This window comes from Ranitomeya variabilis, chromosome 1, assembly GCF_051348905.1.
Source record: "Ranitomeya variabilis isolate aRanVar5 chromosome 1, aRanVar5.hap1, whole genome shotgun sequence".
NCBI classification, from domain to species: domain Eukaryota; kingdom Metazoa; phylum Chordata; class Amphibia; order Anura; family Dendrobatidae; genus Ranitomeya; species Ranitomeya variabilis.
The window spans coordinates 721,120,848-721,192,936 of NC_135232.1; the positions used below are offsets into that span (position 1 = coordinate 721,120,848).

The 72,089-nt window shown below is 47.3% G+C and overlaps 1 long non-coding RNA gene across 2 annotated transcripts; it reads right to left on the reverse strand.

Annotated features, from left to right (window-relative positions):
- Positions 1 to 21,234: 21,234 nt before the first annotated feature.
- On the reverse strand, positions 21,235 to 39,749 carry LOC143761890 (uncharacterized). Of its 2 annotated transcripts, XR_013212269.1 has the most exons (4): positions 39,630 to 39,749; positions 23,376 to 23,453; positions 22,438 to 22,535; positions 21,235 to 21,310 (listed from the first exon to the last, which is right to left on the reverse strand). It is a non-coding gene; the product is annotated as an uncharacterized LOC143761890 (long non-coding RNA). The 2 variants fall into 2 exon arrangements; XR_013212270.1 differs by lacking the exon at positions 21,235 to 21,310 and having other exon boundaries at positions 22,420 to 22,535.
- Between the last annotated feature and the right edge of the window lie 32,340 nt (positions 39,750 to 72,089).

Sequence of the window (72,089 nt, forward strand, 5' to 3'; positions counted from 1 at the left end):
ACTGGAGACATGGGGCAGAATAGAGACACAGGGGCCGAATGAAGACACGGGGCAGAATGGAGACAAGGGGGCAGAATGGAGACAAGGGGCAGAATGGAAACAAGAGGTAGAATGGAGACACGGGGGCAGAATGGAGACACGGGGACGAATAGAGACACAGGGGCAGAATGGAGACACGGGGGCAGAATGGAGACATGGGGCAGGATTGGAGACACGGGGCAGAATGGACACAAAGGGCAGAATAGAGACAAGGGGCAGAATGGAGACACGGGTGCAGACTGGAGACACAGGGCAGAATAGAGACACGGGCAGAATGGAGACATGGGGCAGAATGGAGACACGGGGCAGAATGGAAACATGGGGGCAGAATGGAGACAAGGGGCAGAATGGAGACAAGGGGCAGAATGGAGACATGGGGCAGAATGGAGACACGGGGCAGAATGGAGACAAGGGGGCAGAATGGAGATGGGGCCGAATGGAGACAAAGGGCAGAAAGGAGACACGGGGCAGGATTGGGGACACGGGGCTGAATGGACACAAAGGGCAGAATGGAGACTAGGGGCAGAATGGAGACACGTGTGCAGACTGGAGACACGGGGCAGAATAGAGACATGGGGCAGAATGGAATCACGGGGCAGGATTGGAGACATGGGGCAGAATAGAGACAAAGACAAGGGGCAGAATGGAGACAAGGGGCAGGATTGGAGACATGGGGGCAGAATTGAGACAAGGGGCAGAATGGAGACAAGGGGCAGAATGGGAGACACGGTGGGCAGGATGTGAGACACATATGGAGCAGGAATGGAGACAGATGGTGCAGGATCATGGGGCAGGATGGAGGATATTATTACCATAGGCTCTAATTAAGGGATATTATTACTGCAGTGATGTATTTATTTTATTTTTTGAGGATACTGTTTTAAATGGGGGGCAGTCCTGTTACTGTGCAGAGCGACACTGTCACCTTTTTTTCTTCATCTGGTGTAGTTTAGAATTTGGAAAAAAATAAGTAATGTGTTCTGCAAGCGGTGCTCTAGATAACTTTGTTATTTCCTGCAGAGACAAGCCCTCGCTGGAAGAAGTGATGGCGGTCTGTGCTGGATGAAGATTAAAAGCGAAGATGAAGGACTTCACATAGAGACGTCACTGGTGAGTCAGTGTGTTACCTGTACACTGATACTATACACTGTATACTACATACAGCGGTCCTGTGTACAATGCCACCAGTGATCACTGTATTACCTTTACATTATACACTATATATAGAGATCCTGTATTGTCATGATCTCTGCAGGCAGAGATCATAGCAAGCCTATAGAGGGACAAGCTCTCGGAAGATGGAACTATACTGACCATGAACTAAGCCTGCCGCGCAACTAGAAATAGCCAGGTAGCATTTCCTATTTATCGCTAGATGCCCAGCTCTGGCCTAAGACCTAAATAGCTAGCAGAGGGAAATATAAGACCTGGCTCACCTCTAGAGAAATATTCCAAAGAAGACAGTAGCCCCCCACATATAATGACGGTGAGTTCAGATGAAACAACAAACGCAGCAGGAAAATAGTCTTAGCAAATTTGAGGTCCGCTTACTAGATAGCAGAAGACAGATAGTATACTTTCATGGTCAGCAGAAAAACACTAACAAAACACCATCCAGAGATTACCTTAAACTCTGGCATTAACTCATAACGCCAGAGTAGCAATCCCTGATCAACGAGAGCTTTCCAGACACAGTAACAAAACTTCAGCTGTGAACTGGAACAAATAGGCAAAACAAAACATGGACAAAAGTCCAACTTATCTAGTAGTAGTCTAGAAGCAGGAACAAGCACTGAGAGGCATCAGATAACATTGTTGACCGGCAAGAAACCACCAGAGAAATGAGCTTAAATAGCGACACCCACTACTGATGGAACCAGGTGAAACAGGAAAGAGGATGACAAGTCCAATTCCACAAGCGGCCACCGGGGGAGCCCAGAATCCAAATTCACAACAGTACCCCCCCCTCAAGGAGGGGGCACCGAACCCTCACCAGATCCACCAGGGCGACCAGGATGAGCCCTATGGAAGGCACGAACAAGATCAGAAGCATGAACATCAGATGCATTGACCCAAGAATTATCCTCCTGGCCGTAACCCTTCCAGTTGACCAGATACTGGAGTCTCCGTCTGGAAACACGAGAGTCCAAAATTTTCTCCACAACGTACTCCAACTCACCCTCAACCAACACCGGAGCAGGAGGCTCAACTGAAGGTACCACAGGTACCTCATACCTGCGCAATAACGACCGATGAAAAACGTTATGAATGGAAAAGGACGCAGGGAGGTCCAAACGGAAAGAAACAGGATTAAGAATCTCCAATATTCTATAAGGGCCGATGAACCGAGGTTTAAACTTAGGAGAAGAGACCCTCATAGGGACAAAACGAGAAGACAACCACACCAAATCTCCAACACAAAGCCGAGAACCAACACGACGATGACGGTTGGCAAAACGCTGAGTCTTCTCCTGGGACAACTTCAAATTGTCCATAACCTGCCCCCAGATGTGATGCAATCTCTCCACCACCGCATCCACTCCAGGACAATCCGAGGATTCCACCTGACCGGAGGAAAATCGAGGGTGAAACCCCGAATTACAGAAAAACGGGGACACCAAGGTGGAAGAGCTGGCCCGATTATTGAGGGCGAACTCTGCCAATGGCAAAAAAGCAACCCAATCATCCTGGTCAGCAGAGACAAAACACCTCAGATATGTCTCCAGGGTCTGATTAGTCCGCTCGGTCTGGCCATTAGTCTGAGGGTGAAAAGCAGATGAAAAAGACAAATCTATGCCCATCCTAGCACAGAATGCCCGCCAAAATCTAGACACAAATTGGGTACCTCTGTCAGAAACAATATTCTCAGGAATACCGTGCAATCGGACAACATTCTGAAAAAACAGAGGAACCAACTCAGAAGAAGAAGGCAACTTGGGCAGAGGAACCAAATGGACCATTTTAGAGAAACGGTCACAGACCACCCAGATGACAGACATCTTCTGGGAAACAGGCAGATCTGAAATAAAATCCATCGAGATGTGTGTCCAAGGCCTCTTAGGAATAGGCAAGGGCAACAGCAGTCCGCTAGCCCGAGAACTACAAGACTTGGCCCGAGCACAAACGTCACATGACTGCACAAAGACTCGCACATCTCGTGACAGGGAAGGCCACCAGAAGGATCTTGCCACCAAATCCCTGGTACCAAAAATTCCGGGATGACCTGCCAATGCAGAAGAATGTACCTCAGAGATGACTCTGCTGGTCCAATCATCCGGAACAAACAGTCTATCAGGCGGACAACGATCCGGTCTATCCGCCTGAAACTCTTGCAAGGACCGCCGCAGATCAGGAGAAACGGCCGACAAAATTACTCCCTCCCTAAGGATACCTGTGGGTTCAGAATTACCAGGAGAGTCCGGGTCAAAACTCCTAGAAAGGGCATCTGCCTTAACATTCTTAGAACCCGGTAGGTATGACACCACAAAATTAAAGCGAGAAAAAAATAAAGACCAGCGCGCCTGTCTAGGATTCAGGCGTCTGGCAGTCTCAAGATAAATCAAATTTTTGTGGTCAGTCAATACCACCACCTGATGCCTAGCCCCCTCGAGCCAATGGCGCCACTCCTCAAACGCCCACTTCATGGCCAAAAGCTCCCGATTCCCAACATCATAATTCCGCTCTGCGGGCGAAAATTTGCGAGAAAAGAAGGCACAAGGCCTAATGACGGAGCAGTCGGAACCTTTCTGCGACAACACTGCCCCAGCTCCGATCTCCGAAGCGTCAACCTCAACCTGAAAAGGCAGATTCACATCAGGCTGACGCAACACAGGGGCAGAGGCAAAACGGCGCTTAAGCTCCTGAAAGGCCTCTACAGCATGAGGGGACCAATTAGCAACATCAGCGCCTTGTCTGGTCAAATCAGTCAGTGGTTTAACGACATCCGAAAAACCAGCAATAAATCGGCGGTAAAAGTTGGCAAAGCCCAAAAATCTCTGAAGACCCTTAAGAGAGGAGGGCTGAGTCCAGTCACAAATAGCTTGCACCTTGACGGGATCCATCTCAATGGAAGAGGGAGAAAAAATATACCCCAAAAAGGAAATTTTCTGGACCCCAAAAACGCACTTAGACCCCTTCACACATAAAGAATTAGACCGCAGAACCTGAAAAACTCTCCTGACCTGCTGGACATGAGAGTCCCAGTCATCAGAAAAAATCAGAATATCATCCAGATATATTATCATAAATTTATCCAGAAAATCGCGGAAAATATCATGCATAAAAGACTGGAAAACTGAAGGGGCATTAGAAAGACCGAAAGGCATGACCAAATACTCAAAGTGGCCCTCGGGCGTATTAAATGCGGTCTTCCACTCATCCCCCTGCCTGATCCGCACCAAATTATACGCCCCACGAAGATCAATTTTAGAGAACCACTTAGCACCCTCTATACGAGCAAACAAATCAGTAAGCAATGGCAATGGGTATTGATACTTAACAGTGATCTTATTCAGAAGCCGATAATCAATACATGGTCTCAAAGAGCCGTCTTTTTTTGAGACAAAGAAAAACCCAGCTCCCAAGGGAGAAGAAGATGGACGAATATGTCCCTTTTCCAAAGACTCCTTTATATATTCCCGCATAGCAGCATGTTCCGGCACAGACAGATTAAACAAACGACCCTTGGGATATTTACAACCCGGTATCAAATCTATGGCACAATCGCACTCACGGTGCGGAGGTAACGACCCAAGCTTGGGTTCGTCAAAGACATCTTGATAATCAGAGAGGAACTCAGGGACTTCAGAGGGAATGGACGACGAAATAGAAACCAAAGGTAAGTCCCCATGAATACCCTTACATCCCCAGCTCAACACAGACATTGCTCTCCAGTCCAAGACTGGGTTGTGAGACTGCAACCATGGCAATCCCAGTACCAAATCGTCATGTAAATTATACAGCACCAGGAAACGAATAATCTCCTGGTGATCCGGATTGATACGCATGGTTACTTGTGTCCAGTATTGTGGTTTATTATTAGCCAATGGGGTGGAGTCAATCCCCTTCAGAGGAATAAGAGTCTCCAAAGGCTCTAAATCAAAACCACAACGATTGGCAAAGGACCAATCCATAAGACTCAGAGCGGCGCCAGAGTCAACATAGGCGTCCGTGGCAATGGATGACAAAGAGCAAATCAGGGTTACAGACAAAATAAACTTAGACTGAATGGTGCCAATGGAAACAGACTTATCAAGCTTCTTTGTACGCCTAGAGCATGCTGATATAACATGAGTAGAATCCCCACAATAGAAACACAATCCATTCTTCCGTCTAAAATTCTGTCGCTCGCTCCTGGACAGAATTCTATCACACTGCATACTTTCTGGCGTCTTTTCCATAGACACCGCCAGATGGTGCACCGGTTTGCGCTCCCGCAGACGCCTATCAATCTGAATAGCCATTGTCATGGACTCATTCAGACCTGCAGGCACAGGGAACCCCACCATAACATCCTTAACGGCATCAGAGAGACCTTCTCTGAAAGTTGCCGCCAAGGCGCACTCATTCCACTGAGTAAGCACAGACCATTTACGGAATTTTTGGCAGAAAACTTCAGCTTCGTCTTGCCCCTGAGATAGTGCCATCAAAGTTTTTTCTGCCTGAAGTTCCAAATGAGGTTCCTCATAAAGCAAGCCCAAGGCCAGAAAAAACGCATCCACATCGCGTAACGCAGGATCCCCTGCTGGCAATGAGAAGGCCCAATCTTGAGGGTCACCCCTGAGCAAGGAAATCACAATCCTAACCTGCTGAGCAGGGTCTCCAGCTGAACGAGACTTCAGGGACAAATAAAGCTTACAATTATTTCGGAAATTCTGGAAGCTAGCTCTATTCCCTGTGAAGAACTCCGGCAAAGGAATTCTCGGCTCAGATACCGGAGCATGTACCACAAAATCTTGTAAATTTTGTACTTTCGTGATGAGATTATTCAAACCCGCAGTTACACTCTGGAGATCCATTATTGTCAGGTGCACACAGAGCCATACAGAGATTAGGAGGAGAAAGAGAAAAAAGACTGCAGCAAGGCAGACTGGAGGAAAAAAAAAAAAAAAAAAAAAAATTCCAGCAGACTTCTTATAACTCTCCTTTCTCAACCTGGGTCTTTAACACTTTATGGGCCGGTCAAACTGTCATGATCTCTGCAGGCAGAGATCATAGCAAGCCTATAGAGGGACAAGCTCTCGGAAGATGGAACTATACTGACCATGAACTAAGCCTGCCGCGCAACTAGAAATAGCCAGGTAGCATTTCCTATTTATCGCTAGATGCCCAGCTCTGGCCTAAGACCTAAATAGCTAGCAGAGGGAAATATAAGACCTGGCTCACCTCTAGAGAAATATTCCAAAGAAGACAGTAGCCCCCCACATATAATGACGGTGAGTTCAGATGAAACAACAAACGCAGCAGGAAAATAGTCTTAGCAAATTTGAGGTCCGCTTACTAGATAGCAGAAGACAGATAGTATACTTTCATGGTCAGCAGAAAAACACTAACAAAACACCATCCAGAGATTACCTTAAACTCTGGCATTAACTCATAACGCCAGAGTAGCAATCCCTGATCAACGAGAGCTTTCCAGACACAGTAACAAAACTTCAGCTGTGAACTGGAACAAATAGGCAAAACAAAACATGGACAAAAGTCCAACTTATCTAGTAGTAGTCTAGAAGCAGGAACAAGCACTGAGAGGCATCAGATAACATTGTTGACCGGCAAGAAACCACCAGAGAAATGAGCTTAAATAGCGACACCCACTACTGATGGAACCAGGTGAAACAGGAAAGAGGATGACAAGTCCAATTCCACAAGCGGCCACCGGGGGAGCCCAGAATCCAAATTCACAACACTGTATATAATGTCACCGGTGACCACTGTATTACCTGTACACAGACACTGCATACTAAGTACAGATCTCCTGTGTATAATGGCACTTATGGTGATATTAGTATTGTGTTTTTTTTTATTACTGATCAGTATTGTAGTATTCAGTCACTATGTGGTGGTAATATGTTGTTCTGCCATGGTGGCGGTATTTGTCCCCTGTATGTGATATTATTGGTCACTTTAAAAATTGAAAAATAAATAAAAATATACCTAAATTGTACTGGATATTTTAACAAATGTTTAATAGGTTAGAGCAGAGTAGGGCCCGACTTTGTCGTGGAGGCGGCTTAAAAAATCGTTTGACTGGACAGTTCGAAGGGTGGAGGCGGGGCTGGGGTGTAGCCTGTGCGGAGTCTGAAGGGGGCCCCGAAAATTTTGCCAGAATGGGGCCCCGAAATTCCTAGCGGCAGCCCTAATGGAGTAACTGTGTACATACATTACATTACTTATACTGTAACTGATACTGAGTTACATCCTGTATTATACTCCAGAGCTGCACTCACTATTCTGCTGCTACAGTGGCTGTGTACATACATTACATTACTGATCCTGAGTTACATCCTGTATTATACTCTAGAGCTGCACTCACTATTCTGCTGATGAAGTCACTGCGTACATACTTTACATTACTGATCCTGTACTGATCCCGAGTTACATCCTGTATTATGCCCCAGAGCTGCACTCACTATTCTGCTGGTGCAGTCACTATTCACTTGCATTACATTACTGATCCTGAGTTACATCCTGTATTATACTCCAGAGCTGCACTCACTATTCTGCTGCTACAGTGGCTGTGTACATACATTACATTACTGATCCTGAGTTACATCCTGTATTATACTCTAGAGCTGCACTCACTATTCTGCTGATGAAGTCACTGCGTACATACTTTACATTACTGATCCTGTACTGATCCCGAGTTACATCCTGTATTATGCCCCAGAGCTGCACTCACTATTCTGCTGGTGCAGTCACTATTCACTTGCATTACATTACTGATCCTGAGTTACATCCTGTATTAGGTTGCTGTCACACTAGCAGTATTTGGTCAGTATTTTACATCAGTATTTGTAAGCCAAAACCAGAAGTGGGTGATAAATGCAGAAGGGGAGCATATGTTTCTATTATACTTTTCCTCTATTTGTTCCACTCCTGGTTTTGGCTTACAAATACTGATGTAAAATACTGACCAAATATTGCTAGTGTGACGGCAGCCTCATACTTCAGAACTGCACTCACTATTCTGCTGGTGCAGTCACTATGTACATACATTACATTACTAATCCTGTACTGATCCTGAGTAGGGTTGAGCGACCTTTACTTTTATAGGATCGGGTCGGGTTTCACGAAACCCGACTTTTTCAAAAGTCGGGTCGAGTGAAATCGGCCGATCCTATAAAAAAGTCGGGGTCGGGGTCGGCCGAAACTCGAAACCCAATGCAGTGCATTGGGTTTCCAATGGTTCCCAGGGTCTGAAGGAGCGGAAACTCTCCTTCAGGCCCTGGGATCCATATTTAAGTGTAAAAAAAGAATTAAAATAAAAAATATCGCTATACTTACCCTCTGACGGGCCCTGGTACTAACCGGGAACCTTCCTTCCTTAAAATCAGCCTTCCAGGACCTTGCGGTGACGTCGCGGCTTGTGATTGGTCGCGCGGCCGCCCATGTGACCGCTCGCGCGACCAATCACAAGCCGCGACGTCACCGTGACGTCACCGAAGGTCCTGGAAGGGCTGATTCTTAGGAAGGAAGGCTGCCGGAAAGAAGCAGGGCGTGTCCGAGGGTGAGTATATACCTAATAGGAATATACTCACCCTCGGCTTCGTTCCGGCAGCCTTCCTTCCTAAGAATCAGCCCTTCCAGGACCTTCGGTGACGTCACGGTGACGTCGCGGCTTGTGATTGGTCGCGCGAGCGGTCACATGGGCGGCCGCGCGACCAATCACAAGCCGCGACGTCACCGCGACGTCACCGCAAGGTCCTGGAAGGCTGATTCTAAGGAAGGAAGGTTCCCGGTTAGTACCAGGGCCCGTCAGAGGGTAAGTATAGCGATATTTTTTATTTTAATTCTTTATTTTACACTTAAATCTGAATTCCGATACCAATTCCCGATATCTTAAACATATCGGGAATCGGTATCGGAATTCCGATTCCAGATTCAGAAGATCGCCGACTTCATGGCCGACCCCACACAGGGGTCGGGTCGGGTTTCATGAAACCCGACTTTGCCAAAAGTCAGCGACTTCTGAAAATTGCCGACCCGTTTCGCTCAACCCTAATCTTGAGTTACATCCTGTATTATACTCCAGAGCTGCACTCACTATTCTGCTGCTACAGTGGCTGTGTACATACATTATGTTACTGATCCTAAATTACATCCTGTATTATACTCCAGAGCTGTACTCACTATTCTGCTGGTGCAGTCACTGTGTACAAACATTATATTACTGATCCTGTACTGATCCTGAGTTGCATCCTGTATTATACTACAGAGCTGCACTCACAATTCTGCTGGTGGAAGTTAGTGGCACTTTTATTAACATTATGTGCATTTCCGTGTTTCCTGGAGCACTGCTCTGAGGCATAGTGGTGACAGTGCTGATAAAGGCGCCTTTTTCCTGGTTCTTGTTCTGTTAGGCATTTTTCTGGAGCAGTTTTGTTTCTTGCTAGCCTCATATCGCGTCTTGTATACGATTTTTCTATTCCACTGATACTTTGCTCCGTACTTCTCCCTTTTGGCACAGTCTCTGGAACAATATGGACGCCTCTACGGTAGATGTTATTCATTGCTCATGTCCTCATATTGGGGAGCTACGCTTCCACTGCTTGTTACCTGCCGCCGCTCTACGCCCTGAGGAGCTGTGATTCATGGAGAACAGAGCCATTTCCTGAGTGTTTGTGATGAGATCAGATGAGTCTGGAGAGAGCGCCGCACAATCACAGACAGCTGGCCGGATCCTGGAACGAGCAGAATAACGGTTATCGCTTCTGCAGACGATCACGTCGCGCGCATGAAGGAAATGTACAATATGTTTGCCGCTCGTTATGGTGCTAACCCCCATTCTCATTAAATATGCAGCATTCTCTGCTGTAAGGAGGCAGAGACAGGAGGGAGCGGCGGAGGACCAGGAGCCATGCTTTCTACTGATAGTGTCAAGGCACAAGATAAAAAACGTCAAATGTCACTCCGTACAAACCAGATGTAGACCAGATGTAGACGAAACCCTCCAGATCAGTTGGTTTGTGGTTGACCACCACTGTTGCCGTGCGCGCTGGGTTATGTACGCCATTCTTTCTGGGGGGGTTTTCGTGATTGACCTAGGCTGCTGTACACATATACAGCAGCCCTGCCCTAGGCTTTGTTTAATTGTGCACCTGTGTCTCAGCCTGTCTCACCCTTCATCTGTGGTGCTGGTTAGGCAGTGTGGAGGTTGGACCTGAAATGTCTATGTCCAGACCTGGTCCAGATAAAATCTGTGCTGTCCTCTCTGGTGCCATGGGAGTGATTCAGAAATGCTTCAGGTACAGCTTGCATTTAATGTGGTCTTGCTTTTTAGAGGCCGTAATGGCACAGCGAATATAAAAAACGTAGAGTAGGACTGCCCCATTATGAGAATTCCATGATGTGGCGGGGTGGCTCAAAGAATTGATCAATTGTTTGATAAATGTCTCATTTTTGAAACTCAGTTAGAAATCAATATGTGCATGTGCACTTTATGTTTTGCATTCTGACCACAAGCAGCGCTGGCTTCTCCCCCCCTTTTTTACAGAAGAGGTGGCCCCTGGCCAAGAGCAATATAGAAGTCCTCTACAGCACGGTGGCTCAGTGGATAGCACTGCAGCCTTGCAGCGCTGGAGTCCTGAGTTCAAACCCCACCAAGGACTACATCTGCAAAGAGTTTGTATGTTCTCTCCGTGTGGGTTTCCTCCAGGCACTCCGGTTTCCTCCCACATTCCAAAGACATACTGATAGGGAATTTAGATTGTGAGCCCGATTGGGGACAGCGATGATAATGTGTGCAAAACTGTAAAGCGCTGCGGAATATGTTAGCGCTATATAAAAATAAAGATTATTATTATCTCCCCTTCTCCAGATATTGATTTCTGTGATTTTAACTCCATGCAAATCAAGAGCTGCATTAGCAATTCATCTGTCACATGATGCCTTGTCCTCCAGTCACCTCCAGAGCTGCATTTAGAATGCCCGCCAGGGCCGTGGGGTACTTGGTAGCGGGTCTGGTACTTAAAGGGGGATGTCACGGTGGCGGCAACCCAGTCCATGTAAAAGGGAATCTCCTTAAAGGGGTTTTGTGAATAAAGTTTATGTTCGTGACACCACCTGTGGTGTTCGGTCAGTGGGGACCGACGCTGCTTAAAGGGGTCCTCTGGGGTGATGTTATGGCAGCTAAGATGGTATAACTTCCCACAAGTGAAGTTAGGTCCCCAGGACTCCCGGTGTGTAGCTGGAGATGGTGGGTAGTGTATAAAGAAACGGAGGACACAAACGGTTTGTAGTTTCTTTACCTGATTTACTGAAGACTTCAGGCAGCTACAGTCCGGGGCACCAGATCACAGGTACAAGCAGTATTCAGCCGGCTTGGAAGCGAGTTCAGAGTCCCCTTTACCAGGTGGAGTTATAAGCCTTTCTACTAGAACCGTGGTGTAGTCACTTGCTGCCTGTGGCTTTTGTCAAGGTCCTCACTGTTCTCTCTGTCCTCCTTAAAGGTGGGACACAAACCCGTATGACATGTGGCTCGCGCCTTTTTACAGGGTTTCTATCACAACCCGGGCTCTATGCGCCACCGTGTCTCCTGGGTATTAGGGCGGACAGGTTATGTGTAGTCCAGCTGTCCTGCCGGTTTCTGCTGTGCCTCCTAGAGTCCGACACAACCTCAGTCTTCCGGCTACCGGAATCTGCGCTCTATAGGGAGGTAGCCCACTCACAGCTGTCCTCCCCAGTTCTTACTCTCCTGTGCTTAGATTCCCTTTTCATGGCCCCCATAAAGTATGATGCCAACAAAAGTGCCCCCAAACAGAGTAGGATACCCCCACCATGAAATCCTGCACAGTACAATCCACATGAACAGTATGATGATCCTACTGTACCCCCCAAAGTCTGCTGACCCCAACCCAGTATGATGCCCCAACTGTGACCCCCACACATTATGATGCCCCCACACAACTCTATATCCAGTATAATGGCCCTCACACAGCCCTATATCCATTATAATGGCCCCCCACACAGCCCTATATCCAGTATAATGGACCCCACACACAGCCCTATATCCACTATAATGGCCCCACACACAGCCCTATATCCAGTATAATGGCCCACACACAGCGCTATATCCAATGTAATGGTGCCCACACAGCCCTTTATTCAGTATAATGGCCCCCACACACAGCCCTATATCCAGTATAATGGCCCCACACACACAGCCCTATGTCCAATATAATGGCCCTCCACACAGCCCTATATCCAGTATAATGGCCCCATACACAGCATAATATCCAGTATAATGGCCACACACACAGCCCTATATCCAGTATAATGGCCCCACACACAGCCCTATATCCAGTATAATGGCCACCACACAGCGCTATATCCAGTATAATGGTGCCCACACACAGCCATTTATTCAGTATAATGGCCCCCACACACAGCCCTATATCCAGTATAATGGCCCCCACACACAGCCCTATGTCCAGTATAATGGCCACACACACAGCCCTATATCCAGTATAATGGCCCCACACTCAGCCCTATATCCAGTATAATGGTGCCCACACAGCCCTATATCCAGTATAATGGCCCCACACTCAGCCCTATATCCAGTATAATGGCCCCACACTCAGCCCTATATCCAGTATAATGGTGCCCACACAGCCCTATATCCAGTATAACGCCCCCCACAGCCCAATATCCAGTATAATGGCCCTCCACACAGCCATTTATTCAGTATAATGGCCCCATACACAGCCCTATATCCAGTATAATGGTTCCCACACACAGCCCTATGTCCAGTATAATGGCCACACACACAGCCCTATGTCTAGTATAATGGCCCTCCACACAGCCCTATATCCAGTATAATGGCCCATACACAGGCCTATATTCAGTATAATGGCCCCACACACAGCCCTATATTCAGTATAATGGACCCACACACAGCCCTATATCCAGTATAATTGCCCAACACACAGCCTTATATATCCAGTATAATGGCCCCACACACAGCCCTATATCCAGTATAATGGCCCCCACACAGCCCTATATCCAGTATAATGGTGCTTACACAGCCCTATATTCAGTATAATGGCCCCCACACACAGCCCTATATCCAGTATAATGGCCCCCACACACAGCCCTATATCCAGTATAATGGCCCCCCACACACAGCCCTACATCCAGTATAATGGCCCTCCACACAGCCCTATATCCAGTATAATCGCCCTCCACACAGCCCTATTTCCAGTATAATGGCCCCACACACAGCCCTATATCCAGTATAATGGTGCCCACACAGCCCTAAAATTCAGTATAATGACCCCCACACACAGCCCTATATCCAGTATAATGGCCCCACACACAGCCCTATATCCAGTATAATGGTGTCCACATAACCCTATATCCAGTATAACGCCACCCCACACAGTCTACATAAAGTATAATGGAACCTCACATAGATAGATAATAGATGGATGGATGATATATATGAGATGGATTGATCCTTTATAGTCTGATCAATGTAAATCTTTACATGAAGTGTATCTACTCTTTTCCACCATGGTTTCGGAGTGCCGCGCTCTTTTTTGCCCGGCAGCGCTGAAAATTCACATCAAATTAAAATCACAGCATTTATTGTTAAATGAGAGAAATCTGTACAATCTCCTCAGGACGGATAAACATTCCATTACCAGTTATTACTGCGGCAATTACCGCGACATCTGCTTTATTTACATCACCGCTCCCTGCGCCAATATTACACTATAGTAAATCGCCTTTTATGGCGACGTCTCCTCACTGCCGTGTCATCCGCACCGAGCAGCCCGTCATGTGCCCGCACATTCATACATTCTCTAGAAGAACGACCCGCTACAAAATCCAAACCCCCCTGCTGATGGATGCTGTTACCATGGCAACTGAGTGTTACAACATTACTGCACACTTTATATATTGTATATGGTAAAATGGAGACAGAACTAAATGCAAATAAGAGACTGCCACATGTATGACGTTTGCCTGCACACTTGCCCAGGTTATACCAGCTGTACATATATAATTATATACAGATAATACCCAGGTTATAGCAGCTGTACATATATCATTATATACAGGAGATGCCCAGGTTATACCAGGTGTACATATCTATAATATAACGCTGGGAGCGTCACTCTGTTCGAAGCCTTTATAGACTGCGCAAGCGCCGGCGCAGTCTGGACCCCACAGAGCGACGCTCCCAGGAGATCGCGGTATGCGTAAGCGCTGAACGCACACCGCGATCTCCAACAGAGAAACAGGGATGAGCCAGGAGGCGGAGGGTGAGTATACTTACCTGTCCCGTTCCACCGACGCCATTCCGGGCCATGACTATCCCCCTGCTCCCGGAATCGGCGCCTGCGCAGTCCGCGCTTTCCGGCGCCATTTTCTTGAAGACACATTGCAGTGTGTCTTCAAGAAAATGGCGCCGGAAAGCGCGGACTGCGCAGGCGCCTTTTCCGGCACCAGGAGGACACAGAAAATCTGTCCTCCTGGTGCCGGAAAAGGCGCCTGCGCGGTCCGCGCTTTCCGGCGCCATTTTCTTGAAGACACACTGCAATGTCTTCAAGAAAATGGCGCCGGAAAGCGCGGACTGCTCAGGCGCCGATTCCGGGAGCAGGGGGATAGTCATGGCCCGGAATGGCGTTGGTGGAACGGGACAGGTAAGTATACTCACCCTCCGCAAGTAACAAATTGCTGTGCCATGAGGCTGTGGCACTTCATGCCACAGCTATTTGTTACTTACGCCACTTACGTCCACAGCCACCGCACCCACCACAGTCGCCGCACCCAGCACAGCCGCCGCACCGAGCACAGCCACGCACAGCCGCCCACAGCCACACACAGCCACCCACAGTGGCCGCACCCAGTACAGCCGCCGCACCCAGCACAGCCACGCACAGCCACCCACAGCCGCCGCACCCACCACAGCCACCGCACCCAGCACAGCCACGCACAGCTGCCGCACCCAGCACAGCCGCTGCACCCAGCACAGCCACGCACAGCCGCCCACAGCCACGCACAGGCGCCTACAGCCACGCACAGCCACCGCACCCAGCACAGCCGCCACACCCAGCACAGCCACGCACAGCCGCCGTACCCAGCACAGCTGCCGCACCCAGCACAGCCGCCGCACCCAGCACAGCCACGCACAGCCGCCCACAGCCACGCACAGCCGCCGCACCCAGCACAGCCGCCGCACCCAGCACAGCCGCCGCACCCAGCACAGCCGCCACACCCAGCACAGCCACGCACAGCCGCCCACAGCCGCCGCACCCAGCACAGCCGCCGCACTCAGCACAGCCGTCCACAGCCGCTGCACCCAGCACAGCCACGCACAGCTGCCCACAGCCACGCACAGCCGCCCACAGCCACGCACAGCTGCCCACAGCCGCCGCACCCAGTACAGCCGCCGCACCCAGTACAGCCGCCGCACCCAGCACAGCCACCCACAGCCGCCGCACCCACCACAGCCACCGCACCCAGCACAGCCACGCACAGCTGCCGCACCCAGCACAGCCGCCGCACCCAGCACAGCCACGCACAGCCGCCGCACCCAGCACAGCCGCCGCACCCAGCACAGCCGCCGCACCCAACACAGCCACGCACAGCCGCCCACAGCCGCGCACAGCCGCCGCACCCAGCACAGCCGTCGCTCCCAGCACAGCCGCTGCACCCAGCACAGCTGCCACACCCAGCACAGCCACGCACAGCCGCCCACAGCCGCCGCACCCAGCACAGCCGCCGCACTCAGCACAGCCGTCCACAGCCGCCGCACCCAGCACAGCCACGCACAGCCGCCCACAGCCTCGCACAGCCGCCCACAGCCACACACAGCCGCCCACAGCCGCCGCACCCAGTACAGCCGCCGCACCCAGCACAGCCACCCACAGCTGCCGCACCCACCACAGCCACCGCACCCAGCACAGCCACGCACAGCCGCCGCACCGAGCACAGCCGCCGCACCGAGCACAGCCGCCGCACCCAGCACAGCCACGCACAGCCGCCCACAGCCACACACAGCCGCCGCACCCAGCACAGCCACCGCACCCAGCACAGCCGTCCACAGCCGCCGCACCCAGCACAGCCACGCACAGCCGCCTACAGCCGCCTACAGCCACGCACAGCTGTCGCACCCAGCACAGCCGCCGCACCCAGCACAGCCGCCGCACCCAGCACAGCCGCCGCACCCAGCACAGCCGTCCACAGCCGCCGCACCCAGCACAGCCACCCACAGCCGCCCGCACCCAGCACAGCCGCGCCACATACAGCCGCCCGCACTCAGCACAGCCGCCGCACTCAGCACAGCCGCCCACAGCCACGCACAGCCGCCTACAGCCACGCACAGCCGCCTACAGCCACGCACAGCCGCCGCACCCAGCACAGCCGCCGCACCCAGCACAGCCGCCGCACCCAGCACAGCCGCCACACCCAGCACAGCCACGCACAGCCGCCGCACCCAGCACAGCCATCGCACCCAGCACAGCCGTCCACAGCCGCCGCACCCAGCACAGCCACGCACAGCCGCCCACAGCCACGCACAGCCGCCTAGAGCCACGCACAGCCGCTGCACCCAGCACAGCCACGCACAGCCGCCGCACCCAGCACAGCCGCCGCACCCAGCAGCCACGCACAGCCGCCGCACCCAACACAGCCGCCCACAGCCACACACAGCCGCTGCACCCAGCACAGCCACCGCACCCAGCAGCGCCACGCACAGCCGCCCGCACTCAGCACAGCCGCCCGCACTCAGCACAGCTGCCCGCACTCAGCACAGCCGCCCGCACTCCGCACAGCCGCCCGCAATGATGGGGGCGCAGGATGGAGCAGCACGTGATAGGATGGGGGCGCAGGATGGGAGCACATGACAGGATGGGGATGCAGGATGGAGCAGCACATGACACGATGGAGCAGCACATGACAGGATGGGGCGCAGGATGGAGCAGCACATGACACGGTGGAGCAGCACATGACAGGATGGGGGCGCAGGATGGAGCAGCACATGACAGGTTGGGAGAGCAAGATGGGAGCAGCACATACCAGGATGGAGACTATATACCAATATAAATGCTCGCCACCCGGGCGTAGAACGGGTTCAATAGCTAGTCTATAATATAACGCTGGGAGCGTCACTCTGTCCGAAGCCTTTATAGACTGCGCAAGCGCCGGCGCAGTCTGGACCCCACAGAGTGACGCTTCCAGATCGCGGTATGCGTAAGCGCTGAACGCACACCGCGATCTCCAACGGAGAAGCAGGGACGAGCCAGGAGGGTGAGTATGCAATACTTACCTGTCCCGTTCCACCGACGCGATTCCGGGCCATTAATGTCCCCCTGCTCCCGGAATCGGCGCCTGCGCAGTCCGCGCTTTCCGGCACCATTTTCTTGAAGACACACTGCGTGTCTTCAAGAAAATGGCGCCGGAAAGCGCAGACGCCTGTGACGTTCAGTTCAGAGGGCGCGATGATGCGCTTAATGCGCGCCGCCCTCTGACTGAACAGTCACATCCAAAGGACCCGGAAGACGGAGCGGTGGAACGGGGGACAGGTAAATATAGCAAGTGCCGGGGGCCTAAGCTAGCGGCGACTCCGGCACCTGACCCCCACAGCGCGCCGGTGTCCCCGCCTGCTCAGGCTCCCAGCACAGCCGCCCGCACTCTCAGCACCACCAATCACAGCTGCCCGCACTCACCACCGCCATGCACAGCCGCCCGCACTCACCACCGCCACGCACAGCCGCCCGCACTCACCGCCGCCCGCACTCAGCTCAGCCACGCATAGCCGCCCGCACTCACCACCACCACGCACAGCCGCCTGCCCTCACCACCGCCACGCACAGCCGCCCGCACTCACCACCGCCACGCACAGCCGCCCGCACTCACCACAGCCACGCACAGCCGCCCGCACTCACCACAGCCGCCCGCACTCAGCACAGCCGCCCGCACTCAGCACAGCCGCCCGCACTCAGCACATCTACGCACAGCTGCCCGCACTCACCACCGCCACGCACAGCCGCCCGCACTCAGCACAGCCACGCACAGCCGCCAACACTCAGCACAGCCACGCACAGCAGCCCGCACTCACCACAGCCACGCACAGCAGCCTGCACTCACCACAGCCACGCACAGCCACCCGCACTCACCACCGCCACGCACAGCCGCCCGCACTCAGCACAGCCGCCCGCACTCACCACCACCACACACAGCCGCCCGCACTCACCACCGCCACGCACAGCCGCCCGCACTCACCACCGCCACGCACAGCCGCCCGCACTCAGCACAGCCGCCCGCACTCAGCACAGCCGCCCGCACTCAGCACAGCCGCCCGCACTCAGCACAGCCGCACTCGGGCAGTAGAGCCGGAGAGAGAAAGATGGGAGCAACATATGGCAGAATGGAAACAGGAACAGGCAGAATGGGTGCAGCACATTACAACAGAATGGGGGCACAGGATGGGAGCAGCACATGACAGAATGATTGCGCACGATGGGAGCAGCACATGACACGATGGGGGTGCAGGATGGGAGCAGCACATGACAGAATGGGGGCACAGGATGGGAGCATCACATGACAGAATGGGGGTACAGGATGGGAGCAGCACATGACAGAATGGGGGCACACACATGACAGGATGGGGCACAGGATGGAGCAGCATATGACAGGATGGGGGCGCAGGATGGGAGCACATGACAGGATGGGGATGCAGGATGGAGCAGCACATGACAGGATGGGGACGCAGGATGGGAGCACATGACAGGATGGGGATGCAGGATGGAGCAGCACATGACAGGATGGGGATGCAGGATGGAGCAGCACATGACAGGATGGGGATGCAGGATGGAGCAGCACATGACAGGATGGGAGAGCAAGATGAGAGCAGCACATACCAGGATGGAGGCCATATACCAATATAAATGCTCGCCACCCGGGCGTAGAACGGGTTCAATAGCTAGTTTAATTATATACAGGATATGCACAGGTTATGCCGGCTGTACATAAACAATTATATACAGGAGATGCCCAGGTAATATCGGCTGCACATATATAATTATATACTGGAGATGCCCAGGTTATACCAGCTGTACATATATAATTATATACAGGAGATGCCCAGGTAATACCGGCTGTACATATATAATTATACACAGGATATGCACAGGTTATACCAGCTGTACATATATAATTATATACAGGAGATGTCCAGGTTATACCAGCTGTACATATATAATTATACACAGGAGATGCCCAGGTTATACCAGCTGTACATATATAATTATACACAGGAGATGCCCAGGTTATACCAACTGCACATATATAATTATATACAGGAGATGCCCAGGTTATACCAGCTGTACATATATAATTATATACAGGAGATGCCCAGGTTATACCAGCTGTACATATATATTATTATATACAGGAGATGCCCAGGTTATACCGGCTGAACATATATTGAAATATACAGGAGATGCCCGGGTTATACCAGCTGTGTATATATATATAAACTTATCCTCAGAAGCAGAGGTGACTCTTGGTCTTCCTTTCCTGGGGCGGTCCTCATGTGAGCCAGTTCCTTTGTAGCGCTTGATGGTTTTTGCAACTGCACTTGGGGACACTTTCAAAGTTTTCCCAATTTTTCGGACTGACTGACCTTCATTTCTTAAAGTAATAATGGCCACTCGTTTTTCTTTACTTAGCTGCTTTCTTCTTGCCATAATACAAATTCTAACAGTCTATTCAGGAGGACTATCAGCTGTGTATCCACCAGACTTCTGCTCAACACAACTGATAGTCCCAACCCCATTTATAAGGCAAGAAATCCCACTTATTAAACCTAACAGGGAACACCTGTGAAGTGAAAACCATTCCTGGTGACTACCTCTTGAAGCTCATCAAGAGAATGCCAAGAGTGTGCAAAGCAGTCATTAAAGCAAAAGGTGGCTACTTTGAAGAACCTAGAATATAAGACATATTTTCAGTTGTTTCACACTTTTTTGTTAAGTATATAATTCCACATGTGTTAATTCATTGTTTTGATGCCTCCAGTGTGAATTTACAATCTTCATAGTCATGAAAATACAGAAAAATAGAAAAATCTTTAAATTAGAAGGTGTCCAAACTTTTTGGTCTGTACTGTAGATATAGATAGATCTGTATATATATATATATATATATATATATATATATATATATATATATATATATATATATATATATATATATATACATATATATATATATACACACAGGAGATTCCCAGGTTATACCAACTGTACATATATAATTATATACAGAAGATGCCCGGGTTATACCAGCATGCTCCATATCGCTATGTTCATTGATGGATTTTTGTTTACAGACTGAACTCTCACAATATTGACAAAAAATGGCTGTTCGGATTGACATCTTTATATCTTTAGACATAGCACAGATTCGTCTTTGATAGAAGCTCCCAGTTGTTTCTGGGGGGACAGAGCGGAGGTTCATGTGCCCCTTGCTGAGTCTCAGCGGAGGACCGGTCAATCAAGCACCTAACAGGGCAGATCAGTGGAGAATGCGGCTCACGAAGTACAATGACAACGACAATGTGTGCGCCGTGCACTCCGGAGCTGGTGTCAGTCATGTGGAAAGGTTCCCGGCTGATGGAGAACACTGACAGGAGCTTTGCTGAGAATAAGATGTCATCTTTCCGAGGAGGCGCTGTCATGGCTGATGGATGTTTGCTCCCGCATGCAAAGAGAAGTTTTATGAAGTCTTCATGTTTTTTTTTTCTTGCGTAATTTGTATATTCTTTGTTCTGTCTTGGATGAGGCGATATCCAAATGAACCAGAAATAGACATAATAATAACAACAATCGTAATACGCCCCGTCCAATAGTTCAGACACAGCGGAGAATCCAATCCCAGTGTCAATGATATTTCTCCAAGAATTATCTTAGGTGTCAGTTAAATCCTCATTTTGCCTGCAGCACGGCGGTGTTCCTCAACCTACTCCTTCCCATCTCCTGAAGTGCAGGATAATGAGCTTCTAGCCAATATTTAGGATTCATGCCAGAGACAGGGTAACTAAACCCTAAGGACATTTATTAGATGATCAGCACAACAAGGAAGTGTTTTACATGTTACAAATGTCATGTTATATGCGTGTGTTTATAGATGCGAACAGCAGATAAAAACATTTTATAAGAAAGAAATTCACATTCAGTGAACCGACACTGTATAAGTCTGCTTGTCACAGACAAATCAGCACACAATCAACTGTAAGAAAAATATAACACTGCCCAGTGTATACAAAAATATAACTACTATAATACTGCCCCCTGTGTACAATAATTTAACTACAGTAATACTGCCCCTATGTACAAGAATATAGCTACTATAATACTGCTTCTGTGTACAAGAATATAACTACTATAATACTACCCATATGGACAAGAATATAACTACTATAATACTGCCCCCTATGTGCAAGAATATAACTACTATAATACTGCCCCTATTTACAATAATATAACTACTATAATACTGCTTCTGTGTACAAGAATGAAACTTCTATAATTCTGCCCGTATGTACAAGACTATAACTAATATAATACTGTTCCTATTTACAATAATATAACTACTATAATACTGCTCCTATGTACAAGGATATAACTACTATAACATTGCCCCTATGTACAAGAATATAACAACTATAATACTGCCCCTGTGTACAGGAATATAACTACTATAATACTGCCCCTATGTACAAGAATATAACAACTATAATACTGCCCCTGTGTACAGGAATATAACTACTATAATACTGCTCCTATGTACAAGAATATAACGTCTATAATACTGCTCCTATGTACAAGAATATAACTACTATAATACTGCTCCTATGTACAAGAATATAACTACTATAATACTGCTCCTATGTACAAGAATATAACAACTGTAATACTGCCCTCTAGGTACAGGAATATAATTAGTATAATATTGCCACTATGTACAATTATTACAATGATTAAGGCAGCACGACCGTTGAAACACGTATGATTTTAAATGCACTTTAAGCCTGTGACTGTCATTGGTAAGAATTACCTGTTTTTTTGTGTCTCTGGATATAAAGATGGATTTTGGACTTATCTGCTTTTGATAAAAATGGAATAAAAGTTATTTTTTATGGATATCACCCACGCTGGACTTCTGCTTCACCTTCATACTACTTGCAGCACTGCATGATCCTCAAGGTGGGACTGGAGAAGAGGTGAGCTGATCTTTGTTGCTTCTTTTTTTTCACTGTAAAACTGCTCCTATGTACAAGAACATAACTATTATAATACTGCCCTCTATGTACAGTAATATAACTGCTATAATAGTGCCCCTAGGCAGGGCTGCCACTAGAAATTTCGGGGCCCCATACTGGCAAAATTTTCGGGGCCCCCTTGAGACTCCGCCCAGGCTCCACCCCAGCCCCGCCTCCACCCCTCGAACTGTCCACAGTCCCACCGCTCTCTCTTGAAAAAACTCCACTTCTCACCTATCACACATTAACAGTTCCCATCACCAGATCAACATATAGCCAGCAGCTTTTGTTTTGGCCAAAAGATTTTGTAAGCCTCCACCATTACACAGTAGACACTTTTGGCCGGGCCCTCCTCTGCTGTAACCTATTAAATATTTGTTAAAATATGCAATACAATTTAGGTATATTTTTATTTATTTTTCAATTTTTAAAATGACCAATAATACCACATACAAAGAACAAATACCGCTACACCATGACCAGATGACATATTACCACCACAGTGATCGAATAATATCACATACAAAGAACAAATACCGCTACACCATGACCAGACTGCATATTACCACCACAGTGATCGAATAATATCACATACAAGGAACAAATACCGCAACACCGTGTCCAGACCACATATTACCACCACATAGTGACTGAATACTACAATTCTGATCAGTAATAAAAAAAAGCACCATACTATCACCATAAGTGCCATTATACACAGGAGATCTGTACTTAGTATGCAGTGTCTGTGTACAGATAATACAGTGATCACTAGTGAAATTATACACAGGAGCTCTGTATACAGTATACAGTGTATAGTGTCAGTGTATAGGTAACACTGACTCACCAGTGACATCTCTAGGTGAAGTCCTTCATCTTTCATCCAGCACAGACCGCCATCATTAAATCCAGCCAGGACTCGTCTCTGCAGGAAATAACACAGTTATCTCGAGCTCCGCTTGTAGAACACATTACTTAATTTTTCTGAACTTCTACATTACACCACATGAAGAAAAAGAGGCGACATAGTGTCACTCTACACAGTAACAGGACCGCCCCCCCCCCCCCATTTAAAACAGTATACTCGAAAAATAAAATAAATACATCACTGCAGTAATAATATCCCTTAATTAGCCCCTATGGTAATAATATTCGCCATCCTAGCCCCCGTGTGTCTCATTACTGGGGTCAGCCATATGTTCTCCCATCCTGCCCTCATGAGTATCCATTCTGCACCATATGATCTCCCCATCCTGCCCCATCTGTCTCCATCATATCCATCCTGCCCCATGATCCTGCACGATCTGTCTCCAATTCTGCCCCGTGTCTCCATTCTGCCCCCTATGTCTTCAATCATGCCCCCATGTCTGCCATCCTGCCACTTGTCTCCAATCATGCCCCCTGTGTCTCCAATCCTCCCCCATCTGTCTCCAGTCATGCCCCCATGTCTTTCATCCTGCCCCGTGTCTCCAATCATGCCCCGTATCTCCATTCTGCCCCGTGTCTCGCATTCTGCCCCAATGTCCAGCATTCTGCCCCTGGGTCTCACAGTCTGCCCCTGTGTCCAGCATACTGCCCCAGTGTGTCCAGCATACTGCCCCAGTGTGTCCAGCATTCTGCCCCAGTGTGTCCAGCATTCTGCCCCAGTGTGTCCAGCATTCTGCCCCAGTGTGTCCAGCATTCTGCCCCAGTGTGTCCAGCATTCTGCCCCAGTGTGTCCAGCATTCTGCCCCAGTGTGTCCAGCATTCTGCCCCAGTGTGTCCAGCATTCTGCCCCAGTGTGTCCAGCATTCTGCCCCAGTGTGTCCAGCATTCTGCCCCTGTGTGTCCAGCATTCTGCCCCTGTGTGTCCAGCATACTGCCCCGTGTCCAGCATTCTGTCCCCGTGTCCAGCATTCTGCCCCCTTGTCCAGCATTCTGCCCCCGTGTCCAGCATTCTTCCCCAGCGTGTCCTGCATTCTGCCCCGGGCCCCCCTGGATCGCCACTCTCAAAGAAAAGAAAAAAACACGAGTACATTACCTGGCCGCGCTCCTGCACCGGGCGAAGCTCCCTCCAGGCTCCATGCAGATGAAGACGCACCACTCGCCGGGCCCGGCGGCTGACAATGACGTCAGACGCCGGCGACTGCGCACTGCGGCCCTACTCAGCTGCCAGCCTCCGACTGGCTGGTGGCTGTTACCTATTGACGTGCGGGCACGGGCCCGCACGTCAATAGCGTGCCGCAGCGCCTGCAGGGGGGGCCCGGTGACCAGATGAGACGGGGCCCGATGCGGGCCCCCTCTGCCCACCGGGCCCCATACGCCAGTAATGGCTGTAATGCCCTGATGGCGGCCCTGCCCCTAGGTACAAGAATATAACTACTATAATAGTGCCCCTATGTACAGTCATGGCCAATTTGTCTTAAATGAAAAAAACACAAAAAGTATTGTCCTAAAGCCAAATTGGATATAATTCCACACCAAACATAAAAAAGGGGGTGGACAAAAGTATTGGCACCGTTCGAAAAATCATGTGATGCTTCTCTAATTTGAGTAATTAACAGCACCTGTAACTTACCTGTGGCACCTAACAGGTGTTGGCAATAACTAAATCACACTTGCAGCCAGTTGACATGGATTAAAGTTGACTCAACCTCTGTCCTGTGTCCTTGTGTGTATCACATTGAGCATGGAGAAAAGAAAGAAGACCAAAGAACTGTCTGAGGACTTGAGAAACCAAATTGTGAGGAAGCATGAGCAATCTCAAGGCTACAAGTCCATTTCCAAAGACCTGAATGTTCCTGTGTCTACCGTGCGCAGTGTCATCAAGAAGTTGAAAGCCCATGGCACTGTGGCTAACCTCCCTAGATGTGGACGGAAAAGAAAAATTGACAAGAGATTTCAACGCAAGATTGTGCGGATGTTGGATAAAGAACCTCGACTAACATCCAAACAAGTTCAAGCTGCCCTGCAGTCCGAGGGTACAACAGTGTCAACCCGTACTATGCGTCGGCGTCTGAATGAAAAGGGACTGTATGGTAGGAGACCCAGGAAGACCCCACTTCTTACCCCGAGACATAAAAAGCCAGGCTGGAGTTTGCCAAACTTACCTGAAAAAGCCTAAAACGTTTTGGAAGAATGTTCTCTGGTCAGATGAGACAAAAGTAGAACTTTTTGGGCAAAGGCATCAACATAGAGTTTACAGGAGAAAAAAAGGAGCATTCAAAGAAAAGAACACGGTCCCTAGAGTCAAACATGGCGGAAGTTTCCTGATGTTTTGGGGTTGCTTTGCTGCCTCTGGCACTGGACTGCTTGACTGTCTGCATGGCATTATGAAGTCTGAAGACTATCAACAAATTTTGCAGCATAATGTAGGGCCCACTGTGAGAAAGCTGGGTCTCCCTCAGAGGTCATGGGTCTTCCAGCAGGACAATGACCCAAAACACACTTCAAAAAACACTAGAAAATGGTTTGAGAGAAAGCACTGGAGACTTCTAAGGTGGCCAGCAGTGAGTGCAGACCTGAATCCCATAGAACACATGTGGAAAGATCTAAAAATGGCAGTTTGGAGAAGGCACCCTTCAAATATCAGGGACCTGGAGCAGTTTGCCAAAGAAGAATGGTCTAAAATTCCCGTAGAGCATTGTAAGAAACTCATTGATGCTTACCGGAAGCGGTTGGTTGCAGTTATTTTGGCTAAAGGTTATGCAACCAAGTATTAGGCTGAGGGTGCCAATACTTTTGTCTGGCCCATTTTTGGAGTTTTGTGTGAAATGATCAATGTTTTGCTTTTTGCTTCATTCTCTTTTGTGTTTTTTCATTTAAGACAAATTAAATGAAGATAATACCAAAGAATTTGTGTTTGCAATCATTTTCAGGAAGAAACTGAGTATTATCTGACAGAATTGCAGGGGTGTGAATACGTTTGGCCATGACTGTACAAGAATATAACTACTACAATACTGCTCCTATGTACAAGAATATAACTACTATAATACTGCCCCCTATGTGCAAGAATATGACTATTATAATACTGCACCTATGTAAAAGAATATAACTTTTATAATACTGCTCCTATGAACAAGAATGTAACTACTAAAATACTGCCCCCTATGTACAAGTATATAAATACTATAATGCAGCGTCCCAGAGTCCTGGTCGTTGCAGTACTGTTGCTCCGCCACTAAGGGGGCTATGGTACGTCTGATGGCACTGAAGGAGTTCATCTGACCAGGTATCACAGACACCAATACATTTCACAGTCTGGCCTCCAGGGGGAGCTAAGGGCACTATGCATTAGGCCACTCCTCACAGTCTGGTATAACTGGGGGTTGGATAGGAAGTTAGATCAGAAAGCTGACTGGGTTGGAACCAGGCAACACCTTGTGGCAGAGGGTGTTGTAGGGGAAGATTCAGAGGGGTCCCTGTCAGGGGTGGGATCCTGGCAGAGGCCTAGCGAACAGAGAGAACGTTACGGGACCGCGCCTGCACCTGATCGCGGCGGTACCCTAAGAAAGGACAATAAGCGAGGTATATTGTGCTGAGTGAGAAACGAGATCAACGCAACAAGGAGAAATACCAGTGGGAGTCGTGCTGTAAGATCGAGGCAACATCCTACTGAGGCGCGTAGCCGGTGGCCGGAACGGCGAGGAAGTATCAGGCTCCAAGCAATACTTCAAACCTATGGCAGGACAGTCAGCTATAGGCGGGCTGTCTCACACCATTCACCTATGAAGACATGGGGGGCACACTAGGAGAAGGGCGACACTAGGGTCCAGGAAGAGCTCCGAGCCTACCCGTCATACGGGTGCGTCCTAGCCATATCATCTGGGGGACGAAGAAGAACATCAGAATCCAGTTGTGAGGGAACACGAGAAATAGACACAACAGTTGTGGGGACTATCCCGTGAGCACAGCAGGGGAGGACTGCAACACACAAGCGCTAGAAGGTAGGCACAGATTTCCACCTGCAAAGGGAACTCTGGAGGTGCTATCGGACCGGCCAGACTTGCGCAGCCTGGTTGACCGTATTCCAGACTGAGGATCCAGAAGCCTTCAGTAAAGAGGTAAAGAGACTGCGACCTGGTGTCCTCGTTATTTACTGCGACCGGCACAGCACCGCATTACCACCACCATCCACACCCTATTATTTGGGCGCCCCTCAGCAGGGTCACGGACCGGGTCTAGCCACCGTGACAACCCCAGAGCAGAGACCCAGAGGCCCGGTACCGGGTACCCCTCGGCCCTGCGGCAGTGGGGGCGCTACAACTTGGCGTCACGAACAGGATCTACTTAAGCCTGAAGAATCAGGTCATGTGTGCCTTGGAACTGTGATTTATTATACTTGGACGGTGACTTATTGCAAAGACTGTATATTGCCACTTGCCGCCAAAAGTTCCCGCCAAAATCCGTCGCCATTGCAGCGCCACAGGGAGCGCAGAGGAAGAAGGGCGTGCCATGGGAGGAGACTACCAAAGTGGCGCCAGAAGTAGCGACCGCCCCCTCCGACTTCTGCTGCGAGATGACGACCTGCCCAGCAGCAGAGGAGAACTGCCCCCTGATTTGCAACGGCGGGAACGAGGCGAAGAAGGAGCTCGGCGTTGGAGAACTGGCGGAGCCAGGTGCATGCGTTGCCGCCGAATGCCGGACAGCGATGACGATCAGCAAGTGCCCGAGCGGCAGCGAAGTGATCCTGGCTTGCCCTCACCCACCAGAGACGGACTCGCGTCCACCGCCGGTGAAGGATCTGAACTCCTTGGAGCCGCCGGCGGAGGAGCCGAGCCTACCTATCCCAACCACGGAGCCATGGAGGGCGGAGCCACATCAAGAGGCCACCTCGGAGGAGCCGCGGTCCGGGCTGCAGCCGATTCCAGTGTCCTTGTCAGCGGAACGGATCGACACCGATGGAATCACATCAGGCGCAGGTATGGAAAGCGCCCCTACTCCCCCGGCTGAATCTGTTCCCCCGACCGATCCTGCTCTCCTGCCCGATCCCGCTCCCGCGACCGCTCCTCACCCCAACAATAACGGTTTCCTCTCGGTGGAGCGGGTGACCCTCACCCCCGACACAATGGGGAAGCTGGTGCCTCCACTGCCGACCCGGAAGGGAGAGCCCATAGATGTGAGCTCAAACGGGGTGGTCCTCCGGTGGGACACCCCCTGGATCGGGCCGGATGGAGCTCGGGAGGACTGTCTCACCCTTGCTGTGCTCACTTGGGAACAATATAAACGATGTCTGATCCTACATTGGAAAAACCGAAAAGAGACTGAACAGACTGATCCGCTAACAGTACGACACCCAAAGCCTGCGCACGGCAGGAAAGACATGGTAAAGCGGGGAACTGTGTTGGCCTTTCACCCAAAGCGGGGTTGGGGCTCCATACAGGAACCGGGACTACCGACTGTCGTCTTCGTTATTAGTTACAACGTGAAGACTTCCTGCCGCAACCAATATGGTGATCCATTATTGCAAAGGGGGGATCAGGTGACCTACACCCGCCACCGGAGTGCGCAAGGATGGTGCGCTCGGAACGTCCAACGATGTGGGCCTGAGGGGGTGTCACCTGTTGCCTCGACCATGATTGAACTAGACTTGACAGATCTTGTTACTATCGCCACTGTACGCCTTGTCACGGCTACCGAGCTTGCAGCCAGGGTTAGCCTTCAAATCCAGACGCCGGGTGACCTGACTGCACCCGAGAGACCAACCCTTGACACTGATACCGCATCGGCCGCAGATCAGGAGACCGCCTCCTGCACAGCCGGAAACTGAGTAAGCCAGAATGCTTCAACATGTATATAGTTAACTGTTTGTCCTTCTGATGTTTTTGCTGCTACAACCCGATCAGGGTTAACTCTTAAAGGGATCCCTTTGTTTACCCGGGATCCCTTCTTCTGCTTTTTGTTTTTGTTTCCTGTTTATTCATCATTGAAAGAACTGCTGAATCATGAACAATGCATGATTACAAACTTCTTGTAAATAGTTTGCACCTTCTTAAAGGTGCCCTCTACTGGTTTTATAAAAGAAAGGACTCTTTGGGAAGAAACTGTTCCTGGAAGCAGTATCGGAGTCCTTGCTGCGTACGGACTTGCAGCTTGAGAAGTTGCACTACCTCATAGAGACTTGGTTCCTTCTTAAAGGGAATGTTCATTGATAGTACTTAGAGAATGATGATGCTCTAAAAGAAAGAAGTAATAATGCTGATATGTAAAAGTTATATGTAGAAAGCCAGTTAATTGTAAGAAATGTTTAATGATGTTGATAGAAGAATGAGGACAGAAAGTGAACCCGTACGGGGTTAGTCAGTGAGTCCTCCTAGGAGCCATACAGAGCTGGCTCAGTGATTCTGAACTGAAAGATGGATGATAAGTTCTATACCGTGTATAGTAGTAGAAAGGCAGTAGGCCCGGGCGGAAAGGGGCGGTCCTGTAACAGAAAGGAGAGGCAGTAGGCCTGGAGCGGATAGGACAGGCGGTCCTGCAGATGTAAAGAAGGAGAATGCAGAAAAGTTGATTAGCCTTATAATGTTTTATAAGAAGGTCTTTACTGGATTCAGCGAGTACGTCCTTAAAGGCAAAGTTAAATTATTGTTCAAAAATTTGCACTTAGTAGAATACCCGGTTGGGTAAAAGAAGTTATTTATAGTATGTTACTTAAATATTTAACCATGTTTGTAACGTTCAAGTGTCCTCACCTCCCATAAAGGGAAGCTCTGCTAAAGTTTACTTGTTATTGCATTTCAAAAATTGTATGTCTTTTTGCTGACATGTATTGTTGTTTTCTTCCCAGTCCAGGAGTACTGGATTTAACCGGGGGGAGTGCAGCGCCCCAGCGTTCTGGTCGTTGCAGTACTGTTGCTCCGCCACTAAGGGGGGCTATGGTACGTCTGATGGCACTGAAGGAGTTCATCTGACCAGGTATCACAGACACCAATACATTTCACAGTCTGGCCTCCAGGGGGAGCTAAGGGCACTATGCATTAGGCCACTCCTGACAGTCTGGTAAAACTGGGGGTTGGATAGGAAGTTAGATCAGAAAGCTGACTGGGTTGGAACCAGGCAACACCTTGTGGCAGAGGGTGTTGTAGGGGAAGATTCAGAGGGGTCCCTGTCAGGGTGGGATCCTGACAGAGGCCTAGCGAACAGAGAGAACGTTACGGGACCGCGCCTGCACCTGATCGCGGCGGTACCCTAAGAAAGGACAATAAGCGAGGTATATTGTGCTGAGTGAGAAACGAGATCAACGCAACAAGGAGAAATACCAGTGGGAGTCGTGCTGTAAGATCGAGGCAACATCCTACTGAGGCGCGTAGCCGGTGGCCGGAACGCCGAGGAAGTATCAGGCTCCAAGCAATACTTCAAACCTACGGCAGGACAGTCAGCTATAGGCGGGCTGTCTCACACCATTCACCTATGAAGACATGGGGGGCACACTAGGAGAAGGGCGACACTAGGGTCCAGGAAGAGCTCCGAGCCTACCTGTCATACGGGTGCGTCCTAGCCATATCATCTGGGGGACGAAGAAGAACATCAGAATCCAGTTGTGAGGGAACATGAGAAACAGACACAACAGTTGTGGGGACTATCCCGTGAGCACAGCAGGGGAGGACCGCAACACACAAGCGCTAGAAGGTAGGCACAGATTTCCACCTGCAAAGGGAACTCTGGAGGTGCCATCGGACCGGCCGGACTTGCGCAGCCTGGTTGACCGTATTCCGGACTGAGGATCCAGAAGCCTTCAGTAAAGAGGTAAAGAGACTGCTACCTGGTATCTTCGTTATTTACTGCGACCGCCACAGCACCGCATTACCACCACCATCCACACCCTATTATTTGGGCGCCCCTCAGCAGGGTCACGGACCGGGTCTAGCCACCGTGACAACCCCAGAGCAGAGACCCAGAGGCCCGGTACCGGGTACCCCTCGGCCCTGCGGCAGTGGGGGCGCTACAATAGCACTGCTCATATGTACAAGAATATAACTATAATACTGCCTCCTAGGTACAGGAATATAGCTAGTATAATATTGCCACTATGTACAAGAATATAATTACTATAAAACTTCCCCTATGGACAAGAATATAACTACTATAATACTGCTCCTATGTACAAGAATATAACTACTAAAATACTGCTTCCTATGTACAAGAACATAACTACTATAATACTGCCTCCCATGTACAAGAATATAACTACTATAATACTACCTCCTAGGCACAGGAATATAACTACTATAATACTGCCACTATGTACAAGAATATAACTACTATAATACCTCCCCCATGTACAAGAATATAACTACTTTAATACTGCTCCTTTGTGCAATAATATAGCTACTATAATACTGCTCCTTTGTACAAGAATATAAATACTATAATACTGCTCATATGTACAAGAATATAACTATAATACTGCCCCCTAGGTAGAGGAAAATAGCTAGTATAATATTGCCACTATGTACAAGAATATAACTATTATAAAACTTCCCCTATGAACAAGAATATAACTACTATAATACTGCTTCCTATGTACAAGAACATAACTACTATAATACTGCCTCCTATGTACAAGAATATAACTACCGTACTATAATACTACCTCCTAGGCACAGGAATATAACTACTATAATACTGCCACTATGTACAAGAGTATAACTACTATAATACCTCCCCCATGTACAAGAATAGAACTACTTTAATACTGCTCCTTTGTACAAGAATATAGCTACTATAATACTGCTCCTGTGTACAAGAATATAACTACTACAATACTGCCACAATGTACAAGATTATAACTAGTATAATACTCCCCCCTATGTACAAGAATATGACTACTATAATACTGCCACCTATGTACAGGAATATAACTACTATAATGCTGCTACAATGTACAAGAATATAGCTACTATAATACTTACCCCTATGTACAAAAATATAACTACTATAATACTGCCCCTATGTACAAGAATATAACTGCTATAATACTGCCCATATGTACAAAAATATAACTACTATAATACTGTCCCCTATGTCCAAGAATATAACTACTATAATGATCTTTTTATTTTAAAACTGACAACCATATATTACAAATATATTACATTAAAATCACAAGACAATAAATAACAAAGGAAATAAATAGCGTTGTTACATCACCTTACACGATAGCATTGACAAATCCCGATACATGTATGTTCCTCCAGGTCACATTACCCGGGTTCCTCTTCATATCCTTCTTATATACAGCCTTGAGACTTTCTAGGATCTTATACCTGACAGTATCACAGGACAGGACTTCCTTATTGATGAGCAGGCAGCACCGTGCACACCACAGGTGGTAGATGGTCACCACATTTATTATATACAGGGAGCTCCTGTTATACGCCCTGAGCTCAGGCTGGAAATCTCCGTACAGCAACTGACCATATGACTGTCTCACCAGGTGCGGTAACTTTAGGGACAAGGACACAGACTCCCATACCTGCATACTAAATGGACACTCTAACAGCAGATGCTCCATCGTCTCCAGTATATGGGGGCACTCTTCTCTGGGACAGGATCTATCTGATACATTCCTGCACTTTAGATTATCCCTAACGTACATTTTACCATGGAGTGCCAGCCACGCTACATTTCTCATATGAGGAGGAACTCTGGGATCTAGCACATTTCTTGCAGCCTGTTTTACATCTACACTTGGGGCACCCCTCAGTTGTACTTGTACACTGAAGTGAGAAGACAGGACATTCTTATACAACTCCTTTCTACTGAGCTGCTTGACGTCATCATATAGGATCCTCCATCTGATGACCTTACTTATGTGGACACCATACCAAGAAACATTATTCTTTATTCTTCCTGAGATTCTCTTGATGGAGTCCCCTACTGACCACACAGACACAAACTGCTGGATCTGGCTCTTAACCAAACAAGACCATGGCACCTTCTCCGAATTCTTACAAAACGAAAAATTCTTCATAAGAAACAAAAGATTAAAGAAGAGCTCTGGACAAGGCATGGAGAGACCACCATCCTTATGAGGGAGATAGACAATGTTTCTCCTGACCACATTCACTCTGTTACCCCACAAAAAGTGAAAAAAGACATTGGTAAGTCTAGGGAGCAGCGTATCTGGCACCGGGAACACCACACTGATATAGAGGAAGAGCGGGAGCAGGAAGGTCTTCAGCCGGCGGATCTTCTCCAGATATGTCAGCTTCCAGTGTTTCCAGCTCTGCACCTTCCGCTCACACACCACCAGCTTCTCCTCCCAATTCACCTTCCCATCATCTACAGCACCAAACAACTCCCAGAATCTTTATCTGACCCTGAACTGTTCTGAAGGGCACAGAGAAGACATCATGGTCACCTCCCAACCACAGCGCCTCGCTCTTCTCCATGTTCACAGCGGAGTTAGATACATTGGAGAAGGCTGTGATCTCCTGCTGTAGAGCCACACAATCATCTTTAGAAGATATCACAACCGACACATCATCAGCATAGGCACAGAACTTTACATCCTCCACCATACTCTGTAGGTGGCATCTCAGCCCTGTGAAATCCCTGTGATACTGGACCCTTCCGAGAAAAGGATCCAGATTGAAGACATACAACAATGGGCTAAGTGGACATCCCTGCCTCACCCCTGACATGATCGCGAAGGGCTCGGCCAAGTGACCATTAATCAGCGGCAGGCTTATAGCTCCTTTATACAGAAACCACAGCCATTGCACAAACCGGACTGGAAGGCCATACTGCAACAACACTTGATACAGGTAGTCATGGTGGACTCTATCAAAGGCTTTACTCTGGTCTAAGCCCACAATATAAGCCCCCACATGGTGCTGCTTAATGTACGTCGCAGCTTCTCTCACCAACAGCAATGAGTCCTCTATCGTCCGACCCTTCACACCACACGTCTGGTTGGCGATGATGAGCTCACCCGCCACCTCACTCAGCTGATAATACAAGATCTTGGCCAGAATTTTATAATCCGTGTTCAGCAAAGACAATGGACGCCAGTTCTTTATATCTTTTATATTTCCTTTCTTTGCCAAAAGAACCAGAACAGACTTATACTGAGACTGTAAGAGCTTCCCTGCAGAGAGGCAATCATTATAGACCTGCACCAGGTCCGGAGCTAATAAGTCCCTGAACTCTCTATAAAACTCGCTGGTCAGGCCGTCCAGCCCCGGGCTCTTGTTGGCCTTTAAGGAGTCGATGCTCTTCTTCACCTCTTTCTCAGTTATGGGGGGGGCCACACTAGCTGCCTGCGCTGGGTCTAACATTGGTAGGGACACCCCCTTCAGATAGGCTTTAATGTCCTCCTTATTGATATGCGACCCTTTATATAGATCTCTATAATAATCACCAATGATCTTGTGGACTTTCTCCTGCTGTGACTGCTCCACCCCATTCTCATCCAACAAGCCAGTGATTAGCTTCTTACTGACCCTGTTTTTACAGGCAATAAAGGGATCTGGGTTATGAACGCCCCAATTATCAAACTGTCCCTCTGCCTTGAGAGACTTGAGGCGATCGTACTGCAGCTCCCTCATTCGCTGCTTTATATTGCTGACGATCCGTCCGTCCACCTCCTCACCGCCATTCATCCTGCTATATAGCCTGCTCAGTTGCAGTCTCAGGGCAGAATATCTCATATACTCTATATTACTATGTTTCCTGGCTGCTCGTATAATAAACTGCTTAATATCACTTTTCATGGTCTCCCACCACTCGGCTATGTCGTCACACATACATTGGGTGGTCCTACGATCATTATAGAAGGTGGTGAAGGCCTCGCTGAACCCTGGATCTTGGATCCCAGAGCTATTCACCTTCCAGTACCCCTTTCCACAGACCATAGCTTGGGCCAGATCAAGCGTCACACTCACCATACAATGGTCAGAGAACTCCAGAGGGATGATCCTGTACTGAGAACATCTCGCCTCCCTCTTTATATACACCCGGTCTATTCTGCTGGCATTACCCCCCTTATGATATGTGTAGGTCTTCCTGGTATAATAGGAACCATAAGGGTCTACTAAATGGGCCTGCTGGATTATATTATTAAATGTCTCATCATATCGCAGTTTCTTGTGACTGCTGGATCTGTCCACATTACAAGATACATTATTAAAATCCCCACACAATATAAACACTTTAGAGGTAAAGCAATATGGCTTCATGTGATCAAACAATTCCCTCCGCTCTTTCCTAGTCTGCGGAGCATAAATGTTTATTGCTCTATAATACATAGAATCCAATGTAAAGTCCAGCAACAGACAGCAGCCCGGACAAATCTCCAGGACTCTGTCCACCTGGATATCCATGGTATTAAAGAGGATCCCCACACCGTCATTTCTCTCTAGCCCGAAGGACCAGAATGACGGACCCAGTCTCCAGTCTCTCTTGGCTGCATACAACTGGGCATTGCACTTCAGATACGTCTCCTGCAAGAAGAAGACGTCTGATCTCTCATCAGACAAACGCTGGTAAATCGCCTGCCGCCGGCTACCAGTCCTCACACTGTTCACATTAATGGAGCTTATTCTTAGCCGCATCCTGATTACTTAGACTTTCTGGTCTTCTTCCTCCTTCCACTGCTGTCACCTGCAGTGCCCCATCTCTTTGTGGACACGGGAGGATCAGGATCCATCTCATCAGAGGCATTTTCTATGATGTATGAAGAACCTTGCTCCATTTGTGCCTCTTCTTCTTTGTCTTCTTCTTCCAGTACATTGTAACGTCCAGGACTTATCGCCAACAATGGAGGCTCAGAGGTTTTCTGGACTGTTGTGAATTTTCTGGAAGAATCTGCAGCGCCCCCACTGCCGCAGGGCCGAGGGGTACCCGGTACCGGGCCTCTGAGTCTCTGCTCTGGGGTTGTCACGGTGGCTAGGCCCGGTCCGTGACCCTGCCGAGGGGCGTACAGTGATAGATAAGATATGGATGGTGGTAGTGGTGGTGGTGGTGCGGTGCAGTAAATAACGAGGACACCAGGTTGCAGTCTCTTTACCTCTTTACTGAAGATCTCTGGGTCCTCAGTCCGGAATCCGGATAACCAGGCTGCGCAAGTCCGGCCGGTCCAATGGCACCTCCAGAGTTCTCTTAACAGGTGGAAATCTGTGCCTTCCTTCTAGCGCTAGGTGTTGTGGTCCTTCCCTGCTGTGCTTACGGAAAGTCCCCACAACTGTTGTGTCCGTTTCTTAAGTTCCCTCACAACTCAATTAGATGATGTTCTGCTAATCCTCCGTCCCTCCCTGATGTTACGGTTAGGACGGCACCCGTATGACGGGTAGGCTCGGAGCTCTTCCGGGACCCTAGAGTCGCCCCTCTCCACAAGTTGCCCCCCAAGACTGCATAGGTGATTTGGGTGAGACAGTCCGCCTTAGACTGACTGTCCTGCCGTTGGTTTAGAGTATTGCCTGAAGCTGAATATTGTAATACTCCCTCGGCGTTCCGGCCGCCGGTTGTGCGCCTCAGTAGGATGTTGCCTCGGTCTCACAGCACGACTCCTACTGGTATTCTCCTCCTTGCTTTGATCTCGTTTCTCACTCAGCACAATCTATCTCGCTTCTTATCCTTCCTTGGGCACCGCCGCTATGCTGAGCAGGCACGGTCCCGTTACATTCCTTCTTGTAGCCAGGCCTCTGTCAGGATCCCACCCCTGACAGGGACCCTACCGAATCTTCTCCCACAACACCCTCTGCCACCAGGTGTTGCCTGGTTCCAACCCAGTCAGCTTTCTCAACTAACTTTCTGCCTGACCCCCAGTTTACCCACAATGGTGGGGAGTGGCCTAATGAATAGAACCCTTAGCTCCCCCTGGAGGCCCGACTGTGAAATGTATTGGTGTCTGTGATACCTGGTCAGATGAACTCCTTCAGTGCCATCAGACGTACCATAGCTCCCCTTAGTGGCGGAGCCACAGTACTGCAACGACCAGGACTCTGGGGCGCTGCAAATCCACAAAGGCATTTTTTTTCTTTTTATAGTCACAAAACCTTCCTCATCTACAGTGGACACTGCAGACAATTTATCTGCTTCTACAGATGTGCTGGGCTGAAGCTTGGACAGTTTGGCAACAGGTTTCCTGGACACCTTAAGTCTCTCTTTAATAACTGGCATTTTATGCCTTTAGTGGCTGACCAGTTCTTAGATCTTACTTTAATGGCTGATGGTGGTTTAGCCCTGGCTGGTGGTACTTTAGGTATTTCTTCAGTGGCTGGTGGTCCTAGTAGTGCAGCATTCGTTAGTAATATCTCAGTCTTTGGAGCATGTTGGCTGCTACTATGGCTTGTCACCTCATCAGTGCCAACTTCTTTGACAACATCTGCACCTCTGGTGACATCTTTTTCTGTCATTTCCAAGGAGGTCTGGCCATAATATTTGTTATGTTCTGCATATGGGCAATCACGGAACGTATGTCCGGGTCCTGAGCACAAGTTACAGATAATGGGTCCTGTGCATGTGTCCCTTGTATGCCCGGACTGTCCACATAATGAGCACGTGATCCGAGAGCAGTTCATGGCGAGGTGCCTGCCCCCACATCTATGGCACAGACGTGGCTGACCGGGGTAGTAGCATATCCCCCACTCTGAGCTCAGGTAGAAGGAGTGGGGCAGATGTCTAGTTACACCATTCTCTTGTAGAAGCTGGATTTTCACAGAATATCCTCCATTCCATATTTGCTCCTCATCATAGATCTTCTCGGGATGACTTCTCACCATGCACTGCCGGCTCAGCCAATGCTGCAGATCCGCCAGCGCCACCACCTCAGACTGGAACAGAACAGTGGCCGTTATTTCCTGCGGCTTAGACAGCTGGATACACTGAAGATGATCCCAGATCTCATCTCCTCTGGTGTCATTATAGATGTTCCAAAACATATCTAGATCACACTGGAGCTTAAAGCTGATGTCATAGATCCTGCTGGATGGGACATGGATCAGAGCATAGACCTCAGAAGCCTTAAACTTCATAAACTCTTTCAGAAGAACTTTTCCAATATAGATTCTGGATGGGATCTTCTCCTCTGGTCCTGTGTACTTTATCTTGACTGCGTTCCTCCTCTGAGGTGGAGGGTTCACTAGTCTTGTGACATTGGAGAACAGTCTCCTGAACTGATGTTGGTCAGCAGAAGGGTCAGTGCCGGAGCTTTCCCCAGGTACAGGTGGATCAGTGCTGGAGCTTTCCCCAGCCACAGGTGGATCAGTGCTGGAGCCTTCCCCACCAACAGGTGGATCAGTGCTGAAGCTTTCCCCAACCGCAGGAGGATCAGTGCTGGAGCTTCCTCCAGCCCCATTATTACTGACACCTGTTTGTGCTGCAAAAACGTCCAGATCCACTACTGATTGTTGTACAATGTGGTCTCCATTCACTGACATGGAGGGTTTAGAGTCCATTATTACTGCATTCACTGACATACATGACATAGACTCCATTACCGCTGACTGATGTACAACATTGTCTCCATTCACGGACATGGAGGGTTCAGACTCCATTATAATGCTTGTATCTGTTGCAGGCAGGCAAGCACCAGTGAGCGGGGTCTCACACACAGCACTTAGCGGGGTCTCACACACAAAGTCAGTACAGGGGGCTCTTTCATTATCACACACAAGAGCTGTGCTCACTTCATTGCTGCATATAGAGGGCACTGCAGTTAACCCCTCGTTTGCTGACACACTTTCCTCCGCAGCGATCCCTGCATTATCTGCTGCCTCAGACCTCTCACATTGTGCGGCTGATATAAGTTCTGCATTTCTTTCTGGACTTCCTTGCTCCACACTGTGCACAGTTTTATTTTTAATGTCCTTTTTACCAATTAAATTTTTACTTTTTCTACTCTCCTTCTCGGCTCTGGATCCCCTTTTTTTCTCCTTAGCCCAAGTTACCTTTCTGAGCACAGAGTTTACATCTTTGTCCAGGTTTTCTTTCCGAATGGCCAGCTCTCGTCTGCAGTCATCCAGGCTCTCACTTTTCATCAGTTTTATCTTTGGATCAGTCTCATTCTGAATTTCATCTTTTAATTTGCAGATTTGCAATTCCAGCTTAATAATGCTTTGCCTTGTAACTTTAGCACTCATTCGGGCAACATAACAAGCAGGTTTAGAAGACTCACCAGCCACCATTTCCAGGTTTCCATTACCATCAGGTCCATGCTGCAGGCCACACTCCAGGCTGGGAGCTTCCCCTGGATCATCAGCCCAGCTTCCCTCCCCTCCACCTGGGTCAGAAGCCATGCCTCCACCCTGCTGGGAGCTCACAAACACGTCTATCCTCTCCTATGGACAAGAATAGAACTACTATAATACTACCCTCTATGTATAAGAATATAACTACTATAGTGCTGCATCATATGTACAAGAACATAACAGCTATAATACTGCCACTGTGTACAAGAATATAACTACTATAATACTACCACCTATGTCCAAGAATATAACTGCTATAATACTGTCTCCTATGTACAAGAATATAAATACTATAATACTGCCCTCTATGTACAAGAATATAATTACTATAATACCGCCTCATATGTACAAGAATATAACTACTATAATACTGTCTCCTATGTACTAGAATATAAATACTATAATACTGCCCTCTATGTACAAGAATATAATTACTATAATACCGCCTCATATGTACAAGAATATAACTTCTATAATACTGCCACAATGTACAAGAATATAACTACTATAATACTTCCTCCTATGTACAATATAAGTACTATAATACTGTTCCCTATATACAAGAATATAACTGCTATAATACTGCCCCTATGTACAGAAATATAACTACTATAATACTGATCCTATGTACAAGAATATAACTGCTATAATGCTGCCACCTACAGTACAGACCAAAAGTTTGGACACACCTCATTTAAAGATTTTTCTGTATTTTCATGACTATGAAAATTATAAATTCACACTGAAGGCATCAAAACTGTGAATTAACATATGTGGAATTATATACTTAACAAAAAAGTGTGAAACAACTGAAAATATGTCTTATATTCTAGGTTCTTCAAAGTAGCCACCTTTTGCTTTGATGACTGCTTTGCACACTCTTGGCATTCTCTTGATGAGCTTCAAGAGGTAGTCACCGGAAATGGTTTTCATTTCACACATGTGCCCAGTCAGGTTTAGTAAGTGGGATTTCTTGCCTTATAAATGGGGTTGGGACCATCAGTTGTGTTGAGCAGAAGTCTGGTGGATACACAGCTGATAGTCCTAAAGAATAGACTGTTGCAAAAGGGCCAACAAGTGCTAAGCATCTCTGGGAACTCCTTCAAGATTGTTGGAAGACCATTCCCGGTGACTACCTCTTGAAGCTCCTCAAGAGAATGCCAAGAGCGTGCAAAGCAGTCATCAAAGCAAAAGGTGGCTACTTTGAAGAACCTAGAATATAAGACATAATTTAAGTTGTTTCACACTTTTTTGTTAAGTATATAATTCCACATGTGTCAATTCATAATTTTGATGCCTTCAGTGTGAATTTACATTTTTCATATTCATGAAAATGCAGAAAAATCTTTAAATGAGAAGGTGTGTCCAAACTTTTGGTCTGTTCTGTATGTCCGAGAATATAACTACTATAATACTGCTCCTATGTCCAAGAATATAAATACTATAATACTGCCCACTATGTACAAGAATATAACTATTATAATGCTGGGGGGGGGGGAGAGTACACAAGATATTGACTGGTAATGAATTGGGAGTGGAGAGAGGACATACAAATGTGGCTGATAATGAATTGGGGCAGAGGGAGAGAGGACACAAGAAAGAAATGGATAATACATGGGGAGGGAGAGAGGATACATGACAGGGATCCGTAATGAATTGGGGAAGGACTCAGGAAGCAGACTGATATAATATGGAAGAGTAAGGAGATATGTTACAAGACAGGGACTGGTAATGGATTGTCCCTTATTAAATAGTGTCTTCTCTTCATTTTAGCTCCATTCTATATTGCATAGTGTAATCTCTTTATAGCTCCATCTCTTATCAAATAGTGTCCTTTCGTGTTGTGTATAGCTAAGTCTTTTATTCCATAGTGTCCTCTGTTATTTATAATGCTGTACCTTATTACATAGTGTCATCTCTTATGTATAGCTATGTGCCTTATTACAGTCTTCTCTTCTGTATAGCTTAGTACCTTATTACATAGTGTTCTCTCTTATGTATATATCCGTGCCTTACTACTTAGTGTCCTTTTGTGTTATTTATAATGCCGTCCCTTGTTGCATAGTGTCCTCTCTTATGTATAACTCCGTTCCTTATTACATATTGTCCTCTTTTCTGTACAGTTCGATCTCTTATAAAATAGTATCCTTTCTTGTTATGTATAGCTCAGTCTTTTATTTCATAGTGTCCTCTGTTGTTATGTATAATGCTGTCCCTTATTATATAGTGTCCTCTCTTATGTATATCTCCCCTTATTACATAGTCTACACTTTTCTGTACAGCTCCATCCCTTATTACATAGTCTTGTTTCTTGTAAGACATAGCTCCGTCTCTTATTACATAGAGTTATCTCTTATGTTTAACTCCTTCCTTTACTACATAACGTCCTCTCGTTATGTATAATGTTAATGCTGTCCCTTATTACATAGTGTACTCTCTTCTGTATAGCTCCATCCCTTATTACATTCTTTTTTCTCATTATGTATAATGCCATCTCTTATTATTTAGTGTTCTCTCTTTTGTATAGCTCCATCCCTTATTACATGTCTCCTCTTCTTATAGCTCTGTCCTTTATTGCATAGTGTTTTCGCTTCTGTGTAGCTCCATCCCTTATTACATAATCTCTTTTCCTATTTTGTGTAAAGCTGTCCCTTATTAAATAGTGTCCTCATGCATGAGGCCTTAATACAAGCATATAATATTTTCATGTATCGTAGCACTAGGATGGACCTGAGAATCAATTCCACCTGACCTGAGGGCCCCAGGCTCCAGTGTCCGGCATTGCCCCATGTACAGAAGTAGAACTGCTAAAATACAGCTCACTAATATACTGAGTATATTTTTCTAGTATAAATCATGTGGAGCTTTTGGATGTCTGATTGGGACATACATTGCTGCAGGGATAGTTTACATAAAAGTGTTCTTGAATTCTTTCTGGTTTCATAAGTAGATCTTTAGTTCTGGGAGAATTTGGTGTCGGGTGGTGTGCCGCGGCTCCTGCCATTCTGCAGGGTGCAGAACACTCGGATATGACCGACCTTTGTGGCTATATAGATTTGCTGTCTGTTGTGTCAATAACATTGTTCTCGTTGAGCCCCATGGAGATCGCAGGAATCATTACTTTCCTCGTTCGGCAGGCAATGAAGCCTGTGGGACAGATACATGTGTTCCTGTTTGTAGGATATTTTATGCCATTGGCTATTTGACTGCAGAGGTCATTTAACCCTTTTGACACCTGGTGTTTCTGTATGTCCTACATGTGAATGATGTAGTGTAAGGTGCGCAGGGCGGTAGTCATGGTCGAGGGGCTGCGTTCACATGCTCTGGCACCCCACAAATAAACAGTGTCCTTGTCCATCAATATTATGCTGTGTGCAGTGCGGTGTACTCACTTTCAAGCCAAAGTACACCGCTGCATCCACATCCTTGGGTCCAGAATCAGCTTCTCAGTATCCTAAGGGTATGTTTCCACGTTCAGGAAACGCTGCGTGTTTGACGCTGCGTTGAGCCGCAGCATCAAACACGCAGCATCCAGATGTTACAGCATAGTGGAAGGGATTTCATGAAATCCCGTCTCCACTATGCATTAAAAGACGCATGCGGCACACCCGCGAAAACGGACATGCGGCGCCTCTTTTAAGAATGCAGCATGTCCTTACAATGCTGAAACAACGCAAGAACAACGCAGGTGACCTGCCAGTGACCTCAGGTGCAGATTTGATCAGGATTTTACCTGCATAAAATCCTGACCAAATCCTGATGCAATCCTGAACGTGGACATATACCCTAAGGGTATGTCTCCACGTTCAGGATTGCATCAGGATTTGGTCAGGATTTTCCATCAGTATTTGTAAGCCAAAACCAGGAGTGGGTGATAAATGCAGAAGTGGTGCATATGCTTCTATTATACTTTTCCTCTGATTGTTCCACTCCTGGTTTTGGCTTACAAATACTGATGGAAAATCCTGACCAAATCCTGATGCAATCCTGAACGTGGAGACATACCCTTATAGAAGTCCTCACAGCACCAGACACTTCTTGGAATATGTTATATTGACAGTGCATATACAGTGACTTGCAAATGTATTCACCCCCTTGGCATTTGTCATGTTTTCCTTCTTCACATCCTTGAATTTTTACTGTTTTTTTAAGGGTTCACATCAGTTCATGTAAAGAACATGCCGACAACTCTGAACATTTTTTTTTATTGTGAAGCAAACAACAAATAGAACAAAATAACTGAAAACTTCAGTGTGCATAACTATTCAACCCTCTAAGGTCAGTACTTTGTAGAGCCTCCTTTTGCGGCAATTACACATCTTGCCATTGGAATTTTTGCCCATTCCTCAAGGGAAAACTTCTCCAGCTCCTTCACGTTAAATGGTTTCCTCTGGTGAACAGCGATCTTCACGCCTGACCACAGATTCTCCATTGGATTAAGGTGTGGGCTGTGACTCGGCCACTCCAGAACATTTACACGTTTCCCCTTAAACCCCTTGAGTGTTGCTTTAGCAGTATGCTTTGGGTCATTGTCTTGTTGGAAGGTGAACCTTCGTCCCAGTCTCAAATCACTGACAGACTGAAACCGGTTTTGCTCAAGATTATCCCTGTATTTCCCCTCGAGTCGGACCATTTTCCCTGCCCTGCTGCCAATAAATATCCCCACAGCATGATGCTGCCACCACCATGTGTCACTGTGGAGATGGTGTTCTTGTATTTATGAGCTATGTTGATTTGGTGCCAAACATAGTATTTACCTTGGTGGCTAAAAAGTTCAATTTTTGTCTCCTCTGATCACAGCCCTTCCTCCATACATTTGAGGTGTCTCTCACATGTCTTCTAACAAAATCAAAATAAGCCTTACAATTCTTGTGTGTTTGGTGGGCACCCTCTCTTGACAGCTTTGTTGTGCTACCATGTCCTTTTCATGTGAAGATAATGAATTTGATGGTGCTCTGGGAAATCATCAGAGATTGGGAGAATTTTTTTTTATAACCCAACCTTGATTTGTACTTGTTAACAACTTTTCCCTGACTTGTTTTGGAGATCCCCTTGGTCTTCAAGGTGTGGTTTGGAGATCTCCTTGGTCTTCATGGTGTTGTTTGGAGATATCCTTGGTCTACGTGGTGTAGTTTGGAGATATACTTAGTCTTCATGGTGGTGTTTGGAAATCTCTTTGGTCTTCATAGTGTTGCTTGGAGAACTCAGTGATCTTCATGGTGTTTGGTTAGTGGAACTGTGGTGCCCCAGGGTCCTGGTCATCACAGTAGCATTGCTTTCCTCACGGGGAGAGTGATGTTACGTTTGGAAGCGATGAAGGATATCTTTTATCAGGTAACTACCATACACACAACATGTTCACACTCCAGGCCACAAGGAGGAGCTTTTGATCCTATTTACTAGGTGACTCCCCTATATATATATTGTGGTTTGGAGGGAAAGAGATGAGATTAGATTGTCAGAGAGCCAGAGGAGAGAGCAGACCGACCTAGAGGGTCAGAAGGTCTGAAGGGGCCGTGTAGTCCGAAGCACTACAGCTCCTGGAAAGAGACATACAGAAAGCTGAACATTGTTCAGTGAGCATGAAGGAGAGCGAAGCACAGGAGAGTAATATCAGGGGAGACCAGCTAAGAGCAGGCTGCCTCCTTTTGAGGCACAGATAACCGGTAGCTGGACCACCGAGGTTGTAAGGACTCTACGACTTATATCGGAGACCGGCAGGACAGCTGAACTGCAAGTTACCTGTCCGCCTTAATACCCAGGAGGTACGGTGACACCTATAGAGCCTGGGGCGTTCTGGAGTCCCTGTAAAAAGGCTCAAGTCACCAGTCATACGGGTTATGCCCTATCCTACATGAGGGACTGAGAGAAGAACTGTGGGGACCTTATCTGAAGCCATAGGCAGTAAGGGACTACAACACCACCGCGCAAGAGGAAGGCTTTCAACTCCACCTGTCCTGTTATCTGGTACCCTGGACTGTGGCTGCCTGAAGTCTTCAGTAAACCAGGTAAAGAGACGGTAAACCTGTGTCCTCGTTCTTTACTGCACCATTCACCATCTTCCATCTACACACCGGGAGCCCTGGGGACACACTTCACCAGTGGAAAGTTATACCATCTAGCTGCCATAACATCACCCCAGAGGACCCCTTAAAGCAGCGTAGGTCCCCACTGACCGAATACCACAGGTGGAGTCATGAACATAAACTTTATTCATTAAATCCCTTTAAAGACTTTCCCCTTACACATGAGCTCCCAGAGCCACGGACCGGGTCGCCACTGTGACATCCCCCTGTGAACACCACCGGACCCGGTACCGAGTACCCCACAGCCCTGGCTGGGCAACTCAGATCCTCTTGTTAATGGTGTTGCAGCCTCTGTGGCCTTTCAGAGAAGGTAAAGTGTCTATACTGACCGACATGTCACACTTAGATTGCACACAGGGGGACATCCTGTCACTATGCATGGTACTTATGAAGGGAATTGTTGGCACCAGAAATTTTTAGGGACTTCAAAGCAAGAGGGGTGAATACATATGCACATGACAATTTTTAGTTATTAGAGCCCATAAATTTAATTTATGCCTATATTTTTCTCATTTCACTAACTTAAACTATTTAGTATTGATGCATCACACACAAATCGGAATACAAAAATATTTAAACACAAGTTGTAATGTAACAAAATAGGTAAAAAGCCAAGGGGGTGAATACTTTCACAAGCCACTGTACTTAATGCTTGTGAGTCTCACGATTGTTAATCACTCTCAGGCTAAGTTCATGCGACCGTATCAAAAATCATCAGATATTCAGCCTGAAAAAAATGGATTTTTATCTCAATTGTCATCCATGTGGCTTCTGTTTTTATACCTCGGCAGTTATTAAAACTTACAAGACCAATCCAGTTTCCTTTATTAAAAAACAGCAAAATTGCTTATTTTTTCAAGCATTTTGCAACTTTAGTCAGATGTTGTCAGGACTCCTGGGTGCAGTAACAGCACCAACACCGTTGCATCATCATGTAACGTCAACTATTGAGTTTCATCTCAAACTCTTTCCATACGTTAAAAGTTGGAGCATTTTTCTTTGCATTAGTTTCCCCATAATTCATCCCAGAAACCCCATTATGTTTGGTTACAGGCGACTGCACTTAATACTTAAAGCTGCGCGGTGCCTGCAGCGCCGTGTTTATATGAGGACATTATAAGGCCCATAAACGGGGCGATTTATTACACGTGTCAATGTCTGGGGACGCTCTTAATTGTCAAAGCTGACTAATTGCTACAAGTCAAGATGGCGATGAAATGAGCGGTGGCGGAGGGTCTGTCAGGTGGACTGTCTCAGGAAGGCAGATTTCACTCTGCGGCTCATGGGAACATACAGGTGTAGAGACGGGAGCAGCATTAATGGGCTCGTAATTTGAAGATTAATCTCAATATTCCTCTCCTCTTCCAGCGATACAATGTAGCAATTACCAGATTACAAGTCAATGTGATAATTAAAGTGGTTACATTGTTCCGGAAAATGCAGAGTAATTTAAGAGAACCTTAAAAGGACGGTACACCCGTAATCTATCTTTACTTCTCTATGCAGGATAATGCAATGTATCTCTGCTATCGGCTGTTTAACCATTTAAACATGGTCCTCCATAAACACATCAGCTGTATTCACAGCTACACTGTTCAGTATTGCTGTATATTGTCCTCCTTTAGGCTATGTGTGAACTGGCAGCAAAAGTGAAATATTGCTTTCAGAGAATTCAGCCCTTTAAAAAGTTCTGTTAAAATATCCTCAGCCCTAATGAAGGGTTAATTTCGCAATTGTGTGCTGGGGTAATGATTCCCATTACCTTGAAGCCGTGAAGTATGTGTGAGCCTGGGTAGCGGCCAAAGCCATAATGGAAAGTCTTATTTCATTTTTACATCTAATATTTGGGATTCCGCATCCTCAGTAATGACCTGGTGTCATTCCAGCAGAAGTTTTCTTATGTGGCATTTGAGCCACTGTAAGTGCTGAGCATTCTGGGTAATTGGCGACCCTCCCAGTGATTAATGCTCAGACGATGGCCGCACAGAGATCACTCAGTGCCATGAGGGGTTACAGGCCTTCAATAATGGGATTGGGCTCTGGTGTCAGTCATGGTAATGAAGGTGAATGTGTTGCACCCTTACACCCAAGCAAGTAAGACATAAATAAGAAAAACATGTAATAATTGTCAAAGAATGACATTTGAGGGGTCACGCAGATCCCACCACGGCCATCAATGGTCAAGAGATGACACTGGAGAGATCACGCAGATCCCACCGCTGCCACCAATGGTCAATTGATGACACCGGAGAGATCACGCAGATCCCACCACTGCCACCAATTGTCACGAGATGACTCCAGAGAGATTACGCAGATCCCACCACTGCCACCAATTGTCAAGGGATGACAGCTGAGAGATCACGCAGATCCCACTGCTGCCGCCAGTTGTCAAGGGATGACACCGTAGAGATCACACAGATCCCACTGCTGCCATCAATTGTCAAGAGATGACTCCGGAGAGATTATGCAGATCCCACCGCTGCCACCATTTGTCAAAGGATGACAGCGGAGAGATAACGCAAATCCCACCGCTACCACCAATTGTCGAAGGATGACACCGGAGAGATCACGCAGACACCACCGCTGCCACCAATTGTCAAAGATCAAAGCCAGGGGGGTTGTAACTGAATCCACCCTCTGTTATCTTTTTGTCACAAACAGCCCTCTGCTGCCCCCTATCATCTGGACAATTACACAATTGACCCACAATTAACGGAGGAGGCTGTGGTTGATTCCACTAAGGTCGGTTATTGGGAAACTAACAGTGAGCGTATGGCATTTACACAGCTGATTACAATGCATGGAATATGTGTATATACCCCAATACAGTCACTGCTGACTCCACCATAACCAAAAAACTACTCGCTGCCAACACCAGTTGTTTTTAAACAGGCTAACTGGAGGCCTGGTAGGTAGCGTATGGCTTTCAGGAGTGTGTTTTACAAAACAAAAGGAACAGAACTGTTAAATTTTATATTTAATCCAGAACGATAAGCAGTGTTTATAAAAAAATATACAAAAGATTTTACAAAGGGGACAAAACAATACAGCATATACAATTACATAAAATAAACAGAATTAACAAAAGAAACTTACTACGCTGATCACAGAGATGATTCGGTTTAGTGAAGGAGAGCACTTTGATTGGAATCGTCCAGTGAACAGGATCGTGCATAAACTGATATGTATCTTTCTGCATGAACACAGATCATAATTCGCCTTGACCTTTTATCAGCACCTAAGTTATACTCACACACCCCCTTTGATGACCTCAAGTAGGTCGAGTTGTGGGATGTTCTCAGTCCTTTAGAATTTTATGAAATTCCCAACATTAACAATATCTTCACTCCTGACAATCGCAGAAGTTTGAGATCACCGCCGTATTTTTTATTGGGATTTTACCTTTCCATAGATAGTAAAAATGACATGGTTGGTGTCAGCCATCTGACCACTATTGATTAGGCAGGTCACAGTTATGAAAAAATAGTATATTCTTCCCCGATTAGTCCTGAAGTTGAAAATGTATGTCCCATCAATATCAGATATATTTAAACCCCAATATTCATAACTTTCCACCAATGCCTCAGTGGATAGTGGCAGTTAGTCTGCACCTACCAGTTCAGAGACAACTCAAAATTAAAGCTAGCGGCTGCAGAGGGAAAACAGGTGAAATAAGTAGGATACGAGTCATAGAATAGCCAAAAAAGTGTTTTAAGGCAGCTTATTCTGAAAAGTTGCTTAAAATGACAGGTAAGGTAAGCTTAAAATTACTTTCATTATTTTTATTAAATATTAATATTATTTATATCATCATAATGAGCAAAGAAAAGTCAGACGTTGTTCCAGACTCTTCATCTGGTACGTGGGACTTTAGGAAAGACATCTTGACATCTGTGACGTTTCTGCACTGTGTACATGACAGTGAGCGTGGCAGCACAGGCTCGTTGGAATAAAATTGTATAATTTATTTAGCAATTTAGAGGATTCTCCAAGAAATAATTGTTTATGAAGTGCAGATAAATGCTGGATGTGACCTAATGTATAATAAATGGTATTCATAGACATAAAAGCAGAGCGGGGGAATGGCGGGATTAATGAGAGCGGCTACAGCGGGCCTTCTCCGTGTCATCTGCCTGGCGATCATTACTATCCCGGACCAGTCCCAGAAAGTGTGCGGTGTATTTATTATAGCTTCACTTTTTTCTCATCCCTTTTATATAAAGACTAATTTTGAAGGCTGATTTAAGAAACATTAAAAAAAATATATAAAAGTGAACCCCTTTCCTGGGTGAGATGTGATGGCCACCGGTATACTTCATTGTGGAGGCTTAGCACCAATTACCTATAACATTAGAAATCTGCCAGGTGAGGATAAAATACGGTAACACAGATAGGACGCGACTACGAGGCCCCGGGCACTGCCGTATTTCATAATTACATCTATAGACAGTGGAGATTAGCATTTAAATGGTGATGGGAAGGACGGGGTTTCTCTAGAATCACTCAGGCTTTTCATTGGGATAAGTCTTTGGGGTTCAATTTGATTTAATGTCACTTATTGTTCATGTAAAACGTCCGGAAACTTCTGAGCTCAAAGAGAATTCCGGATACGATAAACGCCGGCATAGTGTATTATGGCACCCACCCTGCTCGCTATAAAGGCGCTGCTCACTGTTAGAGTATGCATACCTCCCAACTGTTGAAGAAGGCAAAGAGTGAAAAAGATTGCAGGGCGCCGTGGCAAATTTTAGTACACGCCTCTGATCACACCCAGTTCACATCTAGTCACACCCATATCCATGCCCCAACCACACCCATTTAGTACTGCTGATCACACTGTTTCATAAACAATAATTATAAACCAAAAAATATGGCCACACAGTGCTCCATACTGTATAATGGCCACACATGATGCTCCATACTGTGTAATGGCCGCACAGTGCTCCATACTGTATAATGGTCACACATGATGCTCAATACTGTATAATGGCGACACAGTGCTCCAAACTGTATAATGGCCCCCACATGATGCTCCACACTGTATAATGGCCACACAGTGCTCCATACTCTATAATGGCCACACAGTGCTCCATACTCTGTAATGGCCACACAGTGCTCCTTAATGTATAATGGCCCCACATGATGCTCCATACTGTATAATGGCCACACAGTGCTCCATACTGTATAATGGCCCCACATGATGCTCCATCTATATATATAATTGTCTAAGGGTTTTTCCGTCTGTCTGTCTGTCTGTCTGTCTTTCTGTCTGTCTGTCTGTCTGTCCTGGAAATCCCGCGTCTCTGATTGGTCGAGGCCGCCAGGCCTCGACCAATCAGAGACGGGCACAGCATGGCGACGATGATGTCATAAAGGTTGCCTCGACCAATCAGTGACGGGCACAGTCTGCCGTGAATTCGCCTCGACCAATCAGCGACGGGCACAGTATCGACGTAGATGTCATAATGGTTGCCATGGCGACGATGTCATAAAGGTTGCCTCGACCAATCAGCGACGGGCACAGTCTGCCGTGAATTCTGGAATCATCATTGTCCATATACTAAGGGGACATGCATATTCTAGAATACCCGATGCATTAGAATCGGGCCACAGTCTAGTACTGTATAATGGCCACACATGAGGCTCAATACTGTATAATGGCCAAACAGTGCTTCATACTGTATAATGACCACACATGATGCTCAATACTGTATAATGGCCACACAGTGCTCTATACTGTATAACGGCCCCACATAATGCTCCATACTGTATAATGGCCACACAGTGCTCCATACTGTATAATGGCAACACAGTGCTCCATACTGTATAATGGCCTCACATGATGCTCAATACTGTATAATGGCCACACAGTGCTCCATACTGTATAATGGCCACACATGATGCTGGGTACAGTGTGATGGCCCCACATGATGCTGGGTACAGCATAAAAGCCCTACATGATGCTGGGTAGAGTATAATGGCCCCACATGATGCTGGGTACAGTATAGTGGCCCCACATGATGCTGCATACTGTATAATGGCTCCACATGATGGTGGGTACAGTATAATGGCTCCACATGATGCTGAGTACAGTATAATGACCCCACATTATGCTGGATACAGTATAATGGCCCACATGATGCTGGGTACAGTATAATGGCCCTACATTATGCTGGGTACAGTATAGTGGCCCCACATGATACTGTGTACTGTATAATGGCTCCACATTATGCTGGGTACAGTATAATGGCTCCACATGATGCCGAGTACAGTATAATGGCCCCACATGCTGGATACAGTATAATGGCCCACATGATGCTGGGTACAGTATAATGGCCTACATGATGCTGGGTACAGTATAATGAGCCCATATGATGCTGGGTACAGTATAATGGGCCCACATGATGCTGGACTACAGTATTATGGCCCACATGATGCTGGGTACAGTATAATGGCCCCACATGATGCTGGGTACAGTATAATGGGCCCACATGATGCTGCATACAGTATAATGGCCCCACATGATGCTGGGTACAGTATTATGGCCCCACATGATGCTGAGTACAGTGTAATGGCCGCACATGATGCTGGATACAGTATAATGGCCCACATGATGCTGGGTACAGTATAATAGCCCCACATGATGCTGGGTACAGTATAATGGGCCCACATGATGCTGCATACAGTATAATGGCCCCACATGATGCTGGGTACAGTATAATGGCCCCACATGATGCTGAGTACAGTGTAATGGCCCCACATGATGCTGGATACAGTATAATGGCCCACATGATGCTGGGTACAGTATAATGGCCCACATGATGCTGGGTACAGTATAATGGCCCCACATGATGCTGGGTACAGTATAATGGGCCCACATGATGCTGCATACAGTATAATGGCCTCACATGATGCTGGGTACAGTACAATGGCCCCACATGATGCTGGGTACAGTATAATGGCTCCACATGATGCTGAGTACAGTATAATGGCCCCACATAATGCTTCATACAGTGTAATGGCCCCACATGATGCTGGGTACAGTATAATGGGCCCACATGATGCTGGGTACAGTATAATGGTCCCACATTATGCTGGGTACAGTATAATGGCCCCACATGATGCTGCGTACAGTATAATGGCCCAACATGATGCTGCGTACAGTATAATGGCCACACATAGTTACCCCACCCCCATCATTGCCTTCTCTCCAACCCCCATCATTGCCTTCTCTATAACCACACACACACACCTACACACACACATACACACCTCTCACCATGCTCCCTCGCAGCAGCCAGCAGCTTCCTCTCCAGCGGCGCTAAATGATGTAATCCAGCTGCGCCGCTGACTGCTCGCGTCGCTGCAGCTCCGGTACACCACTGATAAAGACCTCTCCTTGTCTCCTGTGTCAGTCAGAGTCAGAGCGAGGAGCAATATCTGCTCCGATCCGACACAGCTATTGATCACGCTAGCAGTTTAAAGCTGCAGTACATTTGGTCTGAGGCCATGTGGGAAAAGGAGGATCCCGGCCGGGATATCAGGACAGAGTCTCAAATTGGGACTGTCCCACTGGATCCAGGACGGTTGGTAGTTATGCACACGCTCCGTACACAGACACGGCTCCACTCCGCACACCTCGTACACACGCAGCTCCGCTCCATACACCTTGTACACACGTGGCTCCGCTCCATACACCTCATACACACACGGCTCCACTCCGTACACATTGTACACATGTGGCTGTGCTCCGTACACCTCGTACACACGCAGCTGCAATCTGTACACCTCGTACACACCTGGCCCTGCTCCGCACACCTTGTACACATGGCTCCACTTCATTCACCTCATGCGCACCTGGCTGCACTCTGTACACCTCATACACACACGGCTCCACTCCGTAAACCTCGTACACACACAGCTCTGCTACATCCACACTGTAAACCCCTCCTGACCCCACACATAAACTTACCCTCATCCAGCACCATGACAGCACAGCAGAGTCCTGTCCTACATACACAGAGGCCCCTGATCATGTGACCCCTGACTTCTCCCCTCCTGTGACCTCATCACAGGTCCTGTGCGCACAGAGCAGCTATATGTGGATTGTGGCTCTGCGGGTGGAGGTATGTGGCTCTGCAGTGCAGGAAAAGTAAGATCCCAGCCGTGAAAACAGGGCAGACTCTCAAAATCGTGACTGCCCCGCTGGATCCGAGACGATTGGGAGGTCTGTAGTATGGTTTCTGCATTGTAGCAGTTTGTAGCTTTTATTTCCATATTATTCTTTTCTCTGCTTTCAGGCCAAGCTGTGTGCCTCCATAATGGTGGTCCACCCTTTCCCAAGGATTCTGGGCGGCAGCCACACGTGACCCATCTCATTATTTATAGACACCTGAAATAACTAATCCATAAATAACGAATGGAAATAAATAAGTGGTGGTGTGTTCGGAGCGGCGTCTACTCCACCTGCAGTTCATGACTATACGGCTGCCTGATTACCTCTGGCCATACCCCGACCCTGGATCGATCACACTGCTTCTCCATTACACGCCATTGACTTTACAAGCTGAGAGTCCCGTCTGTGTCACACACGTCGGTGTGAATTCTGATCCATATGCGTCCTTTTTAGAGATCTTATTTTTGTGTATTAAGCTTTTAGTTAACAATCCCGGGATCCTGGCAGAGCTTCCAATGCTGCAGAGAAGATAATTGGCAGCGAACTCCATCCAAGATGTGCTGGAATATGGATTTATTGTTAAATATTATGTTACAAGCTGCAGAGATGGCAGCGCTGGCACTGAGTGATACATCTGCTCTGAGCCCCAGAGAATCAACACACTGATTGTTCGACACGATGAATGGCAGGGGAGCATAGTGTTGTGTTGGGGAACATGGAAATAAGCGGCATTAAAGGGAAACCATCACTGGTATTGACTCTCAGAAATTAGAATATGTTATGGTAGTTCAACTCACTTGGCGGTACACAGTGGTAGAAAACAGGAACACTGTCTCTTTAAATCTTTGGTTGGTTTATTACATGGCAGCACAAACCTACCAGAAGGGGAAAGTAAACACAGCTCTTTAGGCAAAAATGGGAAAAATAAAGAAAACAAAGAAAAGATGCTGTACACAGTCCATACGTTTGCGAGAAGATGCACGCTCTGCAGTACCACAGGTTCAGTCTTTCCTCCTCAGGACACAAACCACTGGAGAATCCTCTCTCCTGTCCTGTTGAACAAAGACTGCCTCTGGAACTCAGCTATTTAAGTCCCAGACCATATGACTGAACACATGACTGTGCAATCACATGGCGGTGCCGGCTCTGCAGGTGGACATAAGGTGGACATCCGCCCACCCAGTCTATGGATGTCCACATAAAATCTAGCTCATTTATGTAACTTAGCTTAAGCCTCACAACACGTAGTGTGCTGGAGGAAAATACTCTGGTTTCACGTCACTGACGCCATTAGGCCATTGAGCTCGAGCTGTTTGCCAAGGAAGAATGGGCAAGAATTTCAGTCTCTCGATGTACAAAACTGATAGAGACATACCCCAAGCGACTTGCAGCTGTAATCGCAGCAAAAGGTGGCGCAACAAAGTATTAAGTTAAAGGGGACGAATAATATTGCACGCCCCACTTTTCAGTTTTTGAATTTCCACAAAAATGTAAAAATAACCAATAAATTTTGTTCAACTTCACAATTGTGTTCCACTCGTTGTTGATTCTTCACCAAAAATTTACATTTGGTATCTTTACGTTTGAAGCATGATATGTGGGAAAAGGTTGAAAAGTTCCAGGGGGCCGAATACTTTCGCAAGGCGCTGTATCTCAGGGTATCAATGCCCATTTTATGGCTAAGCACTCCTTCTCAACGATGGCATAGTTTCTCTCGCATGAATAGAGCTTCCGGCTTAGATACAGAATGGGATGCTCCTCCCAATTCACTTCCTGAGAGACCACGGCTCCTAAGCCGACTTTTGACGCATCTGTCTGGACCATGAACTCCTTGGTGAAGTCTGGTGTGACCAGAACTGGATGTTTACACAGAGCCTTCTTCAGCTCCTGGAAAGCCATCTCAGACTCAGCAGACCATTTAATCATCCACGATCTTGTGCCTTGAAGGAGATCCGTCACCGGTGCTCAATTATGGAGAACCTTGGGATAAACTGCTGGTAGTAACGCACAATTCCAAGAAACACCCTCACTTGCTTCTTGGAAAGCAGCTGTGGCCACTTCTGGATTGCCTCAATCTTGTTTATCTGAGGCTTGATTTCACCCCTCACAACAACATAGCCTAGTTATTTGTCCTCTTCCTTCCCTATGGCACATTTTTGGGGTTTACAGTGAACCCCTCATTCCTCAACGCATCCAGGATTGCTTGTACCTTTGGTAGATGACTATCATTCAGGGCTGAAGACCACAATTTCATCTAGGTAGGCAGCGCCATACTTCTTATCTGGAGCCAGGACATAATGTATAGCCCTCTGGAAGGTTGCTGGAACCCCCTGCAGTCTAAAAGGCATTCTGGTGTATTGGAAACACCCATCAGGTGTCAAGGATGCCGTCTTCTCCTTGGTACTCTGGGACATGGGGATCTGCCAGCAGCCCTTTGTCAGGTCGAGAGTTGTAATATACCTCGCGGTTCCCAGTCTCTCAATGAGTTCATCCACACAGGACATCGGATACGCATCACATTTGGAGACCTCATTCAGCCTGTGGTAATCATTACAAAATTGCCACTCACAGTTGGGCTTTGGCACAAGGACAATGTGACTCGACCATCCACTTTTTGACTCCTGTATCACACCGAGGTTTAGCATCCTCTTCAACTCATTTGCTATTACCTACATACATGAGAGGAGATATGCGTCACAAAGGTTGCTTTCCTGCCTGATGTAAAAGCCAAAGTGTTTTCTTCAACATGATATGAGCTGAGAGCAATCCAGTCACTATATGGGCCTGGCTGTCATGGTGGGTAGGTCAGAGATGGGCGTAAAGCCTACCCACCATATCTCCACCTCTAGGTTGTGGCTGGAGGGAGTTAAATGTCCAGCCAGTTTTTTTTCTCTGTGTGTGTGGAGGAACGGAAGCCTACATATTGCAGCTCCCTCGAGAGCTTCCTTATGTGGTGTCCCAGAAGTATTGGGCAGGACTTTGCACGAACTGTTTACTTTTCTTTTGAGCCAGACTGTTTTTCTGTTACCAGTTTGGATATCTGGTTTATGACGCAATAAACCACCCAGAGACTTTAACCAAACGTGTTTGCGTGTCTACCTCGAGGAGCGGCTAAGTGAGCCAACCTTCCATGCCACTAAGATGTAAAGGTGTCCTCGTGTAGATTTAACAAGAGGACCCACTAGATCCATGGCAATTCTCTCAAATGGGACCTCTGTCACAGGTAAGGGAACTAGGGGACTTTGGAAGTGAGTAGCGGCAGCGGTTATCTGGCAGGTTGGGCAGGACCTACAATGATTTAGGATCTTCCGATAACATCCTGGCCAATAGAACCTCTGCGTTTTCTATACCACCAAATGTCCCCCAAAAACATGTGAATGGGCCATATCTAAAACCGTCAGCCGGTAGGGACCTGGAACCAGCAGCTGCACTATTTCATCTCCTCTCCCCTCAGTGTGCTCACCCAATACAGTAATTCGCCATTGACTGCAAGGTGTGGGTACCAGGTGTCAGCTCCCGAGTCTTGAGCAACTCCATCTATCACAGACACATTTTCGAATGCCCCTTTTAGGGTAAGATCCCGCATATGATCAGAGCCAAAATTTTCCCCAAAATCCCCCAGATCAGGAGCCTCAGCCACACTGGCCACCGTCTCATCCTCGTCACCCGCTAGGACACACGAAGGGGAACTTCTCCCCCTCTGGCTGCAACAGGGATTTTTCAGGGTTGAGTTTGCTTCTGTCTGAGTCACTTAGTAACTCCTTCCTTTCCCCACAAGTCCCAAAACAGGCTGAAGTCCCTCCAGATTATCATGGGGTGTTAGTAAGTCTCTCACAACTCCAACCTCATGGGACTCAGTACCGTGGTTTGTGTTTATCGACATTCTGGCGATGGGGTAGTCCTTGGTGTCCCCATGGATACAGCGGATGCCCACGTATTTTCCTGGGATCAACTGGAGGGGGAATGTGGCCCTTATTAGGGTCACCAAACTGCCAGAGTCCAACAGTCCAGACAACAGCACCCCATTTATGGTCACAGGACATGCAGTGTGGACTATCATCCCGGAGTCAAGTGGGATAAGCATAGTATGAGCAGCACCTGTCTAGGCTACAATCCATCTGTTTGGAAGACAAAGGACAACAGGCCGCTATGTGTCCAGGACCATGACACCGCCAGCAGATCATGCCTTTACTAGCAGCCTTTTGCAACCCCTCAATGGATCCTTGGGACCTAAGACCCCAGTATGGAAATGCACCACCCATGGCTTCCTTAGGGACCTCTCAACCACCTTATACCTTTCCACTAGGCCAACCAGGTCATTCGCATTTTGGGGATCCCCTTGGGCAACCCAGGTCTGCACCAGCCTTGGAAAGGAGTGGATAAATCTGTCCATTAAAACCCGCTCCACCATCTGGGCTGGGGTGGACGACGGTCTGAAACCATTTCTGCACCAGTTGCAGTAAATTGCACATTTGGGAGCAACAAGGTTTTTCACCACAATACGCCCAGTGATGAAACCTTTGTGCACACACAGACATAGTCACCGCTGAGCAGGCTAGCATCTCAGTTTTCAGTTTGGCATATTCCCGGGCAACATGTAAAGCCAGGTCATAATAAGCCTTCTGGGGATCGCCGGTTAGATAGGGGGCCATCACTTCTGCCCATTGGTCTGGTGGCCGTCTCTCTCGCTCAGCTATCCTCTCGAAAACAGTTACAAATGCCTCTATATCATCACCCGTGGTCATTTTCTGCATTGCTCATCTTACCGCCTTCCGGACGTACGTGTCGTCACCTGGACTTATGGAATGGGCTTCCGGTCTCCTATGAACCGCTTTGGCAAGCAACTCAATCTGCTGCTGCTGTTGTCTGAACTGGTCCTGTTGATATTGCTGCTGTTGTTGGAGCTGCTGCTGTTTCATCTGCTGGATAGGCAACTTACTCGTCTCCTGATGTGCCAGCTTGTGCTGCTGCTGCGCGTTTCCAGATGCTAGAGCAAGTCCTCCAATTTGCCAGACATAATACACTGACTTGTGGCCTCCTTTACCCAGGACATGCGGTTTGACCATGGCTGCTTCTTGTGTTTCCTGAACGTTGTCCGCATTCGAAGCACCACTTGTGGTAGTTCAACTCATGTGGCGGTACACGGAGGTAGAAAACAGGAACATTGTCTATTTACATTTTTGGTTGGTTTATTATATGGCAGCATAAACAAACCAGAAGGGGAAAGTAATCACAGCCCTTCAGGCAAAACAGGAAAAAATCAACAAAGAAAACAAAAATGCTGTACACAGTCCATACGTTTACCAGGAGCTGCATGCTCTGCAGCAACACAGGTTCAGTCTTTCCTCCTCAGGACACAAACCACTGGAGAAACCTCTCTCCAGTCCTGCTGAACAAAGACTGCCTCTGGAACTCAGCTATTTAAGTCCCAGACCATGTGACTGAACACATGACTGTGACATCACATGGCGGTGCCGGCTCTGCAGGTGGACATAAGGTGGACATCCGCCCACCCAGTCAGTGGCGTAGGAAGGGGGGGCGGGGGGGCGGGTCCGACCCAGAGAGGAGGAGGAGGAAGAAAAAAAAAAAAGAGAGACGCGGGCCCTTTAAATCTTCGGGCGGCGCCGACCGCCGCCACGACCGGGCCCCCCCCCCCCCGATACCAGCGCTGGCATTGGGCCCCCCTTCTACAGCGCTGGCATTGGGCCCCCTGTTCTAATACTCACCTCTCCTGGTTCCTGCGGCAGCTGCAGTGTCTTCGGCGCCCTCTGACTCTGCGACGTCTCAGGGCAGAGGGTGTGATGATGTCATCACTACGCGCTCAGCCTCTGTGTCCTGAGCGTTGCAGAGCCGGAGAGACGCTGAGTGCAGTGCACCGGACCTGCGCTGGGAACGGGAGAGGTGAGGATTTTACTTTTTTTTTTTTTTTCTTTATGTCTGACACACTGGGGGCAATGCTGGACACTGGGGCAGATTGCTAGACACACTGGGGGCAATGCTGGACACTGGGGCAGATGATTGCTGGAGACACTGGGGGCAATGCTGGACACTGGGGCAGATTGCTGGACACACTGGGGGCAATGCTGGACACTGGGGCAGATTGCTGGACACACTGGGGGCAATGCTGGACACTGGGGCAGATTGCTGGACACACTGGGGGCAATGCTGGACACTGGGGCAGATTGCTAGACACACTGGGGGCAATGCTGGACACTGGGGCAGATTGCTGGACACACTGGGGGCAATGCTGGACACGGGCAGATTGCTAGACACACAGGGGGCAATGCTGGACACTGGGGCAGATTGCTGGATACACTGGGGGCAATGCTGGACACTGGGGCAGATTGCTGGACACACTGGGGGCAATGCTGGACACTGGGGCAGATTGCTGGACACACTGGGGGCAATGCTGGACACTGGGGCAGATTGCTAGACACACTGGGGGCAATGCTGGACACTGGGGCAGATTGCTGGACACACTGGGGGCAATGCTGGACACTGGGGCAGATTGCTAGACACACTGGGGGCAATGCTGGACACTGGGGCAGATTGCTGGACACACTGGGGGCAATGCTGGACACTGGGGCAGATTGCTAGACACATTGGGGGCAATGCTGAACACTGGGGCAGATTGCTGGACACACTGGGGGCAATGCTGGACACTGGGGCAGATTGCTAGACACACTGGGGGCAATGCTGGACACTGGGGCAGATTGCTAGACACACTGGGGGCAATGCTGGACACTGGGGCAGATTGCTGGACACACTGGGGGCAATGCTGGACACTGGGGCAGATTGCTGGACACACTGGGGGCAATGCTGGACACTGGGGCAGATTGCTAGACACACTGGGGGCAATGCTGGACACTGGGGCAGATTGCTGGACACACTGGGGGCAATGCTGGACACTGGGGCAGATTGCTAGACACACTGGGGGCAATGCTGGACACTGGGGCAGATTGCTGGACACACTGGGGGCAATGCTGGACACTGGGGCAGATTGCTAGACACACTGGGGGCAATGCTGAACACTGGGGCAGATTGCTGGACACACTGGGGCAATGCTGGACACTGGGGCAGATTGCTAGACACACTGGGGGCAATGCTGGACACTGGGGCAGATTGCTAGACACACTGGGGGCAATGCTGGACACGGGCAGATTGCTAGACACACTGGGGGCAATGCTGGACACTGGGGCAGATTGCTAGACACACTGGGGGCAATGCTGGACACGGGCAGATTGCTGGACACACAGGGGGCAATGCTGGACACTGGGGCAGATTGCTGGACACACTGGGGGCAATGCTGGACACTGGGGCAGATTGCTAGACACACTGGGGCAATGCTGGACACTGGGGCAGATTGCTGGACACACAGGGGGCAATGCTGGACACTGGGGCAGATTGCTGGACACACTGGGGGCAATGCTGGACACTGGGGCAGATTGCTGGACACACTGGGGGCAATGCTGGACACTGGGGCAGATTGCTGGACACACAGGGGGCAATGCTGGACACTGGGGCAGATTGCTGGACAAACTGGGGGCAATGCTGGACACTGGGGCAGATTGCTGGACACACTGGGGCAATGCTGGACACTGCGCCTGTGCGGCCGCCCGGCTTGTGAATCCCAGCCCCGCACTCTGCATAATGCATAACACACTGCGGGGCTGGGATTACCAAGGTGGGTGGCCGCACAGGCGCAGTCTGCAAGCCTGGCTGTGATGTCAGACGGCCAGAGCTCTCTGCGCCTGCACCAAACAGCGATACACAGCGCAGGCGCCGGATTTCATGGGTAAACAGCGCTGAGGGGGCGGTGCCCTGTGTTGAGTGACGGCAATGGGGGGGGGAGCCAAACTCGGGAACAGCCCCGGGCGGCAAAAGCTCTAGCTACGCCAGTGCACCCAGTCTATGGTTGTCCACATAAAAGCTAGCTCATTTATGTAACTTACCTTAAGCCTCACAACACGTAGTGTGCTGGAGGAAAATACTCTGGTTTCACGTCACTGACGCCATTAGGCGTAGTGACACATATCTCCCCTCCAGTACTTTACCAGGGACTTTGTCACAATGGGTTGAATTGGAGTGGATGTCACATACGTGAGCACAAGTCCTCTAAATCAATCCCAAGCCTTCTTAGTAAACCAAATCCAGCAGTAAAGTCTAGGATTTAAGGTGCCATCCCACTGACTCCAGCCATAAACTTCACTGATCCCCAAAGATAAGTGGAACTTGAAGAATTGCTCTTTACTAGAGTTGATCGAATAGTGTCGGATAACTCTTTATCCAAGTAGCTATAGCGCTTCCCGTATAGCTGCATTGGTAACCTGGATACCTGGAGCGCTCCCGATAATCAGCTGATCAGTGCTGCAGCTGATGGATCCCGGCTGTGTGATAGTCACAACACATGCATAGAGATCACAACAACAGGCTCTCTCTCCATGCATGTGTTGTGACTATCACACAGCTGCAGCACTGATCAGCTGATTATCGGGAACGCTCCAGGTAAGCAGGTTACCGATGCAGCAATTCGATAAGCGCTATAGCTATTTAGGTAAGCACTTCTTATCCGAAGATCTCTCTACTCTTTACCAGTAATGCCAGGAAGATATTACTAGTTATAAAGACTGCCAGCAGAGGGCAGCACAGCTCCCTGACTAAACAGCAGCACTAGTGGAGATAGTTGGTGTTTCTCTGGCGGGAGGAACTTATGAGCGTCTTGGAGATATGTAGACACTGGTAGCACTAAGCAAAAGAATGGCATTCTGCAGACAAATGATCAGTGCTGGCATTGTGTAAGCAATGTTCGGCTCTGTGAGGGAGAAACTTGGTGCTATGTGGCTACAGTGTGACTTCATTACTTATATAGTGCCATTACATTCCACAGTGTCTTACACTATCCTGTCACTGCAGAATATAAATTGGGTCTTTCTCTTGTCTGTTGAGTCTATGACCAGGACTATACATACGTTCCCCATAGCACCTGCAAAGACAGCCTATCAGTTATACAGCAGTTGGACATACTGTAATGAAAGTACTTAGAATAAGCTGTTATATGTGCGTGCATGAAGAATAATACTATTCCTGGCCATTATGCTACTTGTTTTCTGCATTTTTTACCAGTTTTCCCCTCTGCAGCCTCTATCTCTGTTAACAGTTGTCTCTGAGCTGGTGGATGCACATGAGCTGCTATGATGTCTCCTACACACAGCACACACAGACATGAGGGGTTCCTGCTCTCATGCCTTAATGTAGATCATGCTCAGAAGCAGCAACAGCATTATACAGCAGTACTGAGCAGGGTAGCTGAGAACACAGATCTGAATTGAGATTAAACACTAAGGGTATGTGCACACGTTGCGGATTTTGCTGCGGATTCGCAGCGGTTTTGACACTGCGGATTCGCAGTTTTCCATGCGTTGTACAGTACCATGTAAACCTATGTAAAACAAAATCCGCAGTGCACATGCTGCGGAAACGTAGCGTTGTTTATTCCGCAGCATGTCACTTCTTTGTGCGGATTCCGTAGCGGTTTACACCTGCTCCATAATAGGAATCTGCAGGTGTAAAACCGCAGGTGGAATCCGCACAAAGACCGCAAAAAAAGCGGTAAATCCGCGGTAATCCGCAGTGCGGTTTACCTGCAGATTTACCAAAATCAGTCTGGAAAAAAAACGCACAGCAATCTGCAGTGTTTGAACATAGCCTTACTAGAAAGCAGCAGCATGATGGGCATTATACAGCAGCACTGAGTAATATAGCTATGAACACAGGTCTAGATTGAGATTAAACGTTTACTAGAAAGCAACAACAGCATGGAGGACATTATACAGCAGCACTGAGCAATATAGCTGTGAAGACAGGCCTGGATTGAGGTTAAACACTTACTAGAAACCAGCAGTAACATGGAGCATATTAGGCAGCAGTAGTGTCTCGTGTATGTACCTATGATGGTGACCAGAAAAATGCCCACAGGGAAAATTGCCCATACATAAAATTGCCAGTTGCAGCATCATGTTTCAGATCTATGATATTTGAGGTGCAAGGTGAGGATGTTCACATGATATGTGAAAATGCCCACAGAAAATTGCCTACAGACATGAACACCCACAGGAAAACAGTAGAGAGTTATAGGTGAGATGCTCTGCAGTACAGAGAATAGCATAGCTCTATAGGTTAAATGCTCTGCAGGACAGGGGGATAGTATGCAGGTACAGTATATGTGAGATGCTCTGCAGGGCAGAATAATAATATAGAATTATAGGTGAAATGCTCCACTGGACAGAGAATAAAAAACAGAAAGAAAAACCCGACAAAAAGTCCAAAATAATTAATGTCAAATCATGGAAGTTTATTAATAATAATACATCAGACTTAGAACATGAATAGAGCAATGCATTAGAAGATTGTAGAAATTTAAAATTAAATAAAGGGTGCACCTAACCAGGATTAGAAATTCCGCAATAATGAATGCGACATATAAAGTGCAGGAAATATAATAAAATTAATTAAAAAATATAATAGCCATAAATAGGCACCACCGAAGGGGTAATCTCATATGAAAAGTGCTGGTGTGCAAAAAGTGCAAATCAGAGTGCATATGCAGAAAGTAAACATAAAAATGTTTGTGCTAGACATATGCAGAGATACCACTAGGTGTCGCTGTTGGTACCAGCAAATGCTGGCACACGAGAAAAGAGACTAGTGATGGGCAGTCCGGCTCTTTTTGGTGATCCGGCTCTCATGGCTCCGCTCACCAAAAAGAGCTGGCTCTTTCGGCTCACAAAACGGCTCTTTTTGGATCCTAAATGGATCCCTATTGAACATCTGTTCAGGTGTCCAAAACTCCGCCCACCTACCTCAGAAACTCCGCCCACTTCTTAGAGCCAATTAAATTGAAGTGTGGGCGGGGTTTTGCTCAGGTGGGCGGGGTTACACATGCCAAAGCCCGGGATTTTACGCCCAGTGACATCCATTCAGGAATTTTAGTGGCTCTCACTGGCGTGCCGGCTCCCATCGTTCACAGCAGGGAGCCGGCTCTTTGTGTCGGCTCGTTCGCGAACGACACATCACTAAAAGAGACTAGTGGAGAAGCATAGTGCGATCATAATGATAGTGTACTCACTGTGCTCTAATGTTCCCGGTTTTCCTGGATGGTGCCCTCCCCAACGCGCGTTTCGGCAGGACAGGGGGATAGTATACAAGTATAGGTGAGATGCTCTGCAGGGCAGGAGAATAATATAGAATTATAGGTGGGATGCTCTGCAGAGCAGGAGAATAATATGCCAGTCAATGCAGTGAATATGCATGAGGCTTAACCCCTTAAGCCCCAAGGGTGGTTTGCACGTTAATGACCGGGCCAATTTTTACAATTCTGACCACTGTCCCTTTATGAGGTTATAACTCTGTAACGCTTCAACGGATCTTGGCGATTCTGACACTGTTTTCTCATGACATATTGTACTTCATGATAGTGGTAAAATTTCTTCGCTATAACTTGCGTTTATTTGTGGAAAAAATGGAAATTTGGCGAAAATTTTGAAAATTTTGCAATTTTCCAACTTTGAATTTTTATGCTCTTAAATTACAGAGATATGTCACACAAAATACTTAATAAGTAACATTTCCCACATGTCTACTTTACATCAGCACAATTTTGGAACCATCATTTTTTTTGTTAGGGAGTTATAAGGGTTAAAAGTTGACCAGCAATTTCTCATTTTTACAACACCATTTTGTTTTTAGGGACCACATCTCATTTGAAGTCATTTTGAGGGGTCTATATGATAGAAAATACCCAAGTGTGACACCAATATAAAAACTGCACCCCTCAAGGTGCTCAAAACCACATTCAAGAAGTTTATTAACCCTTCAGGTGTTTCACAGGAATTTTTGGAATGTTTAAATAAAAATTAACATTTAACTTTTTTTTACACAAAATTTATTTCAACTCCAATTTGTTTTATTTTACCAAGGGTAACAGGAGAAAATGGACCCCAAAAGTTGTTGTACAATTGGTGCTGAGTACGCTGATACCCCATATGTGGGGGTAAACCACTGTTTGGGCGCATGGCAGAGCTCGGAAGTGAAGGAGCGCCATTTGACTTTTCAATGCAAAATTGGAATTGAGATGGGACGCCATGTTGCGTTTGGAGAGCCCCTGATGTGCCTAAACATTGAAACCCCCCACAATTGACACCATTTTGGAAAGTAGACCCCCTAAGGAACTTATCTAGATGTGCGGTGAGCACTTTGACCCACCAAGTGCTTCACAGAAGTTTATAATGCAGAGCCGTAAAAATAAAAAATCATATTTTTTCACAAAAATTATCTTTTCGCCCCCAATTTTTTATTTTCCCAAGGGTAAGAGAAGAAATTGGACCCCAAAAGTTGTTGCGCAATTTGTCCTGAGTACGCAAATACCCCATATGTGGGGGTAAACCACTGTTTGGGCGCATAGCAGAGCTCAGAAGGGAAGGAGCGCTATTTGACTTTTCAATGCAAAATTGACTGGAATTAAGATGGGACGCCATGTTGCGTTTGAAGAGCCCCTGATGTGCCTAAACATTGAAACCCCCCACAAGTGACACCATTTTGGAAAGTAGACCCCTTAAGGAACTTATCTAGATGTGTGGTGAGCACTTTGACCCAACAAGTGCTTCACAGAAGTTTATAATGCAGAGCCGTAAAAATAAAAAATCATATTTTTTCACAAAAATGATCTTTTTGCCCCCAATTTTTTATTCTCCCAAGGTTAAGAGAAGAAATTAGACCACAAAAGTTGTTGTGCAATTTGTCCTGAGTACGCCAATACCCCATATGTGGGGGTAAACGACTGTTTGGGCGCATGGCAGAGCTCAGAAGGGAAGGAGCGCCATTTGACTTTTGAATGCAAAATTGACTGGAATTAAGATGCAACGCCATGTTGCGTTTGGAGAGCCCCTGATGTGCCTAAACATTGAAACCCCCAACAAGTGACACCATTTTGGAAAGTAGACCCCTTAAGGAACTTATCTAGATGTGTTTTGAGAGCTTTGAACCCCCAAGTATTTCACTACAGTTTATAACGGAGAGCCGAGAAAATAAAAATTCCTTTTTTTTTCACAAAAATGATTTTTTAGCCCCCAGTTTTGTATTTTCACAAGGGTAACAGGATAAATTGGACCCCAAAAGTTGTTGTCCAATTTGTCCTGAGTATGCTGATACCCCATATGTGGGAGGGAAGCACTGTTTGGGCGCATTGCAGAGCTTGGAAGGGAAGGAGCACCATTTGGAATGCAGACTTAGATGGATTGGTCTGCAGGCATCACGTTGCATTTGCAGAGCCCCTGATGTACGCAAACAGTAGAAACCCCCCACAAGTGACCCCATATTGTAAATTAGACCTCCCCAGGAACTTATCTAGATGTGTTTTGAGAGCTTTGAACCCCCAAGTGTTTCACTACAGTTTATAACGCAGAGCCGTGAAAATAAAAAATATTTTTTTTTCCACAAAAATTATTTTTTAGCCCCCAGTTTTGTATTTTCCCAAGGGTAACAGGAGAAATTGGACCACAAAAGTTGTTGTCGAATTTGTCCTGAGTATGCTGATACCCTATATGTGGGGGGGAACCACTGTTTGGGCGCATGGCAGAGCTCGGAAGGGAAGGAGCGCCATTTGGAATGCAGACTTAGATGGATTGGTCTGCAGGCGTCACGTTGCATTTGCATGGCCCCTGATGTACCCAAACAGTAGAAACCCCCAAAAGTGACCCCATATTGGAAACTAGACCTCCCAAGGAACTTATCTAGATGTGTTGTGAGAACTTTGAACCCCCAAGTGTTTCACTACAGTTTACAACGCAGAGCCATGAAAATAAAAAATCTTTTTTTGTCCCACAAAAATGATTTTTAGCCCCCCAAATTTATATTTTCCCAAGGGTAACAAGAGAACTTGGACCCCAAAAGTTGTTGTCCAATATGTCCCGAGTACGCTGATGCCCCATATGTTGGGGTAAACCCCTATTTGGGCGCACGGGAAAGGAAAGCTCGGAAGGGAAGGAGCACTGTTTTACTTTTTTCAATGCAGAATTGGCTGGAATTGAGATCGGACGCCATGTCGCGTTTGGAGAGCCCCTGATGTGCCTAAACAGTGGAAACTCCCCAATTCTAACTGAAACCCTAATCCAAACACACCCCTAACCCTAATCCCAATGGTAACCCTAACCACACCCCTAACCCTGACACACCCCTAACTCTAATCCCAACCGTAAATGTAATCCAAACCCTAACCCTAACTTTAGCCCCAACCCTAACCCTAACTTTAGCCCCAACCCTAACCCTAACTTTAGTTCCAACCCTAGCCCCAACCCTAACCCTAGCCCTAACCCTAGCCCTAACCCTAGCCCTAGCCCTAACCCTAACCCTAACCCTAGCCCTAACCCTAGCCCTAACCCTAGCCCCAACCCTAACCCTAGCCCTAACCCTAGCCCTAACCCTAGCCCTAACCCAAGCCCTAGCCCTAACCCTAGCCCTAACCCTAGCCGTAACCCTAACCCTAGCCCTAACCCTAACCCTAATGGGAAAATGGAAATAAATACATTTTTTTTTTTATTATTATTTTTCCCTAACTAAGGGGGTGATGAAGGGGGGTTTGATTTACTTTTATAGCACTTTTTATAGCGGATTTTTATGATTGGCAGCCGTCACACACTAAAAGACGCTTTTTATAGCAAAAACGTTTTTGCGTCTCCACATTTTGAGACCTATAATTTTTCCATATTTTGGTCCACAGAGTCATGTGAGGTCTTGTTTTTTGCAGGACGAGTTGATGTTTTTATTGGTAACATTTCCGGGCATGAGACATTTATTGATCGCTTTTTATTCCGATTTTTGTGAGGCAGAATGACAAAAAAACAGCTATTCATTAATTTCTTTTGGGGGGGGGGGGGCGTTTATACCGTTCCACGTTTGGTAAAATTGATAAAGCATTTTTATTCTTCGGGTCAGTACGATTACAGCGATACCTCATTTATATCTTTTTTTATGTTTTGGCGCTTTTATACAATAAAAACTATTTTATAGAATAAATAATTATTTTGGCATCGCTTTATTCTGAGAACTATAACTTTTTTATTTATTCTTTGATGAAGCTGTATGGTGGCTCGTTTTTTGCGGGACAAGATGACATTTTCAGCGGTACCATGGTTATTTATATCCGTCTTTTTGATCGCGTGTTATTCCACTTTTTGTTCGGCGGTATGATAATAAAGCGTTGTTTTTGCCTCGTTTTTTTTTTTTTTTTTTTCCCTACGGTGTTCACTGAAGGGTTTAACTAGTGGGACAGTTTTATAGGTTGGGTCGTTACGGATGCGGCGATACTAAATATGTGTACTTTTATTGTTTTTTTTAAATTTAGATAAAGAAATGTATTTATGGGAATAATATATATTTTTTCTTTATTTAGGAATATTTTTTTATTTTTATTTTTTTTACACATGTGGAAATTTTTTTTTTGCACATTTTTACTTTGTCCCAGGGGGGACATCACAGATCGCTGATCTGACAGTTTGCACAGCACTCTGTCAGATCGGCGATCTGACTTACAGTGCTGCAGGCTTACCAAGCGCTTGCCTGAGCAGGCACTCGGTAAGCCACCTCCCTGCAGGACCCGGATGCCGCGGCCATTTTGGATCCGGGCCTGCTGCAGGGAGGAGAGGTAAGAGACCCTCGCAGCAACACGATCACATCGCGTTGCTCCGGGGGTCTCAGGGAAGCCCGCAGGGAGCCCCCTCCCTGCGCGATGCTTTCCTGTATCGCCTGCACACCGCGATCATGTTTGATCGCGGTGTGCCGGGGGTTAATGTGCCGGGGGTGGTCCGTGACCGCTCCTGGCACATAGTGCCGGATGTCAGCTGCGATAGGCAGCTGACACCCGGCCGCGATCGGCCGCGCTCCCCCCGTGAGCGCGGCCGATCGCATATGACGTACTATCCCGTCACTGGGAATTAAGTCCCAGGTCACCTTGATGGGATAGTACGTCATATGGGATTAAGGGGTTAATGGGCGGGAGACTGGTAAGCCCAATCTACCTTTTCTAGCATTTATCTGTCTATTCTATTCAATCTATCTATCCTGTCTGTTTTCACTTTTCGAACTTTATACAGCATGGGAAAGACCATGTTAAAAATGCATTGCACACGGACACCAAACAGATGTCACACGGATGTCACCCTGATGTTAGCTGAGAAAAAAATGCTAAATCTTATCCCACTCGCATGACCATACGGAAAGCACTCACGCGACTGTCATGCATTAAAGTCGCTCCGATAATGCATACCCTAGTGTGCCTCTACCCTGTAGGTGAGATGCTCTGCTGGGCAGGAGAATAGTATAGAGTTATAGGTGAGATGCTCTGCAGCACAGAAGGTCAGCGAAAATTGCCCACAAAGAAAATTACCCAAAAGTTTATTAAGAACAGTTTATTATGGAGGTGTAAAAACAACAATAACTTCAGTTTATTAAACAATCATTGCACACCTGCAAATAATTAGCCACCTGGTGTACATCCTGAAGAGGAACAGTTTATTAAAGAGGTCTAATAACAACAATAACTCCGTTTTAGTAAACAATTATTGCATACCTGAAAATTAGCTATTCTCCTTAAGTATGACATGCATCGTGTTGCAGTGACCTGTCTGGTCCCTGCACTGCGCTACATGCTGCCGGCGCAGTGGCTGTGAGGTGACATCGGAGGTGCAGCCACAGGGACGGTGCATGACAATGGCGCACACTCCGATGTCAGCTGCGGGCTGTGCGGTGGCTACTAAAGACATTGGGCGATGTGGGAGCAGAGGAAAGGTGAGTAGAATGGTATACATATACAAGGATTGGGGACCATGTAAACCAGGATGCAGACAGTTATCAGGATGGAGATCATGTGGACCATACAGACCAGGATGGGGACCATATATACCAGCATTGGGACATATATACTAGGATGCGGACATATTCACCAGGATGATGGGAATACATACCAGGATGGGGGACATTACTACATAATGAAGGGGGAGGGGGGCAATTCATAAGTCTTTATAAAATTTTGAACGCTACAGGGGCCCATACATCTGACCAATGTGTGGGTGTGTGGGGGGGGGCAGGTCCAAATTTCGCACTGGGGCCCATCAGACTCCAGTTATACCACTGCAAAAACATATCCTGCATTCTCCGCAAGAACACAAGGTGGTACAAGTGACAGAATCTCACTTCTGGGCTTCCAGGACCAACTATCTCTGCCAGCAGCACCTGCTTTTGGTGTGGTCCCACTAAGATGATACTGTATTAGATGTGACCTGCAGTCCCATGTAACTCCACAGATAATACAGTGATACTTTTGTGGGTACTGATAGCAGTGATGGCTCCTCTGGATCACACTGCTGCTGGCTCTGCATGTGCTGCTGTTTTGGGCTGGTGGGAGGAATAGGGCAGAATCAGTGAGAGATGAGAGCAGACTAGATCTATCTATTGCTGATAATGACAGACTGCTACAAATCACAGATCCCCAGAATTTTTTTCAGTTTTGCACTAGGTCAACTGTAAATCACAAGTTGATCACATATCATGTGAACATCCTCACCTTGCACCTCAAATATCATAGATTTGAAACATTGTGATGCTGCAATTAGCAATTTTCTGTGTGGGCAATTTTCCATGTGGGCAATTTTCTGCGTGGGCACAATTTTCTATGTGGGCATTTTTCACCTCAGTGAGATGACATTTTGTCTTATCTTGTATAAGACTGTTTTTAGCAATCTTTGAGCATAAATCATGAGATCAGAAGACAGGAGGGGAAGAAGTGGCTCATGAGTTGAGAAAGAAGTAGATTCCACTGATTTAATATATTACAAATTCCTTATATTTGCTTGTATTATTGACTTACAGTCCTGCTCATCATTATTGGCACCCATGAAGTGTAAGTACATAATGTGGAATATCTTCTGAAAAAAATGAATCAAAAGAAACCATTTCTTTGTATGGAGCACTTGTATTAAATACAAAAGAGCAAATGTTAAAAAAGAATTTAAAACAAAAAATATTGGGAGGGAAAAATCTAAAGCTGCTATGACCCTGGTATTGGCCCCTTTACA